Genomic DNA, 72089 nt, shown 5'->3' on the forward strand with positions numbered 1-72089 from the left:
ATGATAATTTGTAGAGACTAAAAAACAAAATCAAACAATCATCTTGTAGAAAAAAGGTATTTCATAATGCATACATTCTTCTTGAGATGTTCATCCAATGCCTTCAGCTCATCAAGCAAAGCTTGCTCAGAACCATCATTTGCATCCTTGCTCTTTAAAAATGCCACAAACTTTGGGAAAATCTTTGACCCCCTATAATTTAAAAAAGATGAAATTATGCAACGGGTTTATTGATGATTTAACTGTAGATTATCAGGGATAAGTATTTTGGAATTTAACAAACTTTGGACGAATGTCTATAGTGTGAAATAGCTACAGTTGTGTACATAATTTATGTCTATTGTATGTATCCAAATGTATCTGACCAATCAAAAACTAACAAGTGGCAGCTATATATGTTTGCTACGTATGCCTGAATACATACAATAGACATAATTGTAGGTTTATTACAATATAATGAGCACAACTTTAGTTATTTCACACTATAGACATTCGTCCAAAGTTTGTTATATTCCAGGATACTTAACTAAAGTTATAACCTTTTGTACTTGTTTATGATAATAATGATTCCAATATTATATTAAAACCATCAATGGTCAATTTGACTTTGTGAATTCAAAGGGACTACATAAGTCAAGATAAAGGTACATAACAACCAAGTCCATCAAAATCTAATAATATAAGACCATGGTTCATTTTTTTCAACTAAATGGATTGATCAAATAAAATAATCATAGGTGGTTGACTTTGGCAAATCATCTTTGACCAATCATTGAAAATAAGCCAGATCAAAAGGCATGTAAAATACAATTAAGTGCTTGAATATATATTCAACAATCACTCGAAATATTTGTTTGCATCAACTTTAAGATATCGTTAACGTATGTATGAATGAGTATTTTTGCTTATAGATGTCAGGTGGCAACTTATATAGATGTCAAGCTAACAAAAATATCACTAGAATAACCGGATAAATAATATAACGAAAACGACATATGAAAATCTGGATACACAATAGAATCGAAGTTGGATACATATAATAGACTTTATCGCAAAATAATAATAAGGAAAATAAGAAATGACATACACAGAGGCAAATTCAGGTGGAGTTGAAAGAGAAGGCTCAGGAAACTTCTCTTCAAGAATACCAACAATAACATCAGAATCAGAAACCCATTTCTCATCATCAAACTTTATCAATGGAACTTTCCCATCTGGGTTCACTTCAAGAAACCTATATAAACACACCCACATAATCAAAATTCAATCTTTAACAACAACAGAAAAAAAGTAACCATTTTTATTTACATGGGTCAAAATTTTAAGATTCTCAAAAACAGTAAAAAAAATAATAATAATAATTACCATTCAGGTTTGTTGTCAAAGCTAATGAGATGGGTTTTGTAGGAAACTTTTTTCTCTTCAAGTGTCAAAAGAACCCTTTGACAAAATGGACCTAAATTGACATAAAAATTGAAGATTAAAATAGTAATAATAATGTATAGATAGATAGGTATGGAGATAGAGATAGAGATAGTATATATACAGTCTCCAAGAACATCAGGGGCACCAACAGCAGCTTTGACGCAGATCTCAATTGCCATTTTGGAAGTTGGAGTTTTGATTTTGGTTTAGAGAGACGATAAAATAGTGTGAGTTTACTGTGAGAAATGTATTAAGACAGGAATTATGGATGTATGCGTTTTAATGGTTGTTATCACACATAACTTAAAAAGGACCTTTTTTTAGTGGAATAAAAATTTTTAATGGCTGAAAATAACAAATGTGTAAAGCTGAAATTCAGAAAGTGGAATAAGACACGTGATTCTGATTCTAGGGCGGAGGCCGGAGGGAATAATAACCAATCAAAACCCTCCAACTCATAACTACTCAATTTTATTCAATTTTTATCAAAATTACTAATAATACATATCCAATTCAATAAACTTACCCAATTTCATTTTCTTTTATTTTACAAATATATAATTATTTAAAACAATACATAAATACATAACACTTTTAAAAACATAATATATAAAAACTACAGGGACTAAAAATGTTTAAACTGAAAGTTTATATAATATTACATATATATTTATAAAATTCTAAAACTAAAGACAAAACTTAATAATTTCAAAATTTATTATCTTCTTTGAATGTCACCTGAACCTATACATATGCATATTTATATATATGTATATAAGAAAATAGGGAAAGGTCAAAAAAAGAAAGAAAAAGAAAAACACGACCAGTTGGGGTGTGTGGGGGGGGGGGGGTGGACCACAGGCTTTAACGTTCAAAAAACTTACCCAATAATCGGTTTCAAAGCTCAAATTGCTACCAGAAATCAGCTACCCGATTCGTACCCACGACCTTGAAATGGTGTACCCGATTGTGGTCTCCCTACACGAGACCCATTTCCTCCACCCTAAGAGGAGTGGAGGGTTAAGGTAATGTCCTCCTCCACTCCTTGTATGACATGTTTTCACCATTAATCATAAGGGGCATTCCCCCGTTATGTTGGAGTAGAGCATTCTCATATAAAGGCATTCCCCCATTATATATATAGATTTTATAGGGTAAAAAATATAAATATATAAAATAAGGGAAGGTTGAAACACTTAAAAGAAAGGTAGAAGACAAAAGTCCAGACGGGTTAGAAACACATTTACACATGAACCTTTCGACCCTTTGAGATCCATAAATTGTCATTTTTGAACCCTTGAGATCTTTAAATTTTATTATATCATTGGATCACCTTACAAATAACTTTGTGACCAAATATATGAAGATAAAACTGTAACAACACGATTTTATCAACCGAATTCACATCAACAATGGTGTTTGGTTAGTGTGTGTGTTCTTGGTGTTTGTGTGTGTGTTGAGAGAAAATTGGGATCAAGTGTGTGTTATTCAGGTGTAATGGTATGAAATGTATGTTAAGAGTTATGCTTATTGTTATGCAAAAGTCATGATTTCTAAGGAATTGAGGACTATTTATAGTCTAAACTAACCAACTATGCTAATTAACACAATTAGCCCCTCAACCTTAGAAATCATCAACTCATGACTTAACAACAACTATGTCCATAACTTAAATTACAATGTATCACTACTTTTGGATTTCTAACATTCTCCCCCTTAGTGATATATTGTAAGTTCTGAAGTACGTGTTGTTTTCTCTTGTAGGAATGAATTTGATGAGCTCGGTGAAGAAGACATTTGATGAGTTGAAACAAGCCTTCAAAGCTTTCTCATTGTCTTTGGAGAACTTGATTCTGTTTAGGTCTTGGACTTCTTGAAGTTAAATCATTTGTTGATTCTCAATGTTCTTTAAGAACAAAGAATGATGAGTGTGTGTATGTTTTGAATCTATGAAGATTGTTGAATCATGAATCAGAGTTGTCTTTTGAGGTGCAGAAGGTATGAACTTGTCTTGAATTCTTCAATCTTCGAATCTTGAAGTCTTTTCTTTGAAATCTTGGAATGATTTTTCAGAAACATATACTCTCCCTCTTGATGTGTGCAATGTAGCTTTAGATCAAGTGTTTGTTTTTATGAAGTGAAGATCTTTAATTTGATGAGGACTCTTTCTGAAGCTTTTTCTTCTTTGTCACATCATCTTAAGCACTTTTGAGAGTAAAATATTTCAATAAGATTTTTGAAAAATTTCTTATGAAGTAATCATGCTCCCCCTCAATTCATGAGTAATCACAATCTCTTCATTAAATCTTGAATGTATATCCTTTTCTTTCGAGATTAATAGTCTTCAAGTTGAATTTGGAACCTTTGCAGTTCGGAATGAAATCATCACACAACCTTTAAAGAAGAATGATGAGTTGATGAACTCCAAATAAAATTGAAAACTTTCAACAAGAAGTTGAATGATAGTATCTCGAAAAGCAATTGAAACAACCAAACACAAACTTTTCTCCTTGTCCTTATCAATCATTCTAATTTATTCTCCTAATCAATAATCAATCATACTATTTTCTCCCCCTCATAATGACAAAGTTGGGAACCAATGTCATTATGCAAGCATTGATTGATTCGATTGTTTAAAAGAAATAATCATGACTAAAATCTAGACATTATGCTCATGGAGAATTATCAATCATCAAAACATCAATCTAACCTTATAAACCAACCCAATTGTTCCTATGGAAGACTAAAATGTAAGATTGAAGTTGTTGGGATAAACATTGTATCATGGTGTTGGTGTTTTCTGTGTTCGGGTGATGAGAAAAGAAACCGGATAAGAATGATCCGTTTGCATTCAAAAATCGAAAGGATTAAGGAAATGACCGAAGGAAATGTATTTTCATTTATCGGATTTCCTATGTATCATTGAGAAAAGCACAAAGCAAACCTCTAACATAGTTTGGTCTTTTGGCTTTCCAACCTCAAGAATGCTTCAAAGAATGTAAACCATGGTCAGTGTCACCTAAGCGTTCAATAACCATGTTCTACTATCCTTAAAGACTTTTAGGAAAAAAAAATCCAAGGTCACAATAGACTTTTTATTAACTCAATAATTTCAAAAATGTAATTATGAGACCTACATTCAAAGATGTAAATGATGTTAGCAATGGTAGGATTTCCATTTGATCATCGTGAAATATCAATTAAGATATTACTACAAATGTTCCGGCTATATCACAAAGATAAGCATGTATATCACAAAGATATGACGCAAATGTGTCCTAAAGAATGAATAACGATCAAATTAATGATCAATCACGAGAGCTCTAGACACAAAGTGATCAAATGAAGTCGGGGACTGGAGCAGAGTGCCACCCTTTTTCATTAACGTCTTCCAAATGAAGAGTCAATAGAAATGAGAAAATCTCCGTGAGAAGTTAAACAAGCATTTGTTAAGAAACACTTGAGTGGTTAGGTAAAGATGTGCATCGCTTCATTGGGTCCATGAAGGCTTCTTCAATACCGAGATATCAACAAATGATATCTGATAGAAATGTGTTTTACCCGGTGATTTGAGAATTTTATGGAAGGGTATCAATTCTTTTAACCCTTTTCTCACAACATTATCACCATAACCTCTCACTTTTCGACTGTACTCCCTCCAACTTAGTTGCACGAAATCATCATCACTCAAAATACCCTCACTATCTAATGAAAGAAGTGAATACTCCAGGGTTAGAACTCATCGGCGATGATGAAATTCATGGAGTAGTATTTTGAGAAAAACCTAGTCACTCTTGTGCAAACTAAACACCAAACTTCCTTTGACTTAAATGTTTTGAAAAAAAAATCATCATATGTGAAAAAAAAAATTTAAACAACACATTGGAAGTTTTGAAAGAGATTTGAAATCACAAACTCCCCCTTAATCTATGCAAAGATAGAGCAAAAAGATTCCTTACTACAACTCCATTTTCATCCTTCTTGTTCTTGAAAATCCACTTGGTGCGAATTGGTTCTTCTTTCCTTGGATTTGGAACCAATCTCCATACCTTTAGTCTCTCAAACTGAGCTAATTCATCTTGCATTGCTTTAACCCATTCTGGATCATAAAGAGCTTCAGAGACGGTTTTGGGTTCAATGTTACTCAGTGAAAGTGCAACAAGACACTCATTGACTGTAGTACGGGTAGAAACACCAGCTTGTGGATCTCCGATGATCTGTTCTATAGGATGATCTTTACGCATACGTGACCACTTGTTGTCATGAGGAAGAGGATCTTGTTGATGAATGTCAACATTACCATCATTAAATCCAGAGTTCTGTTGAGCAATGGAATCATAGCTTTGAAGAACTCTTTCCTTAAAATTTGGATGATCAAAATCCAGTGGTACATACACATTTGGAGTATTTGATGGATTTGTTGTTTGGGTGATTTGTGAAGGTTGTTCTTGATCATTCTTTTAAGAATAAATATCACTTGAAGATGATTCTTCTTGCTCTGTAGAATTTGAAGATGATTCATGATTGTTGTCTGGAACTGATTCATTTGTTTGAATGGGGTTATTGTCTGGAATTGGTTCATTGATGACTTGAGGTTCCTTTTCTTGAATCGGTTTTGAGTTGTAGAATTCTTCGAAAAGAATATCTAGCTCTTCACTTGTTGGAGTTGGATATTTCTTGAATTTTGAGGCTAAGGTAGACGTCCTTGAGGAAGCACTTGAAGTACTTGGATCACTAATTGTTGGTAGCAAACTTTCTTGTTCAAATATCATGCCAGACATCTCATCAAACCAAACATTCATGGTTTCTTGAATCGTGTTTGTTCGACGATTGAAGATGCGATATGCAATCGATGTCTTTGAGTAACCAACAAAGTAACCTTCGTGACATTTCCTTTCAAACTTTCCAACATTTTCCCGATCATTCAAGGTATAACAGACACACCCAAAAATATGGAAGTAATTGATGTTGGGTTTGCGTTTGTTAATAACCTCATAAGGAGTCTTCTCATGACGCTGATTGATGATGGACCGATTTTGAGTATGACAGGCAGTGTCAGCAGCTTCAGCCCACATGTTTGATGGTAACTTGGAATAAGCAAGCATTGTTCTTGCTGCTTCCACCAGCGTACGGTTTCTCCTTTCAACAACACCATTTTGTTGCGGGGTTCGAACAGCAGAGAATTGGTGAGTAATGCCTTTTGATTTGTAAAATTCCTTGAAGATGGCATTTTTGAACTCAGTACCGTTATCCGAACAAATATAACGGACAGGAAGTTGAAGATTCACTTGAGTTGAAGTGATGAAATCGATCAAAATTTGAGTTGTTTCATCTTTTGAAGCAAGAAACTTGACCCAAGTGTATCTTGAACAATCATCAATGATAACCAGAATATATCTCTTCCCGTTTTTGCTTTGTACTTTCATAGGCCCACAAAGATCCATGTGAAGCAAATGAAGAGGTGCCAAAGTGTGTGGAATTTTCTTTGGTTTATGAGAAGTTCTCTTGATCTTCCCAACTGCACAAGAAGGACAGACATGCTCACTCTCATATTTGTAGTCAGGCAAGCCTTCAACAAGTTGCTTGTTGACTAAGGCATTGATGGTTTGATAATTCAAGTGAGAAAGCCTTCTATGCCACAACCAAGAATTTTTCGAAGTAGCTTTTGAAACAAGACAGATATTATCAGTTGGTTGGTTATCATCAAGATTAACTGTGAAAAGATTGTCTTCATGATCTCAGCATAGGATATCAATTCCATCTAGAGTTTGGACTTTGCACAGAGATTGTCGAAAAAGAACTTGAAGATTGTTGTCACAGAACTGTCCAACACTGAACAAGTTATGACTCAGGCCTTCAACATAATGAACTTTCTTGATGACAATTCCGTTTCTTTCAATATCTCCATAACCTAGAATTGGAGCGAAATTGTTGTTTCCGAAACGAACAGTTCCCACAAAATTCTTGAGCAATGATTTATTGCCAGTCATGTGTTTTGAACACTCGGAATCGAGTATCCATACACAGATGGTTATTTCCTGCAATCAAAAATTTAACCGACTTTAGGTACCCACTTAAAGACGGGTCCTTTGTGGTTAGTTAACACAGGCAGGGGATATAACTTAGGATATGCATACAAACATGCTTTTGAATCAACATACTTGTTAACAAGCACATTATCAACAAACACATTTGGATTAAACAAACGAATATTAACACACGAATCAAAAGCCACATGTTTACCAGCATTCAAACCATGCATATGAGAACAAGAATTAACATTGTTTACAACATCACAAGGCCTAGCCTTGGCACCATTAACATTGTTTAACACAGAGGACTTAAAAGATAAATTGTTTGACTCAACAGAAACATGCTTCTTCTTACTATCAGCTTTTCTTCTTCGCCTTTTCTTCTTTTTATCAACATTAGTGAACTTAGGTACTAATGACTAAGCTACCCATTTAGTCTCACTAATTAAGCTCTTTCCACCTGTCGAATTGACACTAAGAAGATTAGAACGAGAGTTTTGAAGCACTTTTATCTTTTTAGACTCTTTTGGCGGTGCGAAAACTTCTTGTTTCTTAGGTTTATCATGAGAAAACCAGCCATATCTATCCCTATACCTAGTTGCACCATTTGAAGCATCCCTAGTTAGCAAAACTGAACTAGACTTAGACACTTTAGAATTTGAACTAGAATGAGAGCTAGACGAAGAAACATTTGAATTGATTTCTAGAAGTTTCACTTTGTTGTATTTGATTTTGGGTTTGGTCTCATCTTGTTTGGTTTTAACATGCTTTTCTGGGGTAGGATACTTTGTTTTTAACTTATTGATTCTTGGTTTGGTGACAGTCTTTGGTCCAGTCTTGATGGGTTTGTAAATAACCCGTTTCTTTGAGTAATATGAAATTGGAGCTTTGAAAAACAATTTTGGAGATTCCTCTTTTGATTCAACTTTGATTTTGGTAGATTCAATCTTTTTCTCAGTTTTAGAATCAAAAACATATTCTCCCTCCATGAATTTATCAAAATCATTTTTGGTGAATGTTGAAACCGGAGAGAATTTTGAAAAATCAGGAGTTTTGTTTTCCAACTTCACACTATTGGTTGTCTCAGAAATAACATCAACTTGAACTGACACTTCTTTGGTTTCACAAGAAAGTTGAGTAGAAGTATCAACACCTATACTAGCATAAAGCTTAGGGTGAAAAACTAACTCTTCATGAAACTCATAAGTGAAAAACCTAAAGTAGTACCATATCAAAACTAAACTATGCGCAAGTTCGTCATTAGATAAATCAGATTGCACATAATCATCAGCTATTTCAGTAGCTATATTTTGACATGAATACTCAAAAGAATCAGTCAAGGTTTGGGTGGAGGAACCAGTAGATGAAACACAAGCAGTCTGAGTGGAATGGTTTACTAAAAGACTGCAATCAGTTTGGGTAGAAACATTCACACAAACTTTCTTGATATCGACAATAACTGATTCATTCTTTGAATTCGGACTTTGAGATTGTAGATTATGAATAAGTTTTTGTTGAGATTCCACTTTTTGTTGTAAACCTTCAATTTGTTTTTCCAAAAATGTGGATGGAACATACAATTTAGTTGGTTTAGGTGGGGAAACAACAGATTCTTGGTTTTGAAAATTAGACTCAATCTCTTTTAATTCAAATATTGATGACTTTTTCGTGTCGTAAGAAGTATTAATTGCATCATAATTAACCAAAAATTTATTATTTTGAATTTTCTCAACTTCATCAGTCTCAAATTCGTCATCCAATGGACGAATGAATTGTTGAACCATACCAAGTCTCAAAAACTTTTCATCATACAAGGGTTCGATCTTGTTTTTGGCTTTTTGCAGTGGAGTGATATTCTCAAATCCCAACCCAAGAAGAAGTTCTGATTTATCAATTTTTGACTTATTAAAATAGGCAGTGAAATCCAAAAGAGGGTTTTGTTCAACTTTGTACAACTTTTCTTGATAGAAAAGTATATTCTTTTTATGTTCCTCAATTTGTCTTCCAAAATTTTCAATCTCAATGCCTTTTAAAAAACAGTTATGATTTAAATCAGAAACTTTTCTTTCAAGTTCAATTGTTTTTGGTGTAGCTTCTTGAAGCTTCTTATTAAGAATATCAACATCCATTTGTCTTGCGTTTGCACGAAGCCATTCATTGGTTTTTTGAACTTCAAGATCTTGATTGGCTTTTTCAAGATTAAGAATGGTCTTTTCTAAATTATGACACTTTTCCAATAACTTAGAGTCATGAGATGCATTCATTTCACATTCTTTAACCAACATTTGTTCTTTATATTTTTGAAATTCTTATTTCATAACATTATACTCAAAAAGAAGTTTAAAATTTTCTTCAAAAAGTTTTGTGTATTCCCTTTTTGAAAATACAATGCTATTTTTCAATTTCTTGTTTTTGTTGGCTAAAGAAGTGTAATGATTCGTCAGGTTTGATAAGGCAATTCTACAAGACTCTTTATCCTTAGTTGATGAAAAAGTAGAGTCGAGATTTACCTCGTCATAGGGATATTCCTCGTTAGTGTTGTCAGCCTCAAACACTTTGTCTTTGCTCAACCTTGCCATAAAACATACATTGGCAGACAGATCTTCATCTTCATCATCAGTGAGCAAAAGCCACTTGTCATCTTCAGCAATCAAGTATTGACCGGCTTCAACTTGTTTTGCCAGAAGCATCTTCTGCTTGTAATATTCATAAGTCTTTGTACGAGGCAGCTTACAATCCACAGCAAAATGACCAGGAATTCCACAATTGTAACACTTTTTGTCAGATGTCTTTTCTTTTTCCATGATTTGTTTCTCATTTTCTGCTTTCTAGTCTCTTTTCTTGGAAACAGTTGTTTCACCTTGTTCAAAACTCTTGTGATGATATTGTTCCTTCTTTGGAAATGCACTTGTTGATGAAGTTCGAAGATTGTTGTTAGTTGGCCTCGCTTTGAAATACTTTTTCTTGAAATGCTTGGTAACAGCGGCAAGAGCTTGGTAGAATTCATCAGGAACACCATCTCTTGGAGCCAAGTAATCTTCTCCCTCCTCATCAGACGAAGAAACAATAGTCATTTGTCTTTTAAGAGCCTCAGAAACCTTTCGTTCAACAACCAATGCCAAAGGATCAGTAGATACAACTTCTGGCACTTTGTTGAATGAATTTTTGCTCAGAACCTTGCTCTCATTCAACTTGAAATATTCATAAAGAGTATGAATGGTGAATTTGGTCAAATCTTGATGTTGCTTGATTTGAGTTCCATAATCTTCCCATTCGAGACCAAGTGCTTTGATAAATTTGATGTTCAACTCAATCTCATCTTTCTTGACCTTGTTCTTTCTCAGTTCATTGATCACATTGTAGAATCTGTAGTACACGGACTCAAGAGATTCATTTGATGATTTTTGAAAATTGTCAAACTCAGTTAATTCATTTGTCAGTCGTATTGTTGAGGTTACATCAGAACCTTCCATTTATCTAGCAACTTCATCCCAAATCTCCTTTGCTGTGTCGTAAGAATCAACTGAGCCATAGATCTCATCAGGAAGTGCTTGGTACAAGCGTGACCTAGCTCTGTTGTCAGCAGCAGTACGATCTCTTTGTTCGGCGTTCAAAAGATCAGGAGTCAAAATAGCACGGGTAGTAGGATGACGATGCATAGCAAGTCCATTGATGATTGAGTCCTTAAGCATGTGACCATTTGTCTGACGTTCAATGTAATCCATGAACCTTTTCTTCCAAAGTCCATAATTACCACGATAAAGAACTGGTGGTCTTGTATCAGTACCCAGAGATAATGCTTCACGAGTAGTCATTTGAAATTGATTTGAATTGAGAATTGAATTGATTTTGAAGAATTTATGAAATGATCTAAGTTGAAATGAAATGAAACGATCTGAATTGAAATAAAAAATGAAACGATCTGTTTTGAAGTATGAAAGAAACGATCTAAATTGGAATTAAAATGAAACGATCTGTTTTGAAATAAGAATGAAACGATTTAATCTTAAAACGATTTTCAGAAGAAGGAAAAATTCTAAGTATTCTGAAATGATTTGGGCAGAGTTTTGTTATGAAATGGAATGAAATGAATTGAGCAAAACCAATCACGAAGATCAGTTACCCAAAAGTAGTATGATTCCCAAACACAACTCTTCACGAATTAATCAAACCAGAGAAAATTCAAGTGAAACTTGAAACGATCTAAAAGAGATCGTTCTGGTCTCTAAGAAAACTGAAACGATCTAAAAGAGATCGTTTTGGTTTCTTTTCAGGATTCCTCAAAAACTTGTGTATTTTTCAAGAAATTGAATTGACCAAAACCAATCCAAAGGATCAGTTAGCCACAATCAATTCTTCACAACACAACCACACTTGTCAAAACGATCAAAATTTGAATCGTTTTACAAGCCACAATACTGATATGAAAGTATCAAGGGTAGAAAAACTGAAACGATCTAAATAAGATCGTTTTAGCTTCACACAGTCGTCTTCAACCTCTGAGTATAAACACCTCCATTGACGATTTTTAAAACTTCAATATCTTTTGATTTTCTAAGCATTGGAACTTGAAACCACTTGCAAACAGTTTGTTTTCACCTTAGCTATGATCCGATTAACACAACTTAGGTTATAACACAACAGAATCAAATCCCAAATTTTAGCGCCAAAAACTCAAAATCTGAACTTTTGATTCAGATCGAATTAGAACATGAAACTTGAGAGGATTATGTTATTAACTATGAGGAATCGAACGGTGAAAAAACATCTGTGATTTTATGTGATTTGAGAGATTAATCTTTGGATTTTCAGTGAGAAAAAAAATGAATAGAAACAGAAAAAACAGAATTAAAGGTGATTTTTGATGAAATGTGATTGAATTCAGTTATGGATCGAGATCAAAATGATGTTTTTCTCTGATACCAAATGTAACAACACGATTTTATCAACCGAATTCACATCAACAACGGTGTTTGGTTAGTGTATGTGTTCTTGGTGTTTGTGTGTGTGTTGAGAGAGAATTGGGATCAAGTGTGTGTTATTCAGGTGTAATGGTATGAAATGTATGTTAAGAGTTATGCTTATTGTTATGCAAAAGTTATGATTTCTAAGAAATTGAGAGCTATTTATAGTCTAAACTAACCAACTATGCTAATTAACACAATTAGCCCCTCAACCTTAGAAATCATCAACTCATGACTTAACAACAAGTATGTCCATAACTTAAATTACAATGTATCACTACTTTTGGATTTCTAACAAAAACATATTCAAAAGAGAAATTTCTAGGTCATTTGTATGCAATGATGACCCAATCAAAATGAAATTGTATATATAAGGTAATCACACCAATTCAGCCCCAAGCTAAATCCTTATGAAGCAAAACCAGACATTTAATATAACTAACCATGTACTCGGCGGTGTGATGGTGGCGGTAGTAGCGGTGGCGACGGTGGTAGCGGCGACTATGGCGACGACGGAGTGGAAATAATGATGTGGTTATTAAGCAATTGATGTAAAAGAATGTAATGTGGTTATTATAATGGTTGAGAAATGTATGTTGTAAATAAATTCTTTGACAGTAATACTAGTATTTTAAGAGGAAATATTTAAATAAGTAAACAAAGATGAATGACATTTTGAGCCTTCAAAAACTTAATTGAGAAAAAAAAAAGTAAATGTTTTATAATGTAATATAGATATAGATTATTTGCATCAACTTTTGTAACAATCATGATTCTTGACTCTTTGACTTTGTGTACATTTTGACTAAGTATTTAGTTAATCAATATATGTTCAAGTGCAATTTGTGGTTTAATTGGGTTCAATGTGTTCAAAAAGGTCATTTATCATTTATTTGAAACTAATGTGCTAGTCGAGATCATTGTTAGTACTAATCGACTATTATATTTTAGATGATATCTAAATTAGCTAGGAAACATGATATGGATCCTCCATGGGTTATACCCAACTTATGACCCACCCAACAAAACCCCACCTTATCCTTTCCCCACCACCCATTTTTCCCATCCATCTATTTCACTTTTCTTATCTCTTTCTCTCTTTATTCTCTTGTAAGAACACACACTTACATATATACCTCTCTCTAGATTTTATCACTTTTATTGAAATTTAAGCAAGATTAAAACTAGAATAATAATCATCATCATCTTCTAAACAACATATCAAAAGATTGAATCTTCAAAGTGCAAGAGTTCTTCCATTCGGGTCAATTTTCGGATTTGAGCATTTGTGGTGATTTTTGGTAAGTTACATTTCACTCAAATTCATCATTTTATGTTTATTAACATGTTTCTAGTCAAACCCAAGTGTTCTTGAGTGCAATTTGTAGGTCAAAACCAAAATGGGTCAAAATTAGGGTTACAAAATGGGTAAACCAGGTCAAATCCGAGTTTAAGCATGAAGTTAGTGTTATGAGTTGAGCTTTGAAGTGGGTTGTGTCTAAATATGTCCATACAAGCTTCCCAAAATGAATCCAAGCTCCAAAATCCGATTTTGAGCCAATTAAGGTTTTTGTCAAAAGTCAAAACGGGTCAAAGATGAATTGGGCACAAATTGGCCTTACAAAACGAAATTCGAGAAAGGGTTATGTTTAATTATGTCTAATTATGAATAGCCCTATGAACAATTGGATTAGAATCATCACACACTGAATTAATTGGGTAAATTAGGGTTTTGAGTGATTTTGGGGTATATATAGCTCCTGGATTTGTAAAATGAAAGAGTTTTTGATGATGGATTTTATCCAAAAGGTGTTGGTAACATGATTAGTGGCTTCTAAATGGTTCCAAAACGGTCAAAACGATTTTTGGGTCGAATTAGGGTTTCCTAGGGCTTTTATTTGAGTTAAGAACGTATTTGGATAAGTTTTGATGTTATATATCGAGTTTGTGTTGTGGGTTATGTTCATTTATGCTTGGAAAAGAGTTTGGAAGTGTCTCCTAATTGATTTTGAGGTCAAAATGAAGCTTGGGTTCATATTAGGTCGAAATGGGTGTAGGTTTTAACGGTCGTTAGTTTGAGGACTAATTCTGACAACAGTTCAGAACCAAGATGAACAAATTAGAACCAAGATCCGTTAGTTTTTAACGACCGTAAATTACAGTCTAGAACCAAGATGAATTAATACTAAACAAGATGAACTAGTCACAACCAAGATGAATTAATCATAACCAAGATGAACTAGTCACAACCAAGATGAATTAATCATAACCAAGATGAACTAGTCACAACCAAGATGAACTAATCATAACCAAAATGAACTAGTGACAACCAAGATGAACAAATCAGAACCAAGATGAACAAATCAGAACCAAGATGAACTAGTTAAAAACCATATGTAAAGTCTTGATTTGTAAACATGTTATGTACATTAATAGGTTATGGACGCGAGACGATTGGACGTTTATAGCTCAACCTTAACTTCTCTTTTCCGATCAAGGTGAGTTTCGTAGCTCCCTACTCAATTGAGATTCGGGCTGAAAAGTGTACAACTATTGTGAGTTGACTTTTTTGGGTGTGCAATTATATGTTTTCCTTGATTTATGACATAGCTCAATTGTGCATACGCTTGATTTTCTTGATTGATGACATGACTTGATTGGGCATATGTTTGAGTGTCTTGGGTGATGACATTATGGAGGACAAGAGAACAATTGGGGGACAATGTGTGCATGCGTGAAAACATAGGACTTGTTAGGATACTTGTTGATATCATTATTACTAGTTCTTGCTTACTTGCGTATTCTAAATACCTTGATATGTAGTTCATTATGTGAATACACGTGCGAGGGTCATTGATGGACATGGTTGTTATGGAGACATTAATTGATTTATGGATTTACATGTTGTGTGACGGTTTTGTAGATGTGCAATTATGTGATTTGTTTTATGGTTATTGTATATGTATGTTGAGTTGTTATAGGTTAGTTATGTATATATGGAGGACGGTAATGCCTTTGAAAGGTTGGAGATGTGGTGGGAAGGCTGCGGGTGACCCTATATATAATCATCAAAGGCCTTTCAAAAGTAGTATCGTACGAAGTATATACACATGGTGTTTTGGTTATGTGTGGACATTGATGGTCATGGATGAACAACTTATGTGCAATTGAGTACAATGAGGTGCATGATGTGCAATTGAGTATAATGAGGTGCATGATGTGCAATTAAGTACAATGAGGTACATGATGTGCAATTGAGTACAATGAGGTACATGATGACAATACAAACAGGTACTTTAAGTACTTGATGACATTTTATGGGTACGTTTAGTACTTGAGGACATTATGGACGACATGGAGACATTGGGTACAAGTGTGCAAATCTTAGACCATGTTTGGTGTTAATTTGTATTGGTTGACATTGGTATGTGTTTTTGTTCATTTTTTCCTACGAACTCACCAACTTAGTGTTGACCTTGTTTAGTACACTTTTCAGGTTACCAAGAAAATCCAAGAGGTGTCAGATGATTGTTGTTTGTGCTAGAACTTGGGCTTGGACTTACATGGATCCAGGATTCATTTGCCCCCTTATTTTGCATTATGTGTTACGTACTTGTTTGTTTAATGTTGGATTCACCGAATCCCTTCTTTTGATATAGTTCATGTTTTACGATAATACCATGCATACTCTATATCTTTCTGATAATATTTCGAGCTTAACTCGGGGTGTTACAACTTTTTTATAAAGTTTTCAACTAAAAATAGTTAATAAATAGACATCATTCAAAGGCATAACAAGGATAACCCGAGTCTATGAACATACATTTGTTCCGATCCAACATTGGTCGATATGAATAAAGTTAAGTCGTTAAATATGAGATATAAATGCTTAATTGAGTAGATATAAATGATTTTTTTCGTCTGTAGGTTTTATATAACCTGAAACCAATTTTATTTTTATTATTTTAATTTATGTCAGGGTACTTAGACATGTACAAACTTTATTGATTTACAACAAACTTAATAAACATTTTATATCAACCATAGATATTCAAAGAGTAAATATGGTTTCGTCATATGAAAAGATAGATCGATAGGAACCCCTTTCATCCTATATATTGTATTGGTACCTGTGAAACCCAAATGCTGAGTTTTTTGTATCGATAGTTATCATCTATTTTCAGACTTACCTTTGACAAGAATTGAACTTGGGGGTCTCAAGACACAGGTCCCGGATAACGTTATAATCATCTATTCTCAAACTTAACTTTGACAAGAATTGTACTTGGGTCTCTCAAGACACAGGTCCAATGACATCATAAATGGTCAACTAGCCTAAGGGACTTAGTTCCTTTGTGTTCCTTTTGTTCCTCATCGTGATATTTTGTATATATATGATAGTTCTTCAAACCGCTATTTCGTTACAAGAATGGTCCCTTAATTATTCAAAACTGTAACGTTGCACAACTACTTTCTTTACCATAGTTTCAATAATCCCCCTTATTTGCTCACTTTTGTGAAAAGAGAGACCATTCTATAAATATTGCTTATTTGTCATATTCAAATTATTTCTTAATATTAAGTTTGTTTTTTTTAATTTACTTATGATGTCATAAACACTCTTATTCTTAAAATTTATTGCATTTTTGTTTTTTGTTATTTTATAAAAAAAAAAATTTAGAGATATATATTTTTTAATTTTTTTAGAAAAAAACTCTAATAAATTATACATTATCTTATAAGTTTCATCGTCTAAACAATCTTATCATAACATATTTTTAATTATTCGCATGTTATGCGAGTTAATAAACTAATTATAACTTATAAGATATACTATTTTGAGGAGACGGGTGCTCTTAGATTATCACAACTTCGGTGGCGAAAATGCAATTTTATAAAACTTTGATTGATATATCCGGGTTAAACCCGGGTTAATTAGCTAGTAATAAAAGTAAATAAATAAATACTCCAATAGTCCAATAAAGCAATAAATAAATAACAGATAGGTCCAGGCCAGCAGGCCTTAACCAAGCCCAACTATTCTAAGCCCATATAGTTTTTTCGAACTGTTTAAATATTGAAGCCTGGGGGCGCTTGTTCCAACTTTTTCACAATTTACATAACCCCAAGATTTAAAGTTCATCGATAGTTCGATACCACGTAAGTATATTCATAACCTTCTTGTTTAATGAGTACGTGTTTGTTTCCGGCCAGTTGTATAAAATGTTAAACCTATAAGTTACCTATATTAAATACGTAAAGGTAGTTTTGAATGTTTGCTGCAATTAATGTATGTAATATACTCTGTATGTAATTTAAAAGTTTGTTCATCGACTAAAAATATTGTCGATGTGGACTACATAATTACTGGAATTTTCTCATGGCTTTTTTGCTTTAGAATGCAAAATTGATTAGATTTCATGTTCTTTAATTTGTTGTTGTGCACAAAGTTTAAAAATTAAACTTTATGTTATTATGGTACTTGTAAGTAATCCTTGGCACAAACTTTCTGTACTAGCGTTGCATCCGCAATTATGCAAAGTTACACGACTAAATTGTTACAATTATTTTTAAAAGTTTTGAAGGATTGTTTCCTATTTTTAGGGTAATTTTCAAGAGCTTTATCACCTTTGAAGTTTTGGTAGTTTTAATTGTACAAATAAATCCCTATAAATTTCATTAATAAAAAAATCTTTTAAAAGTTTAGAGTTTACTACATTACGAGCATTCTATATTTCTTTAACTCATTGCACCAATAAAGAATATTACGTATTTCAAAAAATTTACACTCTATGGATTGAGGGGATCGGTAGTATAGTCGGGCTACTACTCGTAACTTCAATGTAGTTCCACCACTGCATTCACAATTCTAGATTTTCTAGGATGAGATGGGTAGCCCCAAAGATCGAGTTGAACATAAATTGTCGCGATTCAAACTGATATTCGTTGGATCTCATATAGCTAGCAACTACATTGTCATAAAGAATTTGGTGATAATCTAGAGTTTTCACTAAGGTAATACATGAAATTCGTATTTGGTTGAAAATTATATGATGTTTTTCATCAATTTCGTACCGGTTTTGAAAAATAGATGTGAATACTTGACCTATGATAGTCTCATTTATAGGATGCTTAATTTCTCAAAATGCATGTTCCTTGTGTACTTTTTAACTTTTTTTCCTTTTTAATTTTTAAAACTAGGAGTAATTAACAGGCTGAAGTTATTTGTCAAACAATCTTGTAACAAGTTAATTGTTAGACCTAAAATCTACTTATCAATAATTAAAATTGATTTTAATGTTGTTTTATTTCGAGCAGATTCAATTCTGTTGGAGTGATAATTTGTCAAAATGGCTCATCATCAAAATAGTGCATATAGTAACGTTAAAGATGTCCCACCTCCTGGAGGAGAAATGAAAATTCTAGTAGACGAGAAGAATGAGGCTGTTCTTTTTCCACTATACGGAGTCATGTTCCCTATCCATGTGACTTTAGTGAAAACCGTCAGCTATGATCAACCTGATCCAAGCCAAAACTATTGCTACATCCGTATAATATTGGATGATCCTCCAGCTAGAATACAGTTTTCTTCTCATGAACCAAACACGTCAGAGAATGAACCTGATGTTTACTTGAAAGAAATATCATATCGTTCCAATGACTGCAGGCACACTAAAGAAGTTGTAGAACAGATAAAAACTCTTAGAAGAAATGTAGTTTCTCGTGAGTCTGAAAGAGCTATAAGAGGACATCATTAATTACCCAGGAGAAATATGTGCATGCTAGAATATGAACCGAGTAGAACTATCGTTCTTCTAACATTAGCTTATTTTTATTCTTATTTGCTCACCAATTTAGGCTCAGGTCTTGGTTAAATAAGGCCTGCGTGCCACATTAGAGTTTGAGTCTGATATTTTTGTCTTGTTCTGTTGAACTTGTTTTGGATTTTTGCAATATCAACCTATCATACATATGATTATTGTTTTTGTGTCATCAGCTTGTGTTTATTCATCCTTTTGCTATGTGAATTCGGTTTGCATCATGTCATTTTGGTTTGTGTCATACTGTCATATCACATAAATGATTACAGACCAATAGCATTGACGGATATTTGGATTCAACCCCCATTTGGTGGTTATGCAAGGTCTCCAATCTACCCTAAGGTTAGTGCTCCCTGACTAGCAACCAACAAGAATTTAGCAAATGTGGCAACATGGGTGGATCGGGCTACGGGTCAAACTATTTGGGTTGAGAAGGATAACTTTTATATGGAAAACAGGACTGGTTGGACTGGCCTATTAACATTAGTGTACGTTTTTTACATTTTGATCAATGCGATAAATAAGGACGTACATATGCATCAAAATTTGAATATTAACGAATTTTAACCAGCTTGACATGTTCCCTTTTTAGCTACATACCAATCCATTCATATGTAAATTGGTTGAAAGTCATTCATATGTTCCCTATTTAACCAGTTGTATTCATACTTCTACATATGAGATGTCTACGAGTAAGTTTGCGTTATAGTTCAATAACAAAATATATACTTTTTTTGATGAGCTTGCAAGGAAACAGAGCACTTACAATGGCAAGATCATTTGCCATTTTCCGTATTAAGTTATCATCTACATTTGCAAATATATGGGTCTTTCTTCTTTATAACCGGAGAATTCTCAAGTGAATCGGAGTACTTTCTTATACCAAATTTAAAACTATCATGTAACCAAAAGTGCATTATTAGAATCAAATACAAGACTGATTTAAAGCCATCAATTCCACTCGTAAAAAAAGAGTACCCTAAACAAAGAAATAAACATCGAGAATATTATAGCCTTAAACACCCCTTGACGCCCCGGGTCATTTAGTATTTGGTCAAACCCTTTAAATTTTGGTGTTCCAGAACGATAATTTACATGTGTAAGAAAACTTTGGAAACTCGTGTTGGTCTTGTTTCCATGGTCCCTTTCTCGTACTTCTTCAATCTGATATGGGTCGTCGGCAGATTCTTTACCACCTCCTAAAGTTTGCACAGCATCCTTTACATCAACATAGAACTTAACAAATTTTATCTTTTTGTTTTCAACCATGATATCACTATGTAGTTGAAAGTGAAGCGATGCAATTGGTTTCTTTTCTGCTGCTTGAATATATGCATGTTTAATGTTATCAAATAGAATTTCTAAATATATATCAGAACTTGATTTCGAATCACTGAAACTATTGTCATAAGCATCAAGAATACCCTGAAATCTCGGTCCATGGCCACTAAACAGGTGTTGAATCCAAATATCAGTCAATCGTATTGGTCTATAATTATTCCTGGTACGCACATGTTTCTGGGTAATTAATGATGGCCTTATAGCTCTTTCAGACTCACGAGAAGCAACATCTCTTCTAAGAGTTTTTATCTGTTCAACAACTTCACTAATGTGCCACGAGTCCCTGGAACAAAATGAGGCTTCTTTCAAGAAAACATCAGGTTGATTCTTTGACGTGTTTGGATCATGAGAAGAAAAGGCTCTTCTAGGCACATCAAATATGATACGGATGAAGTGCTGTCGGCTTGGATCAGCGTGGTAGGTGATGGTTTTCACTGCATTCACATTTTCTTCTCCAGAAGGTGGGAAATCATTAACGTTTTCATAATTAAACAAGTTACTTGACCTAAATGTTTCATTGGAGAAAAGATCCTTTGTAAGCTTAGGCTCAACTTTCACTTGTGACCTTTCATTTTCATCTTTCTCGCCATCATTAAAGAAGTATGCAACATCTTTTAAAGTTTTAGAGACAGAAGAAGTCATCACTTCATGACCAATTTCAGTTACAATTACAGTATCAGTAAGCAATAGTACATAATTCTGGCTCTTTGTTTTGCTAGTCTTTGTCTGCAAGCTCTGTAAACCAATTGAAACATTTAAAACCATCTCGGTTTTCAGAATTTTTCCATTCTTATCCATAAGACTCAGTTTCGACTCACGAAGCTCAAGACCAATGCCTGTCCCACAAGACTTGGTCAAATAAGCAGCCAACTCTCGAGCTTCTTTTAGAACCATTGAGTAAGCAGCCTTATAAACATCACAAGCCTTATTACCAGGCTTTAATGCACCAATAGCTGCCTTGTGTGCTTTAAGAAGAACCTGATACGTCTTCATTTGTTTAGCATTGGGGTCGATTAGAAAAGTTCTGGCCACATTTGAGCAGTAGCAATTATAACGAGCCCCAAGTGCACAAATTATCACATTACCAGAATCGTAGTACAGGTAATCATCGTTGCTTGAAACACTAGAACTAAGATTAAAGTTCCCCCCACTTTGAAATATAGGCGGATAACAAATATCCACTTTATCACTTCCCAGATTTATCTTAATCGTGGCTGGCTCTAAAATAGCCTTCACAGTATCATACTATCATGCATTAAAGAGGAATGAGTTACTTTCCTTTCCTCATCAATAACAGTCTCGAGATTTGGAACAACAAATTTTTCATTGAAGAAGCAGTGATATGTGCAGCATTTTTCACATGCGTAAGCTCATCGTCTCCCTTGAGTGCAAAAAGACCTGCTAACCCATTTGTTATGTCACAAAGTTGCAAGCCTGATGACTTTAGCTTTTCGGCCCATTTCTCCAAGAGTTCCCCCTCAGGAGCCTCTCCTGCTATTATTCCTAAAACATTATCATCGTGACTTTCATTAGATGTTTCTTGGAATCTAATGGTATGCAATATGCTATCCATCTGATGCAACCCGTCATCATAATTTAGTTTCACATGCATCACTATACCTACACCTATTGCATCTTTAGGAAACATTTTAATAGCGTCAAGTACTGTTGACGCTTTCTCTGGGCTGCATAAGAAATGGATATGCTTTTTGGAAAAAACCATTATACTTTTGGGGAATTCATAACCAAGTAACCAAAGGTTGAAAGTAGAAGACTTCGAGTAACGAAGATCATCGCACACAGGGTGGGTAGCTACTGCAAACGAATTACAAGATCCCCAGAACTCGTCTTTATGTTGCTACCAATGATCATATAGAGACCGTAGCCGCCTGACCAACTTACTCACGTTGATCCTATATGCACTTTTGCCATGATTAGCCATGATCACTCCAACGGAATTGAACCTGCTCAACATCAAAAGCAATTATAGCTATGTATATTTATGTAGAAGTTTAGGTCTAACAATTTCTTACAAGATTGCCAAGTAATATCAGCTGGTTAATTCCTAGTTTTGAAAATAAATCTTTTTTAATAAATAAGAGTACACAAGGTACATGCATTTTGAGAAATTTAGGGGCCGTTTGGTTCACAGAATGTATGAGAATTTGGTGGAATGAATTTGAATTAAGTATCCTAAAAGTGAAACTATGAAAGGTCAAGTACTCACATCCATATGTTAAAAAAGTACAAATTACAAAACTGATGAAATTTAACAAGAAATCTTCAACCAAAGACGAAGTTCATCATCAAATTCTTTATGACAATGTAGGTGCCCGTCCGTGAACACTTGAGATTCTACGAATATCAGTTTAAATCGCAACAGTTTAAGTTCAACTCAATCTTTGGGGCTAACCATCCTATCCTAGGGAATCAAGAATTATGTAAGGCTGCTGGTTTACCTAGTTCTACGTGTTTGCGGGGGTGTTTGACTTCTAAGGTGACTTAGCGGTACCTAAGGCGATCCGAAGGTCTGAGAAGAAACCCGAGTTTGAAACCGTCATGGATAAACGTAAACATGAGGGTCAAAGGCTCCACTCTCTTCTGTAGCCAAAAGAGGGATTCGATTCCTACTTTTGATAACAACCGGTACGGTACTGGAAACCATACCTAATTCCCATTCCATTTATCTGTTTTATACTTCTCTGATATGCTGTTAACCATGCAAACATTTACCATAACAACACAATGCGTGCAAAATAAGAAAACAAAGTTATTAATATTTTAAAATCTGCACACAACTAACAAAGTACATGAAATCTAATCAAGTTTGCATTCTAAAATAAGACAGTTACGAGAATACTCCACTAATTGGTAATTACGTAGTCCACACAGGGGACCCAAAAATAACGAAATTTTTTTTGAAACAGTAGTTTTTAGGGTGTTTTGTCAAACAAGTTTTCGAAATTTTTTTTATAGAAGTGGGTAAACCGGTATTTCAAATACCGGTTTCAATAATTTGGCTCGAAAATGGTATTTGAATTACCGGTATAAAAAAAACACCTCGAAACCGGTATTTGCATTACCGGTTTCAGTTTGATGTGACTAGTTGTCAGGGAATCTTGACTCGAACAGTGGGACGTGACTAAAGCCTGAAACTGGTTAATTACCGGTTTCGAGCTTCACGACAAAAGGTAGCAGGCTCAATAATGAAGGATTTACACAAACCAAATATATATATATATATATATATATAGTTATGGGCAAAAGAAGACCATACTCTCAAAAAACACTAAAAAAAGCAGATAAAAACAAATGGCAGGTCAAGCATCTTCTGGTAGTGGTGCATACCCAAATATCACTAGGGCTGGAGCTTGGAACTCCATTGAGTCTCACATGGCTGTTGATTACAAGGTTCAATCGGACGTGACAGGTATAATGGATGGTTTAAAACAAAGAAAGTCGGCCTACGAGGCCGAAATTGCAGAAAATAACACAGTGATCAATCCAAAGAAAATAGACAGAAGGTACGTGACGTATTTGCAACAAAAGGTTGAATGGTTGCAGCTGACCATTAACCATCTTACTTTTGTCGAGTCCACGGTAAAGAGCACGAGGCAGCACGCATTTACCGCTTTAAGTGATGTTCGCAATGTTGGTAAACGGGCTAAAAACCTGGGTCCGGAAGAAGAATGGGACTCCATGGATGCACGTTTTGTTGATATTGACAATATTGGCTTGTTTCCCAAATAATCGTTTTATTTATTCGTTTTATGTAATTGTTTTATGTAATCGTTTTAAGTTTTGAATAATGTAACTCTTTTTATTAGTTTTTAATGTTGTTTTATATGTTTTTGATTATATAAAGAACAAACAGAAAATTGATATTAAAAAGTTGTCACATTACAGGTACTTGATGTATCTGCAGTCAGGTCCAATGGATGGAACTAACCATTAACAATCTTACTCATGCCGACATCTCAATAAGGAATCAACTTGAGGAAGCGTATCGGTTTCAACCCAAATTTGGCCAGGTGGGTAGGCGGCCTAGTGGTTACGTGACTGATCCGGGAGAGGAATATGCAATAGAAGACCCCAAAGTTGCAACCTCACCTGACTATGAGCCCGGTGAATACATTCACCGTAATGATGGTGACAGTGACGTGTCCTCTTCTGATTCCCGATTTGATTCGCCATATTATTCGGTTCACCATAACGATTGCAACCTTTAATTGTTAGGATTTAAGTAATCGTTTTCGTTTTAAATAAAATAAGTTGTTTAATTAGTTTTTAATATTGTTTTGTATGTAATCGTTTTTGTTTTATAATGTTTTTAATGTTGTTTTGTTTTAAAATATGTGACAAAAAGGTACCAAATAAGAAAAAACAAACATAAATTTCATATTGAAAGCTGCATAAAAAGCAGATTAAAAACAACATCATCTTACATTAAAAACGCCTAGGAATTCAGCAAATAAACGGATTAAAACAACACACAAAAACAATACAAACTAACGGAAATAGATGATGGACAACATTATTGTCATATTCAAAGTTCAGGGTATGTCTTCCTGTTATGGCCCAATCCACCGCAAACACCACATCTAGCTTGTTGTCTTGAGGTTGAAGATCTGCTGGTAGAACTCTCATCCATCTCGTTCCGGTACCGTCTGGTGCGTCTCCTACCCCTTTGCGTTACCAGTTTTTTTGGGTCTCCCTGGATCTGCCAATCTACCTGCGCCTAGTAATTCACGTCTCAGAGGGGAGCAAGTGCAGCATTATACTGATTTATCCACGTCCTAGTTGTGTACCTCTTACTTGGAAGATTAGCAGCTCTCTCTTGTCTATATCCGCAAACAGCAATGGCATGAGAACATGGAAACCTTTGATGCTGCCAAGCTCCACAAGAGCATTTTTTCCTATTCTCCCCCATCACAACATTGTATGTATACTCGCCTTGTGAATTTCATTGGTTTGTTCTAACTGTGTAATTTCCTGTTCGTTCATCAAACACTTCCACCCTATGGCTTATTGAGGCTCTTTCACGCATCTGATGAACCTCCCACATTTTGCGAGCTAGTGGTGGGTTCCAACTGCTGGCCTTCCGGTATTGGCTCAGAAAATGGTCTCTTGTCCAAGTAAAAGTGGTCTCAATTAAAGCTCTAATAGGTAGCATTCGAGCTTTACCAAGAATATTGTTTTGGCACTCGGCAATGTTTGTCGTTAAGTTACCCCAACGACGAAGCCCCGAGTCGTGCCCCAGAGTTCACTTTTCCAAACCAATGTTCCTCAAATACGGCCAAACAACATCATCGTCACCTTTGACTTGATTCACCGCCCCAGTATACTTGGATGATTGGGATGTGGAACCGACAACCCAAGCCAGATTTTTGATTCTCCTGTTCTTGGAGTGCGAGTTCACGTTGCTACAAACGTGCCTCAAACAATACCGATGATGCCACTCCTCACTTTGGTTCACTGCATTAAGTATACCTTGGTGACGGTTTGAAATGATACACAAATCACCTTGTCACTGCGATCCCACATGCTCTTCAAAAAGATTTAGAAACCATCCCCAACTTTCATTAGACTCTTCATCAACCAAGGCAAAAGCGATTGGCAATAGTTGTCCATTGGCGTTCTTCGTCACTACAGTTAGCAACTTACCCTTGTAGCTCCCTTTCAAATGAGTGTCATCGACAAAGATCACCGGAATACAACATTGGAATGCCCTAATTGCTGGTCCAAATGCCCAAAATACAAACTTGAATGTATGTATATGGCTTGAACTAGTTGGAGAATGGAGCCATTCCACAACAGTGTCTGGGTTAGCACGTTGTAATTCAGCAACATACTTGGGCAATGCATCAAAGTTACTCGGCCAAGTTCCATACAACCTTTCAATTGCTATCCTTCTTGCATTCCACGCCTTGGCGGGACCCGATCCATAACACCACGATAATTCTTCCCCTTGGTCATGCACTGTGCTTTCCAAAACGTTGGCCTTGTATCCATAACAATAAGTTCTTTGTTTTCTCTTATGTTCCAAAGCCTAACAACGTATACAAGTTCTGCCTTGCTTTGAAAAAACATTCCTTTTCTATCACATTTCTTTCTTGCGACCAAAATACCACATCTTCTTGAACTTCATTGAATGGCATTAGACGATCTTCATTATCATCGACAAGATTAAGATGTTGTTCATGCTCCAAAGGACCTTGTGCATGGGCCCTTTCTTCATCTTCATCTCTAGATACATCCACATCAACGCTATATCGGTCAATGGTATCATCGCTTGTATAAGATGCCTCGTCACTTGATCCACCACCCATTGGGTCGATTTCATGATCTTGAACATGTTCATCGTCTTCATTGTCATTGTCTTCATCATCGTCATTGTCTTCATTACCTTCGTTATCTTCATCATCTTTTGGCTGGTTACTCCCTTGAAAAAAACATTGGGTTTGAGTCAAGCTTAACAACTGGTTTGTAAAAGTAGGCTCGAACTTCACTTCAAATTGCGCTTCACCTAGATGATAAATCATTGCCAAAGTATTATCATCCGTAATTAAATTCCTAAAAGGAACACCCTTAGATTCATACCATAAATATAATTGCAGTTTGAAGTCTTGTTTTGAAACACCAAAACAACTGTAAGTCATATCACAAATTTGTGAATACGTCATTACGTGAAAAAGAGGAAAAAAACTTTTTTTCGATGGATCTCCATTTTAAAGGATCCCGTTTACGAATGATACACAGTCATCCCATATTAACTGAACTACAATTGGGTTGAATGATGATGAAGATGCCATTTTTTTATGAAAATATAACTATGACAGTGTTTGAAATGTTATCTGAAAATATTTGTTTGAGATACTGATAATGCTTCAAGATACATCACATATACTATATATAGATAAATAATGAATTAGGTTTACATGTGGAATTAGGGTTTCACCAGGTCGCGCCACGTGTTAGGGTTAGCTCGAAACCGGTAACTGGTTTCAGGCTTTAGTCACATCATACTGTATCGGTCAAAGATGCTCTGCAACTTGTCAACGAAGTCTGAAACCGGTAATGCAAATACCGGTTTCATTCGTCCTTTTTTGAACCCGGTAATTGAGATACCGGTTTCAAGGGGAATTTTTGAACCCGGTTTTCCAAAAGCCGGTTTACCCGGTTGTATAATTTTTTTTTTTCGAAAACTTGTTTCACAAAACACCCTTGAAAAAACACTGTTTCAAAAATGTTTTCCAAAAATAACAATAACAAAAATCATTACTAACTAATTATCCGAAAAAAACCGGAGGTCTATAAAAGCTTTCTCCCTGGACATTTTTTCAGTCGATGTCAGAACGAACTTCTAAATAAATTACATATATACATACACATTGTAATAATATTTGAAAATACCTTGCATACATTAGTTTTTAATTTACGTAAATTATAGGTTTAAGTGTTTAACCTTTCATACAACTGGAAAGAAAAATAAAAAATAGATATTAAACAATAAGCTCTTGAAAGTTGAAAATAACGAATATACTTGCGTGGTATAGATGAAGTTTATACATCCGGGTTACTGGCTTGGTTAAGCCCGGACCTATCCAAAATGGTGTGCTTTTATTTACTTAACTTGTAATATTTTTTAATGATTCTTTTGATAGTTTAAATGATTCAACGATATTCGACGCGCTACGTAACACCTTGAAATTTTTTAAAATGTGGAGTTTTTAATTCTTATTAACTATCATTAAAAGTGCAAGAAACGTCCTACTAGAAGCGGATCTTGCCAATCATCCCACGTTTTACCCAAGATCTTGAGTTCGATCCTTAGGGATGACAAGTATTGGGGTTTTTTCCTCCGAATACTTGTAACGGCTCATGGTCAACATCTCGTTGTCTAGGCTACGTGCAAGGCTTCACCATTATACGATGAGGTTTCCCTCATGTCGCATACCGACTGAATGTTCGGAAAAAAAAGCGGATCTTAACGGATTGGTGCTAAGTATTGAATGATCATTATGAAAATTAAAGGAAATATAAAAAACAGATGTCTACATCTATACCACTACCAGTTGCCTCCACTATCATTGCATTGCGCGGTTACACTTTAAATTTGGATTTTTAAAGCTAAGGCTAAGGGGAAATCTTCGAAACACTACTAATAGTGATGATATACCCCTTCAAGCGCTCATACGAAGAATACTCCTTACGAAGCATAGTAACGAAGGCCTTGAGCACGAAGGAGATTAATTAAATTAGCCAAGAGATAACCCTTCCAAAGATAAAAAGATATTCATCATTACCTTAAGGAAGAGATCGGATAAGCATAGCAACTAAATCTTAGGGGAAAGATTAAACCCTAATCTTTTCCTTTAAGAAAATCCTCTCCTATAAATGGAGAGGAAACCCTCCTCAATTCGGCATGATCACAAAGACATCGTTATCTGGTTAAATCTAACATACACTCTTGGCGTGGAGAGACATTGCCCTACCTTTGGGAAATCGTCAATAAAACATAAATCCAAATCCCCTTTTTCATAACGTTCGATCCATATTAGGCTAATGCGTTTCGGTGCACAATCAGATAGAAAGTCTACATCACCTTACACTAGTACTTGTCATCACACCCTGTTCACATATTTGAAAAACAAATCTTAGCTAACAAACACATCGTTAGCCGATCACATCTAACATACACTCTTGGCGTGAAAAGGCATTGCCCTACCTTTGGGAAACCGCCTATAAAACATAAATCCAAATCCCCTTTTTCATAACGTTCGGCCCATATTAGGCTAACGCATTTCGATGCACAATCAGATAGCAAGTCTACATCACCTTACACTCAAACTTGTCGTCACACCTTGTTCACATATTTGAAAAACAAATCTTAGCTAACTAAAGCTAACTAAGATGTTTATGTCTTCCAAATGTCACATTCTATCATTACTCATTAGGTTGTTTCCCGCACCTATTATCGCACCTAGTGGTGGATGTAGTATATAACTATTGGGGAAAACAGTTATCGATTACCTAAAATTTTTTAATGTAAATATATAATATATATGTATATTAATTTTTCGTTCATTATGCCCTCTTATTTTTAAGTCAAAAACTGTTTTACTCTCGATGACATAATATATAGGATCCGTCTCTAATTAAACCTCTACATAGAGATGAGCAAAAGACCCGCTTGTAACAACCGTACTTTTAATATTATATATGTGCTAGTTAGGTTGTTTACGTTCCCGCAAGCCCTAGTTATACTTGGAGCTAGTAGGTAATGCCCCAAATTAGTAATCTAAAGCTAATGATATGTAAAAGAATTTCCCAATGAAAGTACCTCGGAACAAAAAATTTTAGAGGTGATCAATCGATACGATAATAATAACTTAAGGCTTACAAATTGAGATACCAGTCAAAATTCCTATGGATTGCCCAACAAATCAAAAATAAAACCAAATCAAGAGGATATGATCATGATAAATAAAATTTTCAACTAAAAATATAATTGGACGTATTATGTACGAAAAAGCGTCGAAAAACTTAATAAGTAAGCATATAAGCTTAAAAATTAATACAAATTTACAACCAATGACCTATGTAACCAACTAAAAATACAAAAATATATCCACACACATAAATATACATGACTTACACAGACATATACATATTCCTAACTAAAACAACTAATTACTTATATTTTACTAACAAAACACTTACAAATTAAATCCACACTTAACATATACCTACACTTATACTTATACAACAAAATTTTATATAAAAAAAAAAAAAGTAAAACCCCTCTAAATCCCCCCCCCCCCCATGAGGCCGCCCCCCCCCCCCCCCCCTTTCACACACATACATCCATCCATTTCAAATTTTGCATGCCTTAAGTCTTGGAACTCACCACTCCAACACACACTACACTCCCATTTCACACACACTAATCAATTCTCTCTCAAAAACACTCTTCTTCTCTCCCTTTTCTCTCTCTTTTTCGGCAGCCAAGAAAACAAGAAGAAAACCAACAACAATCAACCTAAATACTTGATAATAATAAGGGTTTAAGTTAGACTAAGCAAGGGTTGGATTAAGCTATAGTTTAAGGGTTGTTTCAAGTGTTGAATAGGGGTATTCTTGGAGATATAGGCCACGAAAATCTGCACTATATCCATCTTCAAAAGTGTTCTTCAAGGGTATATATCTTCATCTCTTTACTAGTTTAATCTTGTTCTTGTTTATATTAAAAAGGTTTTATCAAAAGATTTTGTTTTTTTCATGTTTTCTTTTGAATATACACTTGATGAGGGCAAAGTTGATAGGATCTTTCTTTCCATGCTCATGCATGTTGAATCCATAAAGAAAGATCCAAGGATTCAACTAGTTTAAGACCCAAAAGTGTGGATATAAGTTTAATAGTCTTTGATGTGATTTTTCTTTTGAAAGATGGCTATATTCATGCATATTATGAAATTGATATTTCTGGAAATATTCATAAAAATATAGATTTTATTGATAAAGTGTTGGATCTATAAAAGCTAGCATCAAAAAGGTGGATATGTGTTGATAGATTGTAAAGTAACTTTTTATATAAAAAGATGAACATGATGTATAAATATTTGTATATATATTTCTGGAATATTTCATGAAAAATATACTTTTATGTTGATGGATTTTTGATAGTTAAAGCTTTATGTTAAAAAGTATTGATTTAAGTGCATATATGCTAGATTTAAGAAGGTTGGATTATTGTTTGGATTATGAGATGAAGCTAGGCTTGTTATAAGTGAAAAATGTGTTAAAATCAAAGTTAATATTCTGTAAAAATTATTGTAATAACAAAAATATGATTATGGAACCAAACAAGGCAAAATAGGCTTGAAATCGAAAACCGAAAACTTGTTAAAATGCATTTTGAGCACACACATGCACCATAACTATATGACCATGAAAATGTGATGAACATACTGGAAATATGACATATTAAAAATATAAAACTCAAGTCATTTGATGCATGGCAAGAATAAGCTCAAAAATAGTCTTTTCGGGTCAAATAATCACCAACCGAAAGCACAAAAATTGCACATAGCACACCGCCACCACAATCACGACTTAGTCCATCAAAATATGATGGACATTCTGGACAAAATGAAATAAGAACAAAAATCCCTTTTGAAGCATTTAAATTGGTTGAGAAATGAGGCAAAAATCACTATTTCGGTAAACGATTTTATGTTTAAAAGTCCTCAAATTATAAGAACACAAGAGAGATTGAATGGTTACAAATTTTATTTGATAAAAGTTGCCTAAAAAGGGCCTGGGATTTTAGACAAAAGCTCTTGTGATGATTTCTAAGTGTTTTTATAATTTAATGAATTTAAAAGGGATTTTAAGGAATAAATAAATCAATAATAAATTATATAAATCATGAACTTGGACAAAATCACATAAATAGGATTAAAATAACTTAAACCTACTGGAGAAAAGTAATTTCAAGGAAAGAACCAAGTTTTACATAATTTAAGAATAACTAACTAAGTTAAAAATCACTAATTAATCACTATTATTAAATAAATAAGTAATAAAGCTTAAATAAATAAATGAATAAATAATATTACAAGTTTAAAAGCATAATACTCAGTAGATAATAAAAATATAATTATCTATGAATTTTAAAGGTAATTTAAGAACCTAAGAATAATTATAAGAAATTATTTAATTAATTAATGAATAAATGGAATAAATAATTAATTAAATAATAATAAATCAAGGAAATTAATATAAATCAGAAAATATATTTTAAAATCCAAAATACTACTGTACCAATATCAAATAATAGTACAAAGCAAAGTGTGCAAAAGAAATCTCGCGAATCAAAGCCGAATTACCGAAATTCCAACAAACGCGCAAAAACGCTTAACGCAAAAACTACTCTTACCATCAATTCCAATTTAACCAAACATCTTGAACATCATAATACACTTTTATTCCATAATTAAGTAAAAACCAAAGATAGGCAAGCCTACTAGCATAAATCTCATGATCTAGTTCACTAGTTCATGTAATACGCACTTACGTTGTGTATATTTGAATACCATGGTTTAGGCTTGCTTGGGGAACGACATCACTAGGCACACATCTCGTATTTGATCAGCCCTCATTACTCTCAAATCAAGTGAGTCATAGCCCCCTTTCAAACTCTTTTACGTGTTTTACTTTCGGGGTGAAAAGCATGATAAATGAAACTACTTTCTATATATGCAATGTTTCTTGAAAGAGAGTTGTTATATGAAATGATTCTTGATATATGAGTATGAAATATAATTGTTTCGTATGTTCATGAAAATAAAGGATTTATGTGATGAGCTTGAGTTCTGTCAAACCGCGGCGTTCGGTACACTACTATTTACTCCGAAAGTGGAGGCCTGTAGTTAGTTAGTTGCGCAACTAGGTTTCGTCCGCCCACCCAAAGCGTACCGTTGGAAGGTTGGTTGCCTTCGTGACAACCTCCACTTCTAGTCTGGCCCCCGGGTGTTCTAACTACCTAAAGATAATCGGGCGTCTCCATGGCACGACCCATTATCATTATTGTTATTATTATTACGGCACATGATTGACAGCTTGTGCTATGAATTGAATTATTGGATGGTAATCGGACTTGAATAAAATGGTAGTAGTAGTGGCTCAAGTATATACTCATCTAAGATAATGGAATTAGACCCTTGTGGTTATATGACAAGGATTTATTTACATGGGTTAAAATTGAGTTGAACGAACGATTATCAAAGGATGAATTGGAAATATTCATTAAATTGGTGATTCCTAATTTATTTTGTAATGATGTGTATATATGCTTATTGTATTAGTTAAAAACCTATGAACTCACTCAACTCTCGTAGTTGACACTTTTTTTTTCATGCTTTTCAGGTTTAGAGCAGTAGGTTTGCCTATGGACCGCTTTTGGACCATGTGTTTGCATGGCGAACGAAGACTTGTAATGCAAACAAGTTTATCTTTTATTCGGATTTGGACTTATGTTATGATTTTTAACACTTTACTTTGAACTATGTAATCGTTTAATTTGGAATGGTTTAAGACTTTATTTAAGATGTTTTCCATTTAATCTTTTGTACCATGTCGTTCTGTGACATCTCGTGTTTCCGCCGTAGTCGGGGTGTTACACCGCTGACCCGCACCGGACCCTAAACTGGCCCAAAACCGACCCTCCCGAAACCCTAACGGGCCGGATCACGGTCACATTTTTTAGTGCATTCGTGGATCACGGGTTGGACGGGTCAGGTCGGGTGAAGGCAAAAACGGAAAATTGTAAAGGAAACCCGCGACCCGTCTAAACCCGACCCGAACATTCACGGGCCGGGTCACGGGTCACGTTTTCATGCTCTCGCGGGTTGGGGGTCGGGATGGGTTTACCGGTTCGGGCCGGATTTTGACCTGTGCACATCCCTAGCTCTACATATGTGTGAGGAATGTGCAATGCACGTGCTATGTTGTTTTATACCTCTCTTGTTTGAGGCCTATCCAATTTCTTAATCAATAAACACGTAGAATTACTTCCAACCAAAATTTATTTTATTTTTTTAAATGGACAGAAATCAACTTGCGAAGCAACTTATCTATCGCAAGTTACAATTCTTCGTGTTTACAATTTTTTTTCCCGCCAAACAAAGAAATTGTTTCATTTCATTATTTAGGAGTAAAGTAGATTTGATATAATATTTAGATGTTACTATGTTTTCAAGATTTTTTTAGAGAAGAAAGGAAAAGAAGTCAAGGGCGTGTTTAGTTGTGAAAAATATTTTCTAGTTTTATATTTCTAATTTTCTAGAAAATGGAAGGAGTTTTCCATCTCTAGAAAAGAAATGAAAAATTTGAAAACGCGTTTAAAACTAAATCATTCTATTTTTATTTTTTTATATTAAAAAACATGTTATAATATACTTGGTTAAGTGGTAGGTCGGGGATAGAGTGGGGGCAGGGTTGACCAGGGCATGGGCAAAGGATGACGAGTGGCAGGGACGAAGACGTAGGGGAGAGTTAATATAATTTAAGGCTTTTTAAATACAAAATGAAAAAGAATAAAAAAAAAGTGTTTTTAAGTTTTTCGTGAAAAAGTAGAAAACAGTGTTTTCAAGTTTTCTTTATTAACATTTTTGGAAAACTATGATTTGATCGCATTATCTATTTTCTATGTTTTCTTAAAAAACAGAAATGGATAAGTGATAACAAATAGTGTTTTCCCAGCTAAACGCGCCTTTAAAGATTTTTTAAAAATGGATTTCGGAGTTTCTATAAAGAAAAAAAAATTGAAATGAAATGAAACAAAATAATATAGTTGTATTTTAACTAATTTATTTTTTTTAAAAATGGAATGATTGAAAAGGAAGTAAACTGATTGTTTTTTTACATATCTTTTTTTGTTAACATTTTTTTATAAAAAAATTTAAACTCAAAAACATCAATACTTTTCAAAATAAAAAATAAAATAAATTATACAGCTTAAAAGAAAAAGGAAATAAAGAAAACTCCAAATTGGGGATGCAATCAATAGGGCCGAACTGATTTTCGGGTGTAAAATTATGGCGCAAATACGTTAACATCACGTAAAAAGTCGTTGACCAACAAATCAAACCATACATACATATACATACAAAAAATATATATGTATTGATGCGAGGGAGGGAGCGTGTAGTGACGTAACTGAAACCCCACCATAAACCCTATGTATATACTTTCTCTCATTTCAATATAGCCACCATTTCATTATTCCATTTATTCAATTCCTTTCACTTTTTTTTTTTTTTATTAATCTTCTGATTAATATTCAACACGGTTCCTCCTTAGTAAAATAATCATTTGGAAGGTAATTATGTTTCACTGTTTTTAGTCTATTTAAGTTTTACTTCTTGATTAACATATGATTAGTGATTAGTTATCATTAATTACTGTATGAATGAATTTTACAAACGGATTGTGATTTTATTAATTTTTTATTGATTTTTTCAAGTGTGTATTAAATGATAATTGTGTTTTTTTCTAAATCAAAATGTTACTGCCTGCTTGACTGCCTGCCTGCATATATAATAATAGTATATGTATATCAGTATATAATATTTCTGTAATTATGATGCTTTTTTGTATGATGGTGTTTTGTTTGGGTTATTATTATTATTATTTTTTTTAATAGTTTTTCATGTTATTTAGATGATATATTTTGTTCATGAAATCGGATGTCGAAAACTGATTTTAAATGTTGTGTTATAGCTTGTAAATAGTTGAAGATGATGGTAACTGAACAAAATGAGTCAAGTGTCATTGGAAAGTTGATGGGCCTGGACGTGGAGCCACGTCGGGTTTATAGACAGAATAAAGTATTTTCTGAGAAATATTTACAGAAATCTGCTTCTATAGGTTCATGTGAGAGCAGGTTAAGTAAAATCAGGCATAGGAAACTGCCGAAAATTAACAAGAGTTTAAGAAATGATTATAGTTTTGATGAGATAGAGAATTTGAAGACAAATGTGAAAAGAACTGATTATGCAGAGACTGCGATTTTGAGACCAAATTTAGGTAATGCTAAACGTGGGTCCATACCGTCGTTTTTACTTGATTCTCGTACTGTTTTTGGGTGGGAATATAAGAAGCAGCTTCTTGAAAGATCGAAAAGGTCTAAAGTTTGTTTAGATATATGGTCTAGTAATCGGGATTGTAATGTTGGTGAAACACGTTCGATGGAGGATCTTGAGTTAAAGCAAAAAGTAGAGTTGGGAACAAAAGTTGTCTATGACAGTAATGAAGGATGGAAAGATAAATCTGTCACCTTGTTACCGATATTGAAACGTTCGTCTGGCTCCGACATCGAGTGCAAGAATATGTCCAAAGATGATTTGACATCGGGCACTGGGAGAGGAATTTATGTGTCTACAAACTCTGAGAATGTTGCATTTTCTTGTTCTTCCAGTACTTCGTTTGAACAGGTAAATGCTTGTTCGTTTTGCTTTTCTATAACTTTGTGGTCTGTCTGACAATTTGTTGGTATTTTAGAAGTAGTTAAACATTTGGAGTTACATCTTTTGCAGGATTCAACCTGTGAAGAGGGATTTACGTCCTTAAGTGTTATGGACATTGATGATGAACTTTTGAGGAACACGGATGAAGGTTTCCAGCCTAGTCCAATTTCAGTCTTGGAACCAGACAATTTCTCAAGCTCTGAATATGGGGATATTAGCACCGATCTTGATGGTTAGTGTATTTAAGAGAATGCTAGTTGTGAGATGGATGGGTCAGGCAAATTGGGTAAAGGTCAAAAACTGTCATTTTAAGTTAAAATGAATGAACTGGCTCAGTTTCAGTTAACTCACTAGTGCTTCTTTGCTCTTTTTTTTTCTTTATGTAAAAGTAAATGCAATAAAAAACAATACGATGACAATAATAAAATTTAAATCTCTCAATTGAACGATTTAAAGGTTGTATGCATTGAAAAGAAACTTGGACGACTTGCTGCCATTCAACCTGTTTTTTATCTATTTGGCTTGTGCCACTTTTAACTAAAATCTCCATGGTTTGTGATCTAGTCTAACATGTTTATGTTATATATGGTAGGTTTGTGGATGAAGCTTCAAGTTCTTGTGTCAGAATCAGAAGAGAACGAGTCTAAGCCTGAGATAGTTACATTGAGTGACGGAGATTCTACTAAAATAACTTTTTGTGTTAGTCAAAACATCAAACATTCTAGATGCTTGGGGCCAAAACAAAGCCAACAGTTTTCGTACTTAAGCAATGTTCTCAATGAATTGGGATTTCATGGTGGTAAAATGGAGGTAAGTTTTGAAAGATTACATTCCCCAAGACACATAATAAACCCTTTGGTCTTTGAGACATTAGAGAAGAAGTATCGGAAACAGAAGTCATGGAATAGAGCCGATAGGCAACTCTTGTTTGACCGTATAAATATAGGGTTGTCTGAAATTGTAGGGTCAAAGCCGTTAAGTAGGAAAATGTGTACTTTTTTGAGGAGGGATATAATCGAGGACGAATTGTGGAATATGCTACTTATTGAAGAAAACGAAGTCAATTATGAGTTATCCAGAAAGGCTCTTGGAAAAGAACCATGGTTAGAGTTGGGCGATGAAGTGGATTCTATCGTTGAAGAGATTGAAGAATATTTGTTCAATGAGCTTGCAACAGATTTGGTTGCTGCTTGAAGATTACTCATTTTACATTCTTTATATAAAGATGTACATGAAATTTACGGGCGAGTGTTAAAAGTCGAAACAATCGGGGCCTCATCCTTTTGATGAGCCTTGGTGCAGTGAAATATAGGGTATACAGTTTTGATGATAGAGAGTGGTTTGCATGTATTTTGAAGGGCGTATACTGTATAGCATCCAATAGTCATTTTTTTCGCAGATTTGAAAGAGAATAAGATTAAATTGATTTTGTATAGAGTTTGTTGTAATTGGTGTGCACGTTAGCGCAGAGTTTATGAGAATTTGGAACCATTCCTTCAACTTTCTATTGTAACTATATATGATTCACCAATCCATGTAAAATTTCACTTGTCATATAGTGATTGTTTGTTTGTATCAGCCCTCTTTGTCCTAGTCTTTTTCTTAGCAGCTGACTTTCAGAATGATTTGCTGCAAAAACCATCACTTTTTTTCAACTCAAGAGAAAGCAGGTCTAGGCAAAGTCAATAAGCTAACCAAATCACCATGAATTGTATGGCTTAAAAGTCAACATTCTAACTGCACCACTATTGACCAGAATAATATATGATACACACATATCCCATTCATTTCAATATCTATGAATGGAAACCTTAGTTAAATTCAGCATTTACTTGTTGATCAATCTAGCTCCTTTGGCTGCACCAGTTACCACACAACCTCAAACCGAGTTCACCCTTCTGTTTTTCATGCACGACATTCTAGGCGGATCAAACCCCTCGGCACAGGCCATGACAGGCATAGTCAACAACCCGGAAATCAAAAGTTTACTCCCATTTGCCAAACCCAATGGTATGGTTCTCCCTAACCAGGAAACCAGCTACGACGACATTCCTTTCATCATTGGTCTTGGAGGGGCCATAACAAATGTCTTTCAAACAGGGACCGGAGGGACTGGTCCAACCTTAGGCTTAGCCCTTCAGCATCTCATGTTTGGAACCATCATAGTCTTTGATGATGAATTAACCGATGGGTATGAACCTGGGTCTGGTTTAATTGGAAAAGCACAAGGGTTTTATGCTGCTAGCTCTGTAGATGGTAATAGCCAAAGTATCACATTTACAGCTATGTTCAAGAATCGAAATTACCTGGATAGTATTAGCTTTTTTGGGGTTCATAGAACAGGGGTGTCTGAGTCCCATTTAGCCATCATGGGTGGGACGGGAAAGTATGTTAATGCAAAGGGATATGCAAAAGTTAAGGCTGTCCCATTGAACAATCAACAAATTACCTATGGTTGGGAAACTGTGCTCGAATTTTCAGCTTATGTTACTTACTGAACTATACCTCATAAATGCTACTGTATAAACCATAAATGGGTAATTCTGTATGCATATTGGGATCATCAATGATCAATCATACCCCTTATCCATACAAAATGACAGCAAATAATTTGAAACTCAGTTTTTGTAGCGAAGACGATGTACACTCCATCTCTGTTTAAGACTTTTAAGTATGTTTATAACACATTTTTAAGGCTTATCTAAACACTATTTAGGCCAAATGTCATTCGTTATATAGTCCATATATTGAATGGTATTGATGAAAATGAACCTTTCTGACCCAATTTTTAAGCACTTCATATGGGCTATGTCCCGGATAACAGCTCTCAGATCAGGGTTGAATAGTTCAGCTCATTATCAAATCATTTCAGTATCAGGTTCAGATTAAAGAATATCAACAGGAACCCGGCCCAGTCTTTTACTATGTATCGTTATGTCTAATAGGGGTAATCATAAATCGCAGTTGTGAGTATTTGCATTAACCATACTCATATTCATATCAAAGTTTCCATTATTTTCATCCTATTTTAACTAGATGATCTAATGACTAACAAATTTCAGGCAAGAGGATAAGAGGGGAAAACTATGATATTGATGATCGTCTCAAGTCTCAACACAATCTTAATACTCTTTCTTGATAAATTTTGAGTAAAATTAGACAAAAGTAATCTGCTGATTGGATAAGTGATTGTAGTCAAAATATATAAAGATGTTTATTTAGTACAAAATAGAAATTGCATTAGACATATTACCAAGCAAATATTTAGAACAAAAATATACTGAGAATCATTGTATCATGCTAAAAACTAAATAAGCAAAGAAATAAAAAACTTATGCAGTAATAGGTTATATATGATATACTATATGGTATTAAAAACCAGTATGATAAATTTTTAAGATGGACAAACAACACATATCAATTACAAATCACTCAACAGTGCACAAATGAAGCAGAGAGGACTACAAACACAAGCTACAAATACATAAAACAAACTTTAAGTAGTTCAAGGTCTATGCTGGTGTGAGGTAGACATTGACATGGACAATGGTTTCAACACCATCCGTTGTGTGTTCATCAACTTGAGGCAAACTCTCAATGGTGGCATACCCTTTGGCATCCTCATACTTCCCTGTCCCACCGATCACGGCTATGTGTGATACCTCAGAAGCAGTTCTATGGACCCCGAAAAAGCTAATGGTATCATCCACCTCGTGATCAGAACCATGGAATAAAGTAGTTAGTGCAAATGTGTGGCTGCTTCCATCCAACGAGCTTGAGAGGTAGAAACCCTGTCCTCGGCCAAGCACACCAGTACCAAGTTCATGTCCTTCAGTTAATTCGTTGTCAATAACAGTGATAGACCCAAACATGAGTTGCTGGAGGGTTATACCAGCTGGAAGTTGCCCGGCTGAAACAAATGGTAGATTGCCTCCTCCGTTGACAACATTGTTGTTCCCCGTGTTTTGGAGGACTGTGTTGCCATTTTGGTTGTTACTATTAGTACCACCGTTGAAACCGGCTAAGAATGGGAGGTTGTTGTTATTGACTATACCGTTAATGTTGTTTAATGGGACCCCGTTGGTGATCGGGAATACTTGGCTATTGGGCGTAGAGAAAGGAACCGCATTAGCACTTGAACTAGCTACAATCCCGGTGACTACCCTACTTGTAGCATGAGACCCTCCTAGAACATCATGCATAAAGAAACTTAGCGTTGGGTGTTCTGCACCTACAACAGTACCACCTGTGGCACCAACGGCCCCACCAGTTGTGGCACCAACGGCAGCCCCTGAACCTCCTGTAGGTGTAGTACCTCCAGGGGTGGCCACTGGTGCCACATTGGTTGCAGATGGAACTATAGTAGGTGCTGCTTTAGTTGGTAACGGGGTGGTGGGACCCACAATTGGTGCCGGCGCAACTGTTGCAGGAAATTGGCCACTTGGTAGTGTAGGCGTAGAATCTTCCGCTGGTGGGTCAGCCTCGTCTACTGGACCATCTGGGCCAGGTTGATTAGTTGGAAGTGGGGCCACAGGTGTGACGTCATCATCTGTCGTATCTAGTAGCACACGTGCACCATTGGAACATTCAAAAGAGATTGCTAGCAAAAAGATGCAAATTGTGGTTTTGATAATGGTAGAAGTGGATAGCTTGATATTGGCCATTTTGTGATTTTTACTTCTTTTGATGACAAAGAGAAATCTAATGTGTGTTTTAGATGATGAAGATAATGTGTGCATATATATGGGAATATATAGTATTGTGTGATGATACAAAATGGAGTTGATGAAATGCATGGAGTTGTTTTGGTCTATAGAGTGTTTTGGTTAAACAACTATTTATCAGTATATTTGGTGGGCTTCAACAACTCAGAACTTCTGCTTGTTTTGTTTTATCAAAGAGAAGCAGAGAAATAAACATGAATTTCTATATCAAATGCTTTACTATATTCTTATGCTTAGATAAAGCAAATCCTACATCATTGTATATAGGTCTTAATTCTCAGTTGTAGTTCCTCGATGAACACATTCTTCTTACATTCAGAATCAAATCACTAATATTCCTTTAATAATAACCTGATTTTATATAAAATGTCACCATATGATAAAATGACGTAAAGAAACACATAATGCTACACAGAAACACATAACACGGCAGTGATGAACATCTGTATGTGCATTTTTACATGTATTAATAAACACACTATCTTGAAGGTTTTGTTTTTCAGATTTGATAGCTATATTGCATTTCTAAAAAAGATATAAGCAAACCTGAAGATCTGATATAGTTATAAATTTGTATAAGTTAATCTAATCGTGAATTCAAATAGCTCGAGTAAAGAGGGTTGCAACCACTTGCAAGGTCTTGGGGGCAGAGCACCCCTTGTAACGGCCAGTTTGGATGCCAGTCGATTAGTAGGGTCAAAAGTACCATGTCAGCAAGTGGGGAAATCGCTGATTAACGTGTGTTCAATGAGAAATCAGGGTGCTAATTACTCTAGTAAGCAATAACCTAAGTTTAATCAAGTACCAAACAAATCAGCCAGTCAGTTGGTCACTCATCCTAATAAGTGACCAACATAATCAGTGACCACTCTCATTTTCAGCCCACTTGTAACCCTTTGTAAGTACTTTGTTAAAAATAATTTTTAGACAATTTTAACTGATATCTTTTAGAGACTTTGGGTACTCAATAGTCAATATATATGAAATATATAACATGATGTTTTGTTACTGCAATGATGTTCTTGATAATCATGTTCTTAATCTTACTGCCAAAAGATGAAAATATAACACACTTTATATACTATTCCAAGACAAAATTCGTGTAACCCAAAATGTACATGATCATCAAAATAAATAAATGAAAAATAATCACACGATTAGAATTGACACTCGATCATTGAAATCACATATACACGACTCCACCAACACTATATTATGGCCATCATGTTTACAAGTATATGCTGAACTTAAAATTTCTTTTTAAATAAAAAAAGCTTTAATACATTCAAACTTCCATATTAAGTATCAAAATTTTTTACTAAATTTTGTTATCTTGTTATTAGAAAATCGAGCTTATAATCTATACATTATCACAATAAACCATCTTCGATCATTTAATTTGACATAAACAATATTTCATAATAATTTGTTGATCAATATTTATCGCCTAAAATTATAACATCTAATGTGTAAGTAAGTGTATATATGATACTCTTTATTGAATCATGCGAATGAATAGTCCGCTATGGCGCTATATATGTGCCAATATATATGCTCAAATCTCAACCTAAGTAAACATCTATCAAAAGAAAACTATTTGATTCTCCTTCTTTTACAAGTTTTGAGCTTAACTTAACAGCCTTTATAGTCGCGTATCCATTGGCACCTTCATATATCCCTGTGCCACCAATGATCGCGACATGAGACTCAGAATCTATATCCGCTTGATGCAATCCAAAAAACCTTAATCCATCTTTATAATCATTGTCAGCAAAGCTTATCGTCATTGCCATCATTTGGCTTTCCTTGCTGCCAATATACATTCCTTTGGCTTTTCCAAGTAAAGTCATCCCGTAAAGATTTGTTTTCTCTAACAAGTCAACGTCAATAACATAAACCATGCCAAACTCCAATTCTTCTTGAAGAATAGTGGAAGCTGAAAAACTTATCCCATGTAAGCCAAAAGATTGACTTGGGATGGAGTTGTAGTCAGAAACCGGGATTCCTCCAATAGGCGGAAAGAGCCCAATTGGTTTCGAGAAGGGTATGGGTTGAGAATTGACATTATTTGTTGGTGTGGTAATAGGAGGGTGTTGTGGGTTGGAGTACTTTAGTACATTTGGCATGTAAAAGGTCATTGTTTTGTGACCGGTTCGTGGTGATGGTTGTGGCGTTGGCGATAGACCTCCAAGGGTTCGGGCCGAAAATGTTTGGATGATGGTTGTGAAGAGTATTAGGAAGAAATAAGCTAGAGTTGTTAAGTTGGAAGGGGGTTTGGGCAGTTCCATGGAGAGGCCAAGAGGCTTTTTTGTAAACTGTTTGTAGATTCATAAATAAGTGATAATAAATCATTATTTGGAGATGTTTATAGTGGTTTTGGTATCAATAATTGAAGTGAAGTGGGGTGGTTACTGACTTACTTGGGAGACATGAGTCAAACCAAGCAACCTTTGGCATGTTTGTTTCTTCCTTTAATTTTAGCAGATATTCATAATCTTTATTAATATCTAAACTTCAATTGCATTAAATTTTTTAATAGTTGAAGTAAAATGATGCCTATTGTGCATTTTATAGGTATTAGATAAGTAGATTAGTAATCCGTATACAAACATGGGTGTTCTAAGAAAAAGAACTAGCAAACAACAGATATAATTATTTCTTCCGCTACATTTTAACTGTGATAGTTTAATTGTTAGAAATTGTTTCTTTTAGATTTAGCCGTAAATAACTCTTACGTTTTATATACTCTTTTATGGTAAAAGATGATAGCCAAATGCCTTAACCGTACGGGTTCCGTCCCCGGATTTAAAAATTCGTCGAAAGTATATCGAATGACATCTTTAATCAAATGCCTTAACCATATAATTTTTATAATTAATCGATATACGGTTTGTGAGATAAAAGATTTTGAATGAATTAGAGAAATAAATGATTTATGGAGAAGAGAGAAAAAAGATGATTAGTTGAGATTTGAGGGGAGAGAAAAGATGTTTGGTAATATATAATTGATAGAAAGGACATTTTGGGATGTAAATGTTGAAACTTAAAATTTAGATATGGATTTATTGGTTTATAATATAGTATAAATATATTAGTTAGATTAAACTTATATCAATGATAAATATATTTAAAACTCAATACATTATATATTTTATAACATATAGACAATAATATTTATGATCAAAGTTAAAAACAAAAACTTACACTTTAAACAATAAAATTGAGACCAAATAATTATATATAAAACGTCATAAACAAATCTCCATATTTACATATGAGGTGTATCATCCCTTATTTTTAAAAGGAAGTAATATTCGTAACACATGATTTGATTAATCTATCATAACTGTGTATTAAATATTTGTATAGTATGTTATAAGATATGTACAGTGTGGTAAAATAATCAATTTATGTGATACGAATATCAGTTCCATTTTTAAAAGATATTAATATATGTTTTTGATTTATTAACCTAAAACTTCTTTTGAAAAGTAGATGAAATATAGAAACATTAAAAAATAAAATTGAACACTTTTTCTTAATAAAATCCATATTCATTCATGTGATTTATCATTTATAAAGCAAATAAACAAAATTTGGTCTAATATTTATGGTCCGATATTTAGGCGGACCATTTTCCATCGCTAAAACCCCTCTCTTCTCGATTTAAGCCCTAGTTTTCCACATTCCCTCACATTTACACATTCCATTACCCAAACTAGGGTTTATCATGTATCTCTACAATCTCACTCTCCAACAAGCCACCGGAATCATCTGCGCAATCAACGGCAGCTTCTCCGGCGGCAACAAATCACAAGAAATCGTCGTCGCACGTGGCAAGGTCCTCGAGCTTTTACGTCCCGACGAAAACGGTAAAATCCAATCAATACTTTCAGTTGATGTTTTTGGTGCTATTAGATCCTTAGCTCAATTTAGGTTAACTGGTGCTCAAAAGGATTATATTGTTGTCGGTTCGGATTCGGGTCGGATCGTTATTTTAGAATATAATAAAGAAAAAAATGTGTTTAATCAAGTTCATAAAGAAACTTTCGGAAAATCCGGTAGTCGGCGGATTGTACCTGGTCAGTATTTAGCTGTAGATCCGAAAGGTAGGGCGGTTATGATTGGTGCTTGTGAGAAACAGAAACTTGTTTATGTTTTGAATAGGGATAGTGCGGCTAGGTTAACGATATCGAGTCCTTTAGAAGCACATAAGTCTCATACGATAACGTATTCGATTGTTGGTGTGGATTGTGGTTTTGATAATCCGATATTTGCTGCTATTGAGTTGGATTATAGTGAGGCAGATCAGGATAGTACAGGGCAGGCTGCGAGTGAGGCTCAAAAGCAGTTGACGTTTTATGAGTTGGATTTAGGACTTAATCATGTTTCTAGGAAGTGGTCTGAGCAGGTGGATAATGGGGCGAATATGCTTGTGACGGTTCCAGGTGGTGGTGATGGGCCGAGTGGGGTGTTGGTTTGTGCGGAGAATTTTGTTATTTATAAGAATCAGGGGCATCCGGATGTTAGGGCGGTTATTCCTCGACGAGCGGATTTGCCTGCTGAACGGGGGGTTTTGATTGTTTCGGCTACTATGCATAAACAGAAGTCAATGTTTTTCTTTTTGTTGCAGACGGAGTATGGAGATGTGTTTAAGGTTACGCTTGATCATGATAATGAGAGGGTTACAGAGTTGAAGATTAAGTATTTTGATACTATACCTGTGTCGTCTGCTATGTGTGTTATGAAGTTGGGGTTTCTGTTTGCGGCTTCTGAGTTTGGGAATCACGCATTGTATCAGTTTCAGGCTATTGGTGCTGACCCTGATGTGGAGTCATCTTCAGCTACGTTGATGGAAACTGATGAAGGGTTCCAGCCGGTGTTTTTCAAGCCTAGAGGGTTGAAGAATCTTGTGAGAATTGACCAGGTGGAGAGCTTGATGCCAATTTTGGACATGAAAGTTGTGAATTTGTTTGAGGAAGAGACACCTCAGATATTTACACTTTGTGGGCGTGGCCCTCGTTCTTCTCTTAGGATACTGAGACCGGGGCTTGCTATCAGTGAAATGGCAGTATCACAGCTTCCGGGTGTCCCTAGTGCGGTTTGGACTGTTAAGAGGAACGTTAATGATGAATTTGATGCTTACATTGTTGTTTCGTTTGCAAATGCAACGCTCGTGCTTTCTATTGGCGAGACTGTGGAAGAAGTTAATGACAGTGGGTTTCTTGACACCACACCGTCACTTGCTGTTTCATTGGTTGGTGATGATTCTCTTATGCAAGTACATCCTAGTGGTATTAGACATATAAGGGAAGATGGTCGTATTAATGAATGGAGAACTCCTGGTAAAAGAACTATCGTTAAGGTTGGATCGAATCGACTTCAAGTGGTTATCGCATTGAGTGGAGGAGAGCTTATATACTTTGAGGTAGATATGACCGGACAGTTAATGGAAATCGAGAAACATGAAATGTCAGGTGACGTGGCTTGTTTAGATATAGCCCCAGTTCCTGAAGGAAGGCAAAGATCGCGTTTTCTAGCTGTTGGCTCTTATGATAATACTATCAGGATCTTATCTTTGGATCCTGATGACTGTATGCAGGTTCTTAGCATGCAAAGTGTATCCTCACCTCCTGAGTCACTTCTTTTTCTCGAGGTCCAGGCTTCTGTAGGTGGGGAGGATGGTGCTGACCACCCGGCCAGTCTTTTTCTGAACTCGGGTCTTCAAAGCGGGGTTCTATTTAGGACCGTTGTGGATATGATTACCGGCCAACTTTCGGATGCACGGTCACGGTTTTTGGGACTTAGAGCTCCTAAACTGTTCTCCATACTAGTGAGAGGAAGACGAGCCATGCTTTGTTTGTCGAGTAGACCGTGGCTTGGTTATGTTCACCAAGGACATTTTCTTTTGACCCCCCTGTCTTATGAATCTCTTGAATATGCAGCCTCGTTTTCATCTGATCAGTGTGCTGAAGGTGTGGTTGCTGTTGCTGGGGATGCTTTAAGAGTTTTCACTATAGAAAGATTAGGGGAAACATTTAATGAAACTGCTATACCTTTGCGATACACACCAAGAAAGTTTGTGTTCCATCCTAAAAGGAAACTTTTGGTAACAATCGAGAGTGATCAGGGCGCGTTTCCAGCTGAGCTGCGTGAAAGCGCTAAAAAGGAGTGCTTCGAGGCAGCAGGACAGGGGGAGAACGGGAAATTGGAGATAGAAAATGGTGGCGATGATGAAGACAAAGATGACCCGCTTTCTGATGAACAATATGGTTACCCAAAAGCTGAGACGGATAAATGGGTTTCTTGCATTCGGGTTCTTGACCCAAAGTCAGCCGAGACGACATGTCTATTGGAGCTTCAAGATAATGAGGCTGCTTTCAGTATATGTACTGTGAACTTCCATGACAAGGAATATGGAACCCTTTTAGCTGTGGGTACAGCAAAAGGTCTCCAGTTTTGGCCTAAAAGATCCTTGACAGCTGGATATATTCATATTTATCGGTTTGTAAAAGATGGAAAATCGCTTGAACTTTTGCACAAAACCCAAGTTGATGGTGTTCCTCTTGCATTATGCCAGTTTCAAGGAAGATTGCTTGCTGGGATTGGATCTACTCTTAGGCTTTATGATCTGGGAAAAAAAAGGTTGCTTAGAAAGTGTGAGAATAAGCTGTTTCCGAATACAATCAATTCCATCCATACATACCGTGATCGAATTTATGTGGGAGACATTCAAGAGGTTTGTTGTCAAATACCGCGTTGCTCACTCATTATCTTTTTGTATTATTATATTAAATCAAGTAGAGGTGGGTTGGGTCGAAATTAGTCATTTTAAATCAGTTCAGGATACACCTGTAACACCTTTTCATTTATAATAACAGAGTTTTTAGTAATTTAATGCTTAAATAGTGGTTGCAAAAACAATATTATTACATTGATAACCTAAACCTTTGAATAAAACAATTTTTGGGTGAAAATATGACTTCACATTTTAAATTCAATCAAGTAGAGGTGAGATGGAACAAAATGGGTCATTTTAACGTGGTTTGGATCAGGTTGGAATAGACCTTTAAGCACCTGTTTGTTCATTTTCAGTAAAAAAATGTGTAGTAATCTACTGCTTAGGTGGTTTGCAAAAACAATATAATTACATTGATAATCTTGATCTTTGAATATAAAAATATCCGGTTGACGTTTGACCCATTCAAACTATCGAACTTGTTGACCCATTTGACCGCTTCTCTCTTTATCACAACCCAAATCGTCCATTTCATGAGGAACATATGCTACCTCGATTAAGTATTATCTACTTTGTTAAAGTTCTTCTCTGACCAATATTTCTTTTCTTTGGTTTACAGTCATTTCATTATTGCAAGTATAGAAGGGATGAAAACCAACTGTATGTATTTGCTGATGACTCTGTTCCAAGATGGCTTACAGCAGCATACCATGTAGACTTTGACACGATGGCAGGAGCGGATAAGTTTGGGAACATATATTTTGTGCGGTTGCCACAGGATGTATCGGATGAAATTGAAGAAGATCCAACAGGTGGGAAGATTAAGTGGGAGCAGGGGAAGCTTAATGGAGCTCCGAATAAGGTTGAAGAGATCGTGCAATTTCATGTAGGTGATGTGGTGACATGCATGCAAAAAGCATCTTTAATTCCTGGTGGTGTGGAGTGTGTTATGTATGGGACTGTTATGGGTAGTTTAGGGGCGTTGCTGGCATTTAGCTCCCGAGATGATGTGGATTTCTTTAATCACTTGGAGATGCACATGCGACAGGAACATCCACCATTGTGTGGAAGAGATCACATGGCTTATAGATCTGCCTATTTTCCTGTTAAGGTGATCACATTATTTTTTGATTATTTATGAAGTTGGCGAAGTGTTTGAATATGGTGGATTACCGGTAAGGTGGGTTGGGCTGGTCGGAAACAACTAATGTACATTTTTTTTCAAAACTCAGTGTTCATATATGTTTTCATAAATATACATTTTTCATTAATCTAAGTATACACATTGCATGATTTAGAAGGATGCACCTGTTATTATGCAGCTCAGTTAACTTCCAATCTGTTTGACCTGTTCCTTTTTTTGCTGATGTTTCTTGGACCCATATGACCAACTAGAGATAACACCAATGGGTTACACCTAAATTCCATGCCTGTCAAGTTATCTGGTTTTTTATAAACTGATGCTTAATTACACAAACTGTTGATTGTTTCTGCAGGATGTGATTGACGGTGACCTGTGTGAACAGTACCCTACATTGCCTATTGATATGCAGCGGAAAATTGCAGAGGAATTGGATAGGACTCCTGGAGAGATTCTGAAAAAGCTGGAAGAAGTCAGGAACAAGATTGTCTAAGATAAAAGATGTGCACCTTACTATTACTTTTATATGCGTTTCGATGTTTATTTGTCTAATGGTATGCTTTTTAGCTAAGGCGGTGTATTCTTCTGTACTGACTTGTTCTATTATTCAATATCTAGTCCATCAACTGTAGTTTAATTGCAAAGACATGTAATGTCTCGAGAGCTAAACCCTTTTTTGTGATGCATGCAGACCGTGCTTTGAGGAACGTTGAAAGTCTGGTTCAACTCATAAACGTTAAAATTTCCAAGTCATGCAGGTTAATCTGTAGGCATTCAGCTTATTTTAGCGACCTTCTGTCTTTTATATGTTTTGTTTCAGGCATGCAGATAACTCTTAAGGAATTTAGTCGGACTGTTTGTGATATCCTCTTTCACTTTATGTGGTGAGGGAGCAATGAGAGCTTTGTGTAGATCTGACTTTTTCTATTTATGTTTATTTGGTAGTTAACTTGTTATGAACCAATGCTTTATCATTTAACAGATTAGACCTGAAAGAAAGTTTGTCAAATAGTTTCACTTTTCCATCATTTACGGTCAAATATATTTATTTGTTCTTTATTTTTGAAAAGGTAATTGATTACTGTAAATGACCGTAACTGCATCATTTTAGGTATTAACTTCAATCTTATACAGGCGACACCGACAGTTGTGTTTACACAATGGGATGACCATCAACGTGGATGCCGATTTTATTTCTGCCATCTTCTCTTGCCCTTTTTTTTCTTTTCATTTCCAATTATCACTTCTGTGATTATTTGTTCTCTCTTTTTTTCTTTTTGGCAAAGAGGAACGATTAAGAAGAATGATACAAGGATTACATGAAAAGAGTGGGACTCACCTCTATGAACTCAAGACATGACCCAAGTTTACACAACCGCAGATACTAGGCAACCTAAAAAGTGACCAACAGACAGGAACTAAAAGCTGAAGAAACAGCATTGTGTTACACTATCAGGGCTGAGGGGATGCCACTTGAGAACTTTAACCTTCATTCTCTGAAGTCATTTTAACAAGAGAAAGCTTTAGAATACATTATTGTTACACCTCTAAACAGCTGATATAATAAAAGTCCGATGAAGGATAATATGTTCCGGTCACCACCACTTTTAGTTGATATCATATATGGACGCCTCTCTATCTATTAATTAAAAGGGAAAGCAAATTAAAATTTTAATAATTATAACTCGAGAATGTAAATAGACGAACAAAACCTCTAATGATATTTTTTTTGTGTGTAAAAGGTGTTAATAGCATTTGTTGTTTTTATGGGGTCTACGAGTGGAAATTAAATACACGTCTTATGTCTACCCCTAAATATGTATAGTTAGGACGCAAATAGACATCTTATCTTATAATTATATAAACAAATAAAGTTCTTGTTCAACACAACATTTTAACATTTTTCATTCATCACAATCAAAAGATATATACTGTACTATTCTTGTAGAGTAGGTTGATATTTGAAAGGTATACCAACATTCTGGTCATGTATGATCCTCAAGACATTGAAGTTTGAAGGAATTTGAAAGAAACGAAAAATCATAATAAAAAGGTTGAAAACGGTTAAAAAAAAGTAATAATCTCGATTGGCAGCCTCAAAAATAAAAGAGCATCTTTAGACAAAGGGACTGTTTATTTTTCGGTTAAAGTATGAATGTATTAAGTAACTTAGCGTAAATAATGTTGGTATATATTAAACGCATTTTACAGGTGTTGTTTCTAGTAAGTAGTAAGTCACAGGATATTAAATATTTAATTTTTTATTAATCCATACATATATACATATATAATGATTAGGAAAATTCGATATTACCCTTAGCGAAAAAAGAATTACTTAGTTCCCAAGCTTTCCGGTTTCCAAAAATAACCTATTTTCACAACCCCTATATATATACAAAACCGGCAGCCAATATCCAAAACAAAAAGGGAAAACGGCAGTCATAATCAAAAAGCAAAAAAAGAAAAAGAGAGAAACCCAAACCCTAGGATGATAATAGTAAACGATTTCCTACGTATACTCGCCTTTTCTTTCTTTTGTGTTTTTATATATTTTGTTTATCGCATGTATATGTTAAATCAAGAAAGAGAACAGGCGGTACTACCTGTTCGAACGCCATACGTGGCATATGTGAATGAGCGAATATATGTAAAGAAGAAGAGTAGCATTATTATTATTAATGGCAAGGATACTGATAATGATGATGATCAATGTGCGATATGCCTTGAGGAGTTTGAAGATAAGGTGACTACAATTGGAGTTGTGCCACACTGCCTTCACTTTTTTCACAAGCATTGTATTATCAAGTGGTTGTCGCAAAACCCAACTTGTCCTGTTTGTCGAGTTACCGCTACATGATATCGATCGATCCGGCTTTGATAGATATATATATACGCGATTGTCACAAATTTAATTGTACGTACGTGTAGCCTAGGCTAGCTAATTGTTCAATTTTAGTTATAAGAATTTGTTTGGTTTTTGTTAATAATATTAATACATCAAGAAAGCATTCATTCTTCTCTAATTTTTGATTTTTTTTTTTTAGTAAAATTCTTGCCTCACTTTTTGCAGTTTTTCTTATATTGTAAATTATTAAATGATTGTTCATTCAGATACATAATCTCGTATATATATCTATAGAATATTTATATGTATATATTTCTTGAATATCGGGTATTTGTATATCGTTTGAGACTACATGTATCTTTTTTTCTGTAATAGTAATAAAAGATCAACACTTTTATTAGGATGTTTGTGTGCGACTTCTATAAGCTCGTATAGAAAAAAAAAAAAACGAGTTGAATTTCTTAACCATTCTATTGATTATTTAGAGATATATTTGTGTGTGTATGCAAAGACAAGTTACAGTGTGGGATCGGAGTATATTTAATGCATCCATTATATTTTTTGTGTGAAACAGTGGAATTTGATAGGTATTTTTTCTGAATTTTGGATGAATTTTTTTTTTTCTTTCAGCACCTTTTATTTATAATAAGCATTTCACATCCGATTGAGGAAAAAAAAATGGATGCACTTTTACAAATGCGATGGATGAACTTTTACAAATTGCATCCTGATTTTGTTTCCTTTATTAGATTGTAACTAAATGAACAGAAATTATGATGGGTGTATCAAATCTTTCTTTTAATGGATGCACACATTGCATTGATGCATGTATTATTTTGCGCATCCATCTCAATTCTTGTTAAAAATTAATAAAATTGATATCAAATTAAAGAAGATCAAAATCGGAGTGTAATGATATTTGGGTCTGTTTGGCAAGGGGTTTTTAGAGTTGAAAAAAAAGTCTCAGCCCATAGCCCCAATCTCAAGCTCCAGCCCCAAGCCTTTAACTACAGCCCCAGCTACAAGTTTTTATGCCAAACATACCCATATTTGGGGTAAATTTTCTAAGATAATAAAACTGTTATAAAAGAGAAAGAAAGATTAGAAATTTACTTTCCTGTCCCTGTTCTCACTGGTTCGCATAGGGGAAAGGTACCCTATATATATATATTACCCGCACGATGTGCGGTTATTTAATTGAATTATCAAAGATTTTAATATGATATTGATAATTAAAATTTGGTTTAATTAGCATAATATTAATGTTAAATATGCTTGAATATTTTATCAAAACTTAGATTTGTTAAAAAAATATATTGAATAAAATTTATAAAAAAAACGGATGGATTAATGTCTCAAATAAATAATTGTAATTACAATGTTTAATTTGATATAATGTTTAACTAATTAAATCTATCTAAATTTAAATAATTATATATAAAAAAGTTTGAAGATGACAAAGTTGGCAATTTTTTAGCATAACTTTAGATTTGAAGAAGACTTGAAAAGGCTAGGATTCCTACTCTTTTAATATATATATATATATATATATATAACTTATTAGAGCTTGTTTGGTTTGGTTTTGTTAATGTTAGTTTTAAATGTATATATAGATATTTTTCTCTTCCCTAATATAGTTAATTAATATGTTAGGGCTCAATGCCGTATATGTGTTTCTCATATTTCATTCATTTATATATGTCTGTGAATTATTAAATGATCATTTATATATTTTTTGAATATTTGGGTATATCGTTTGAGAATATGTATCCTTTTGTCAGTGGCAGTGGTGTTGTCTGTAATATTAGTAAAAGAGTAACATTTTTATCAGGATGTTTGTGTGCGACTTGTATAAGCTCGTATATAGAAATAAAATGGAGTTGAATGTTTTAAACTATTTATTGATTATCTGCTAGACGTTAGAGATCTTTGTGTGTGTGTGTGTATGTAAGTAAAGGCAAGTTATAGTGTGGGATTTGCTGATAATCAATCTTTAAACTTATTCGTTAGACTTCACATGTGACTGATCACAAGAGATAACACATCCATAGTAGCCCGGACTGAAGGAACAGAACATGAAGCTTTTGCGCAACGTTGTTTCCGCCATACTTGTTATGCTACTCTGCTTTTGGGGGTTGGAATGCAAGTATATGGTGTAGGGTACTTCTTACAGAATCCAAGCTGACAAGATCAAGTTAATCATATAGAGTAATTTATATAGAAGAACCATTTTAGAAGAATGTACATCTACATCTGTTTGTATTTTCTTTTATAAGGCAAAGAAGTCAAAATTGAAATAATCATTGATGACTTTGAAGACTGCAGCAGCATCATTGATGTTGAAGATGACTTCAATGCACCAATGTTTGTGCAGCATACCGTCATACCGAAGCAAAGGCTGGAAGAAATTGGTAGTTTCATTCTATCTGTACGTTTTCTGCATTTTGTTTCAAGTTAAATAGTCTTCTAATTTGTTGAATCTGTAAATTAGGATGGGTATATATATTCATATATATGTATATGAAGAACCGCTTTTGAACATTGACGATGCTGTCAGGGAGGATTCAGTAGTGGAGTATATAGATGACATTTGTGCACATTACAAGAAACAAGAGGTAATCTTTATGCTTCTCATGCTCTTAGATTAAGTACACAAGTGAGTTGAAGAAAATGGAAAACAAAGTCATGCTTTTTCATATTCAATGACTAGCTTATGCAGAGTTGTCACTAGGATTTTAGTTATTCGTTCACGTTCATTAATGAAAGCCTACTAGTAAGTAGTAAATAGTGGACTATAGTCAGGCTTGCTGGGATTGGATCTACTCTTAGGCTTTCTGAATTGGGAAAAAGAAGGTTGCTTAGAAATTGTGAGAATAAGTTGTTTCTACATATCGTGATCAAATTATGTGGGACATTCAGGAGGTTTGTTGTCTAAAACTGTGTAACCTACTGAAATCACTATCTTTTCGTATTGTATATTCAATCAAGTAGAGGTAAGTTGGGTCGAAATGGGTCATCTAGATATGGTTTTAATCAGTTCAGGGTAGACCTATAAGCACCGGTTCATTTTAATAACAAAGTTTGTAGTAATCTAATGTTGAATGATGATTGCAAAAACAATATTAGTACGATGATAACCTAAACTTTTGGAAAAACCTTTTTGGGTGATAATATGACCTCTTCATATTTTATATTCAATTAAATAGAAGACGGATTAAAATGGGTCATTTAAAAGTGGTTTATATCAGGTCGGAATAGACCCATAAGCACCTGCTTGTTCTTTTTTAATAAAAAAAGGTGTAGTAGACTAATGCTTAAGTAGTGGTTTCAAAAACAATATTATTACAATGATGATCTTTAGGCTATAGCTTTGAATATAAAACTATCTGGGTGACGTTTGAGTCATTCAACCTATCTGACCTGTTGTCACATTTGACTCTTCCCTCTTTAGCCTAATCTATATGTATCTGGTCCATTGAGGTATAACACAACCCAAATCGGTCAATACATCTGGAAGAGGGTCAATATGCCACCTCTCACATTGTTAAAGTTCTGCTTTGCAAGTATAGACGGGATGACGCCGACTGTATGTATTTGCTGATGACTCTGTTCCTGACAGCAACATATCATGTAGACTTTGACACGATAGCGGGCGCGCGGATAAGTTTAGGAATATATATGTTGTGCGGTTGCCACAGGATGTACGAGATGAAATAGAAGAAGATCCAGCAGGTGGGGAGATTAAGTGGGAGCAGGGGAAGCTTAATGGAGCTCCGAATAAGGTTGAAGAGATTGTGCAATTTCATGTTGGTGATGTGGTCACATGCATGCAAAATGCATCTTTAATTCTCGGTGGCGTGGAGTGTGTTATGTATGGAACTGTTATGGGTAGTTTAGGGGCATTGTTGGCTATAGATCTGCCTATTTTTCTGTTAAGGTAATCTCATTATTTTGAATATCCTATATGAAGTTGGCGAAGTGATTGGATAAGGTGGGGTGGATTACCAGTCAGGTGGGTTGTGCTGGTCCAAAACAACTAATGTACAGTTTTTGTTTCAGAACTTAGTATTCAAATATGATTACATAAACATACTTCTCAACAATCTAATAATACATAATGCATGATCTAAAAGGATACACCTGTTATATATGCACCTCAGTTGACTTCCTATCTGTTTGACCTTTTCCCTTTTTTGCCGACGTTTTTTACACCCATATGACCAACTAGATATAACACCAATGAGTTGGATTTAGGGCTTAATCATGTTTCTAGTAAGTGGTCTGAGCAGTATGGTGCGAATATGCTTGTCATGGTTCCAGGTGGTGGTTATGGGCCGAGTGGGGTGTTGGTTTGTGTGGTGAATTTTGATATTTATATGAATCAGGGGCGTCAGCAGATTTGCCTGCTGAACGGGGTGTTTTAATTGTTTCAGCTACTATGCATAAGCAGAAGTCGAGGTATTTCATTCTGTTGCAGACGGAGTATGGAGATGTGTTTAAGGTTACACTTGATCATGATAATGATAGGGTTACAGAGTTGAAGATTAAGTATTTTGATACTATACCTGTGTCGTAGGCGATGTGTGTTATGAACTTGGGATTTCTGTTTGCGGCATCTGAGTTTGGGAATCACGCGTTGTATCAATTGAGAGTGATCAGGGTGTGTTTCCTGCTGAGCTGCGTGAAATTGCTAAAAAGGAGTGCGTCGTGGCAGCAGGACAGGGGGTGAACTGGAAATTGGAGATAGAAAATGGGCGATGATGAAGTCAAAGATGACCCGCTTTCTGATGAACACTATGGTGACCCAAAAGCTGAGTCAGATAAATGGGTTTCTTGCATTCGGGTTCTTGACCCAAAGTCAGCCGAGATGGCATATCTATTGGAGCTTTAAGATAATGAGGCGGCTTTCAGTATATGTACAGTGAACTTCCATGACAAAGAGTATGGAACCCTTTTAGCTGTGGGTACAGCAAAGGGTCTCCAGTTTTGGCTCAAAAGATCCTTGACAGTCTGATATATTCATATTTATCGGTTTGTAGATGGAACATTTGAACTTTTGCACAAACCTAAGTTGATTGTGTTCCTCTTGCATTATGCCAGTTTCGAGGAAGATTGCTTGCTGGGATTGGATCTACTCTTAGGCTTTATGATCTGAGAAAAAGAAAGTGTGAGAATAAGCTGTTTCTGAATACAATCAATTCCATCCATACATACTGTAATCGAATTTATGTGGGAGAGGGAGACATTCAAGAGGTTCATTGTCTAATACCGCGTTGCTCACTCAGTATCTTTTTGTGTTTTTATATTCAATCAAGTAGAGGTGGGTTGGTCGAAATGGGTGATTTTGAATCAGATCGGGATACCCCCTTAAGCACCTGTTCTCTTTTAATAACAAAGTTTGTAGTAATATAATGCTTAAATAGTGGTTGCAAAAGCAATATCATTACTATGATAACCTTAACCTTTGAACTTAACAATTTTTGGGTGACAATCTGACCTCTTTATGTTTCATATTCAATCAAGTAGTGGGGAGATGGATCAAAATGGGTCATTTAAAAATTTCTCATAATCTAATGCTAAAGTGGTGATTGCAAAACCAATATTATTACTTCATAAAAATATCAGGTTGACGTTTGACCCATTTAACCCATTTAACCTGTTGCGCATTTGACCGCTTCTCGCTTTATGCTAATCTATATATCTGGCACAGTTGAGGTATAGCACAACCCAAATCGTCCAATTCATAAGGAACATATGCCAACTCTCGATTAAGTATTATCTACTTTGTTAAAGTTCTGCTCTAATTAATGTTTCTTTTCTTTGGTTTACAGTCATTTCACTATTGCAAATATAGACGGGATGAAAATCAACTGTATGAATTTGTTGATGACTCTGCTCCAAGATGGCTTACAGCAGCATACCATGTAGACTTTGACACGATTGCAGGTGCAAATAAGTTTGGGAACATATATCTTATGCGGTTGGCACAGAATGTATCAGATGAAATTGAAGAAGATCCAGCAGGTGGGAAGATTAAGCAGGAGCAGGGGAAGCTTAATAAAGCTCTGAATAAGGTTGAAGACATTGTGCAATTTAATGTTGGTGATGTGGTGACATGCATGCAAAAAGCATCTCTAATTCCAAGTGGTGTGGAGTGTGTTATGTATGGGACTGTTATGGGTAGTTTAGGGGCGTTGCTGGCACTTAGATCCTGAGATGATGTGACTTGGAGATGCATATGAGACAGGAACATCCACCATTGTGTGGAAGAGACCACGTGGCTTATAGATCTGCCTATTTTTCTGTTAAGGTGATCACATAAGATTTTGATTTATTTATGAAGTTGCGAAGTGATTGGATATGGTGGGGTGGATTACTGGTCAGGTGGGTTAGGCTGGTTCAGAACAACTGATGTACAATTTTTTTCAAAACTCAGTGTTCATATACGTCAAATATACTTTTTTTCATTAATCTCACTATATACATTGCATGATTTAGAAGTATACACCTGTTATATATGCACCTCAGTTGACTTCCAATCTGTTTTACCTGTTCCATTTTTTGTTGACGTTTTTTTGACCTATATGACCAACTAGAGATAACACCAATGGGTTACACCTAATCATCATGCTTGTCAAGCTATCATGTGGATTGTATCTGCAGGATGTGATTGACGGAGACGTGTGTGAACAATACCCTTTTTGCCTATTGATATGCAGCGGAAAATCGCAGAGGAATTGTATATGACTCCTGGAGAGATTCTGACGAAACTGGAAGAAGTCAGGAATAAGATTGTTTAAGTCTTGTTATTACTTTTCTATGCGTTTGGATGTTTATTTGGCTAATGGTATGCTTTTTAGCTAAGTGGGTGTACTCTTTGCTCTATTATTCAATATCTAGTCTATCAACTGTAGTTTAATTGCAACAACATGTAATGACTCGAGAGCTAAACCCGTTTTTGTGATGCATGCGGATCGTGCTTTGAGGAACTATAAAATGGAAAAGTTGAAGTTTGCTTCAACTCATAAACGTGAAACTTCCAAGTCATGCAGGTTTAAACTGTAGTTTATTTTTGTTTCAAGTATGCAGATAACTTGTGTAATTTAGTCAATTGTTTGTGATATCCTTTTCGACTTTATGTAGTGAGGGTATAATGAGAGTACTGTGCAGATCTGACTTTTTATAATTTTGGTAGTTAACTTGTTATGAACCAAGGTTTTACCATTCAACAGAGTCGACTCTGAAAGAATATGCGTTAATCAGTTTCACTTTCCCATCATTTCTACAGCCAGTTTTTTTTGTTCTTTATCTTTAAAAAGGTAATCAATTACTTATATCTGGAATGCACATCACCGCATAATTATAGGTATTGACTTCAACCTTATGCAGGTAACACCGACAAAGCAACTAATTGTGTTTACACAGTGTTGATCTTTGGCGTGGGTGCGCTTTTCCTGCCCTTTTGTTTTCTCCTCAAATATCACTGGTGTCGTGTGATTATTTTGCATTCTGTTTTCAGTTTTTCTTTTTTGGCAAAGAGGAATGGTCCCAAAATATATATGAAGAAAGATTGATACAAGGATTACATGTAAGAGTAGGACTCCCTCTATGAATTCGAGATGTCATGTGAGTATATGACTCAAGTTTACACATCCCCCAATCCTAGGGCAACCTGAAAACATGACCATAGAGACAAGCTTTGAGCTGAAGTCATAGCATGCTAGCATATTTCCGTTAAAGCTTCCGACTAAGCTATACTCGTGTAAGTGTGTAACCCACTAACCCTGGTCTAGGGACGTGACTTGAGAGACATGAGTTTTAACCGAAGCACGTTGTATTTTTCGTACTCTGAAGTCATTTCAAAAGGGAAGTTTTAGAGTCCACTATTTTACACCTCTAGCCTTAATGAAGCTGATACAAAAAGTAATTATATGAATGAACAAAAAAAGTTTTCATTCAACATAACATTAAGTTAAAATTAGAATACTGGATAATTTGGCCTAACAATTTTTTAACAAAACAACCTAAGAAAAGCGTGCAAAAAATACCGTGGACAAATTTAGAAAAAAAAAAAAACTTTTGACCGAATGTTGGCTCGACGCTTCCGAAGATCCATTTCGGGGCGCGGCCTCTCAAACGGGCGACAGTTTTTGGGGGAAAATCGTTGCCAACTACAATGCCAAAGCGGATGTTGTTAGAACAAAAGATCAAATAACTGGAAAATGGCGACTAATAAAAAGTGACGTGGCCAAGTTCAATGCCATATATAGTGGATACGATAAAAACCGATCTAATGGCGAAGACGACTGCCAGGTCATGGAAGCGGCTCCGAAGACGTTCTTTTTAGAAACGCGGAAAACGTTTAATATGTACGATTGTTGGTTGCTTTTGAAGGATAAACCGAAGTTTCTCGCGCCGCGGCCTGGTGTTGACGTTATGGGCTGGAGTTTGGCCAAAAGAAAAACGGTTGTTGCGGTTGACGATAGTGACGAGGAGCGAGTCGTTGAAAACCAAAGCGAACACGAGGTTATCGGTCAGGAACCGTTTGAGCAGCCATCGAAATCGAAAATGGCGTGGACCTCGCGTTCGTCGAATGCGATAACGTCTCGTTCTTCGTCTGCTTCCGAGAATCAGGCACAGCTCAAGAAAATTATAAGCTCCGAAATCGAGCTTCTTGAAGCAAAAAAGGCCTATTCTGAAACCATTTGCGCGGAAGCAAAAAAACGTACTATGCACGCGGCGTTTCAGTTTTTGGCTTCTCGAATTCTGATTGACTGTGAACGAAGGTTTATCAAAAAAACGAAGGCGCAAGTGATGAAGGAATACAAACAATTTGTTCAACTATCCGACGACGAAGACAAAAACGACTATAATTAAATTTAACCAATGTGATTTTCTAAAAAACTTTTTAGGTATTGTATCTTTTTTACTTTTTGGTATTGTAATTGTATTTCCTTTAGGTGTTGTAATGTTATTAGATATCTCGTGATCTTATGGTCAGAGGATTATTAGGAGGATGAATTAGGAGAATCTATCATTACCCTAATGTGGTGATGATTAGTTTAATGTGGCGCTGTTGTGTGTGGTAATAAAAAAAAAAAAAAACCATTGCTAGCACTCTAATGATTCTGATGAAGGTACTATATGTGATTATGTTCCCTTTACCATTACTTTGGTTTATATGATATGGACTTGAATGTATGTATTTATATTTTACGGAGGGTTTGTAATTGTAACTATTACATATGGTCTAATGCATTTCTTAAAGCTGAACTCTCTCTTCTTTGTGTTGCCAAAGTCACTGTCAATGTTCCTAACAAACTCTCTAAAATGTAGCATGATCTTCTTTATACACTCTGTTAGTAGTTAGTTTTTTTTTTAAAAAGGATTTACCCTGGTCAGAATAGTAGTTAGTTTTACCTGAGTTGGTAATTAAACGTCAATGTTTTGATTTTTGAACCCGGGTCCTTTAGAGAGGCAGAGGCTCCACCTCCCCGTCGGACCGCTAGACCAAGAACTCATTTGTGTTCATTTACACACTTGTTATATTAGCAGCTTAGATTAATGATAAGATTTTTCATTACATGAGTTTAGATGAGTTATGTTTTCTAGATATTGCTATGGCACTTTTGGTTACACTTGTTATTGAGGGATCAAAGTATGGAATGATTAATATATTTTTATACTATGCTACATTGTTTTTCCTTGATGCATAGCCTTGATTTATCAACATTTGTAGCTTTAATAATGTAGTATATATGCATAGGTCTATTTGGGTATTGAGATGGGGTGTGCTTGTTTGATTATTTGCTATTTTGCATTATTGATTATACTTGTTACTTGAGTTTAGGTACCTTAAAAAAAGATGGTTGTTGAAATATCACAATTTTATGTTCAGTTGTCAGACTTAAATACATCTCATTTCATCTTAAGACGCGGTTACTGTTAGTTATTGGGTCGGGTTTGTGGCTTTAGACTTCTGTGAATAACTCATTCTAGATTATCTTTTTAATGGTACTCGCTCAATATTTTAGACTTCGGTGCAAAAAGGCAGTGAGGACATCTATTGTGCAGGTGTTGACTGTTATTTCATAAACGCAGAAGGCATAACTCAGGGAAGCCTACAAGAATAAAAAGTATTTGTCTCTTGATTTGTGTTCCAATTAAGAAAACCAGAATCATCCGCAGGCGTTTGACTAAGCATCAGGTACTATTGTTTTATGGTTCTCTTAATAAATTTCAATATCACAATCAATTTGCTTCCTAAATTCAAATGCTACGCTGCTCTGTCTTTATTGATCCCAAAATTTCCTCCTTAACATTCACTTAAATCATAGACTTAAGATTTTTTCTTGCTCTTGGTCTATAGCTAGCTCTGAGTATATATGATATATTGTGACACAATTTTGATAGCAGGCTTCATTGAAGACAGAAATAGAAAAAGAAAGAGAAGTACTTTCCATTGAGAATTATCCTATTAACTTATCAAGGTTTAGGGTAGATAATTAAGTATCCATGTACTTGACTTTGAATCTGGTCTATTTAGTAAATATTAGTTATGTTTTACGACCAAGTTAAGTTTTGTAGCCTGATCTTGAATCTTAAAAGTTAAAGTTATTGTATTACTGTATTACATCTTGGTTAGAATCTTTGTACAGGCTTTTCGTAAATAATGATATAATCGTTGTCAAAACTCATTATATCATAACCATTTTTGCTACTCTTATGTGCACAAAAGTTCAGTGCAGGTAGGTTTTTTTTTACTTGTGGAAAACTACAATATGAGCTCATGAAGTTACAGTGTCTGCTGACTGCTGTATCAACCATTATTGAAGTTTGAGGGTAAAAAGACAACTTGGTCATCTTTGTTTATAATGAATAGACCTCACCACGATAACAATTGCAAAATTTAAAGCGTAGTGGTAGCGATTTCGCATAACTAATTGTTTGAAAAGTTTCTTGCTATTCCGTTCCCTTTATTGTTCAAGCCCAGACGACCATTTTCAGGCTTATCAAGTAGACTGACTAGACTCTTTTCACAACAATCAACTTCTATTTGATAAAAGGATTTAGAAATTGTAATTTGATTATGTGTTTGAGGTTGCATGTTGAGAAGATTAGCTGATTATTACGGTCGCATAATGCATATAATCTAGAAAAACTGTTCGCCAAAGAAGTGTTTTTCTACATTTTTCTACCCATAAAATGTAGTTTAAAAAGCAAGTGGACATTACTTTTACAAAAATATATTTTGAAAACACAAATTATGTGTTGAAACGCAATCATAAATACCCTTAAGGCCTTAATCCATTTGACTATGAGGAGTGGAGGTATTCAAGGAATTGCCCCCACCCACCAATAATACGACACGAACGCCTCAGGGGCATTCCGGTGCACTTTTGAGCGTGGAATTGCCCCATATCGGGCTACTCTGCCTAGTTAGTATTATGCATATATGCTTTAGCTTTGACAATGTTAATAACTTGATATGATAAATCAAATCACAATATATAATGTGACTTGTGTTGGAAGCATCTTACACGTTTTGGTAAAAATATTGTTTAAACTTTTTTCAAAAGAGAAGTGTAGGCCGTAGTACTGTAGTTGCCGAATATGATAAAGGGAGGCGGCTAATGATCTTCAAATCAATTACGAGTTTAAAAAGCAAAGTAAGCATGTCAAAGAGATCTTTGCCATTAAAAAAAAAAAAAAAAAAGAGGGAGGGAGAGAGACACTTATTTTGTTTCTATTTAACTTATTTTACAGTCTTATCAGAAAGTCTTGGACAGATTTTAAGATGTGTAGCTAATTGTAATTCTAGATTAGTCTTAATAGTCAAAGTTCTGAACAGATTTTAGGAAACGTAGTTATGTACCTAATTGTAATTTTAGATTGTAATGTTGGTTTCTAGTATCTTGCTAGGTCGCCCCTTTTTATATATCATATTTTGGCCGTTAAAGAAAATCACACTCAAAATATTGTAATTTGTAAACGGAATATCTGAAAATATAAAAAAAAGTGTAACATATATAACGATAATAATGGCTGTTTTTTATGAAATGTGAACTTTGTAAATTTTGTGATGATTTAATGCTTAATTGCCTAAAGAACTGATCTTGGGCCATTCCCTCATGCTAATGAAAGAAGACAAATTAAACTTCTGATGCAAAAAGCATGCGAATATAAAGTTTAGAAAGAATGACCAACTTCTTAGTCTGTGTGCAATATTTCCACTGGGATAAGTCAAAGACTCAAAACTGTCAAATACTCAAATTCCAAATTCAATAACAAAAAGTAATAGTTATCAAATAATCCATATGCAAGCATGGTGTATTTTTAATTGTAATCTTGTATGTATAAAACTACTTGGCTCCTATTTCCAACTTTTTCCTAAATATATCATCTAATGTATAATAATTTATTGAAAAGTGATATTTGTATCATTATTTGTAATAAATGTACCACATAGTATAAGTTTAATAGCCGATTGTACAAACGAGTAATGCACAGTTGTGGTAAATTTATCAAAAGAAATGGTACTGATAACACTTCCCTAATTTATTAGATTAATGAATGTGCGATACGACGACAATAGTGGTAGCGGCTACAGGTGGCGAGAATCATAAGTTATTTATGTAAAGGTAATTTATGTAAAAGGACAATTTAGTTATTTTAAAAGGTGATGGATAAATGTTGTGATTTATTTCATTAAGTGTTGGTAACCATATATGTTATGTCGTAGGTATGTTGAATGGAAGTGACATTTTAAGTACATTAACTTTGTAATTTGTGAGTTGATACTTTATATAGTAGTATAGATAGATGTATTGTTTATTGTACAATAAAATAATATATTTAAAAAATGAGAGGTAAAAATAGATAGATTGATATATGGAAAGTTTGAGACTAAGAGATCTTGGATTCAAATTATGGTGTGAACAAAATACTCACAGTATTGGAGATAGAAGTTTTTCAGCATGAATTTTTTTTTTAATTGGAGTCGAGTATATAAAGAAAAATGCCAAAATTTACGTCCTTCACTTGCTAGCGCAGTGGTAGGACACCCGGAAGTTAGAGAGAGGGTCACAAGTTCGAATCTCATCTCGAGCGTTGTGGCTAGCCAGGTTTTCTTGGCAGAACGATTTGAATTTACCGGGTGGGCGGGCGGGGGAGGGGATCGGGTAGACCCACAATATTCACTATTCAGTCCGGATACCCGTGGTCCGACCCTTCGTTATTTATAAAATAAAAAATAAAATAAGCCAAATTTACGGTTAATTTTTTTTTTATGTCTACATAACTTAATTCATTAATTGACTAAAGAAATGACTACTTAATCTGGTGTGAATGTAAGTCCAATAAGGTGACCACAACAGGACAACAAGGCCTTGCATGGAAAGTGGAAACCATTGGAAATTTACAAACATGATTAAAACTTCGGACCTCATACTACTTTAAACCCATATTTTTCCTAATTTATCTTTTCATCATCTACTGTATGTTCAAATATTTTTTAGGTCCACGTTTATTTAAACAATTCAGCATTTGGTCAAAAGTTCTTTCTATATTGTCTGTTTAATATCCCTATCTTGGCAATAGGTACCAAAAAAATCCCTATCTGGCAATGGCCCATAGGTTCGATCATTTATGGTGTCGTGTGTTTGTACTGAACGGGTTAAGATTGTTGATTCTCTTAAATTAAATTGTTACCTTATTTTAGTATCATGTTTTAGATAGGTTAGGTCCAAATCAAAAATACACATTTTCGGGAAAGATTGTTTTAAAAAACCCATATTTTAAAATACCCAAGAAGAAATTCACCCCTGACTTTGATAATTTGTTAGTTCATACAATTGAGTTAGAATTCTTTTATTTTAAAAACCTTACATTGATAAATTAAAGGAACTAATTAAAGAAACTAAACAGCGTTTTATAATTTTATTCTTTTTTTATTGAAAAGGTCACTTTATATATTTTTGACAATTTTTCAATTTTCATTTTTGTGGGTTTTTTGTACACGTGTAAAACAACGCTTTCACATGTACAACTACACCGAAAAATCATGTCACACACGTGTAGATGTTACTTTCATATGTGAATATTTATGTTTCATATGTGCAAATCGCATTTCGCACGGTCGTTAATGTGCAAATCGAGCTTTATATGCAAAATCCATATCTGCATATCTGTAAATCATATGTTTTATACATCCAACAAACTTTGAACATCAAAAAGTGAAAACTAAAAAATTGTTTAAATGTAAATCGAACGACTTTTCTAATGGCAAAACTAACATCTTAAGAGCATCTACAATTCCACATAATTGATAATTATTTTGTTTTAACAAAAGAAGGTTTTGAGATGGAAAATGATAAATCTTCCTAACCAAATAGCCTAATAATTCTGCTAATATATTAAGAAGGTGATATATGTTATCCACTAATTCTCTTTTCTAATTTTGCCCCCTGATTTTTCCACATGTCATCATCTCATAGTTAGTATGACATCTCATAGTTAGGAGGATTATTAGGCTATTTGGTTAGATGGATTAATCATTTCATTTTTGAGATAAAAGTTTCTTTTAATGAAGTAGATAAAATTGTATGAAGTAGATAAAAGTTTAAAGTTGAAGGACTAAAAAGAATAATACTATAGTTAGTCTTAGAAGATGAACTTTCTTGGCACCTTCTTGGTGTTGAGTAGTTTGTAAGTGTATGTATATGTGTTTAACTTTAGCATCCCATTGTTTGGCAAGTGCTATCCAAACTCTTTCCATTTGTATATACATATATACTTGAAACACACCTTCACATAGACTTTTAGAGATTGGTCTTTGTTTTTCTTCTTCAAAATCTTATTATGACTTCAACCAGAAATAATGAAGGTATATTTATGTTCTTGCTTCTTTTCTTCTTTTTTTTGTTAATTCTGTTATGACTGTTTACCATCTGTTTGATAAATGGAATTGAAGTATAAAGTGGTTGTATAATAAATATTAGTTAAATAAATGCATTTCATGTTTCAAGAAGGAAAACATGTGCAAAATGAGTTGATGGTTCTTAATTTGGTTTGTTATAGGCCCTTTAAATTTTTGTTATAGTATAAATATAAAATTTGTAGACTAGTTAGTTCTAGAGATGGTGGCAAAATAGGAAAGTATCCCCGTTCACGACAGTATTCGTAGAGGAACCTGTTAGAAAATTCCTTGGTTTTGCCAACATCTGACCAGTCGACCGCTGGTTGAGCTTGATTTACGCTCACGTGATAAGTATACGGCGTTTGGGGTCGGCCCGGTTGGGGTTACCAGTAAATCTACCTTCTGGTTCTTTGGATATGAAATTTTTGTACTTTGTAGGATGAAGATTATGTTATATTAAATGTGATTTGCATGTTAAGAGATGATAATCAATGGTAATGTTTTTAATTTGGCTTAGGTTTTATGACTTTTATGTCTAGTCATGTATTGTACATATCTGGTGGTTCATATTTTTGCCAAAAACAGTCAATTTTTGCTGCTTAAATAAGTTGTGATTTCATTTTCAGTATTCTGTAACTACTAATGTTAATAACTCACAAATTTTTATTCAATGAAACAGTAGACTTAGAGAAAGGGATCATGTACCCATCAAAGCAGAAACAAATCTTTAACCTTCCCGGGGATATCTCACAATCATCATCACCGTCTTCTACATCTGCTCCTGCACTAGTACTTACATCTTCTGGAAAGCGGATAGATCAGGCTGGAAAGAAAAAATACGTAAAGCAAGTGACAGGTAGACACAATGATACAGAGCTGCATTTAGCAGCCCAACGTGGTGACCTTGACGCTGTGAAACAAATTCTGGATGAAATTACTTCGCAAATGGTGGGAACGTTAAGTGGAGCTGATTTTGATGCCGAAGTTGCTGATATCCGGTCATCCGTAGTAAATGAAGTGAATGAGTTGGGAGAAACAGCATTGTATACGGCTGCAGAAAAGGGACATCTTGAGGTTGTGAAAGAACTTTTGCAGTATACGGATAAAGAAGCACTTACAAGAAGAAGCCGCTTGGGATTTGATACTTTGCATGTAGCTGCTAGTCATGGACACCATGGTATATAACTATATACCTTTAATTATAGGTTATTGACTTATCCTAATATGTTTCATTATTGAGATGAGATAGTATTGGAAGGCATCCTCTCTTATTAAACTAATATATATATGTAAGCTCATCGTAGACATTTAAGTTTAGACTGGGAATTGTGATTCAACCATATGATCACTGTGAGATAGAATCAGTTTTTATGAAGCTGTATATCTGATGTTCTAAATTTCAGATCTTCATCATCCCCTTCTTGACTTTAAATAATCTTTTATGGTGGTTAATAAAAGTTGCAAAATGGGTGGTTAGGTAACGGGTCAAAATGGAGTATGTTGTTTTATGCAACTTTTTAGTGTGGAACACTTTTTGCTGGATTTGTTAATGATTAATGTGTTAATTATGATTAAAATCCAAAATTAGTTCAATGATAATGTCAATAATTTGAAATACAAGATTAGGTAGTTGTATATACTCATGATTATATTTTCTACAACTTTCACAATATTTGACCCACTTCCCTATTCCCTTTAGGGCCAAGTTTGTTAATATGACCCAACCTATATCGCCCAATCCTAAATACGTCATATTTGGCACCCCTAGTGTTTAGAAGTTCTCCTAATCTTGCATCCGTGCTTCTTAAAAACATTTCTGTGAGGAATCATGCCAACATCTTTGCATTAAATATTATTGCAGCCATAGTCAAATTGCTACTTGACCACGACATATCACTATGCCAGACAAGATCACAAGGAAATGCAACTCCTCTAATTACCGCATCTTCAAAAGGGCATGCTGCTGTTGTTCAAGAGCTACTGGCAAAGGATCCTAGCTTGTTAGATACTCCAAGATCCAATGGTAAAAATGCATTGCATCTGGCAGCAAGATCGGGTCATGTTGAGATTTTGAAGACACTGCTTGAAAAGGATCCACAACTGGCCAGAAAAACAGACAATAAGGGCCAAACCGCATTGCATATGGCTGTAAAAGGCGCAAACAGTGAGGTAGTTCAGTTGCTGCTGGAGGCTGATGCTGCTATTGTAATGCTGCCTGATAAGTTTGGTTTCACTGCATTGCATGTTGCTACGAGAAAAAAGAGAGCCGAGGTACATCTTCAGGCATTCCAAGAGCCAATATTCATCTTTGATGCTTGATTATATATTTGTTGTCATCAGTTGCTTCGATTTTACTCTAAAAGGATGTCAATGTGGCCACACGACTATCCATTTCGACCCATTTTATAAAATTGGTTGAGTTAGGGTGTGATTCATCTCATATGGGTCGAATTTAAAAATCTAAGGAAGAATGGGTGGAAGTCAACCAAGGTCCTTTTATTTAATGCATACAACCTCCTAAAGTGTCGTATTCCAAATTTAAGCTACCATTTTAATAATTTATTTTTTTTTGGTTTTCTTATCTCGAATAACAACTTACTTTTTCATTTCTCTTTCTAGGGCATTGTACCGGTTTTGGTCCTACTAGCTCATTGAAAGAATGGACAAATGAAAAATAAGTACTTATTCTAGACATATAATATTAAAATTTTTTTTTAGAACAACATTTGAATTACAGTTAATGCCATTTTGGCTGATAACACTAAATGTGCTAGCTACTATGGAGGTTAATAGAAAATAAATAACTATAAAGGGTTTAAGAAATAACCATAAAAGATGAATTTGCAGATCAATTTAACCCGACTGAACCATTTTAGCCTATACTAATATGTGACCCATTTCATAATAATCCCATTTGGCCCATTACCCAACCCACCCATCTTGCAATCTCTATCTAACATATAGAGGAGTTAAGTTTGTTTTATGCTTACTTTCAGCAAGAATTCAAAGTTGAAACTAGAGGTGAATTACTTATGAATGGGTCGGTTTGAGTTATCTTTTTCCCTAATGGTTCAAATAGATAAACAAATAAAAGCTAAAACAGAAACAAGTCAAATGAGTTAAAAGTCAACCAAAGTATATTTTTATGTTTGCAACCTCCTGGGTCATTATTTTCTGATGTATTTATAAAAGGTTACAAAAGTTGTTACCTGACCCATGCATTTTTCTAAATGTAAACGTTAACATGTATTTGCATTTTCTTGCAGATAGTAAACGTGTTGCTTAGTCTCCCTGATACCAACGTTAATGCACTAACCAGAGACCACAAAACTGCACTCGACATAGCGGAAGGGCTTTCCCTATCAGAAGAATCGGCGGACATAAAAGATAGCCTGATCCGTCGTGGTGCAGTCCGAGCCAATGAACTGAATCAACCAAGAGATGAGCTAAGAAATACTGTGACCCAGATCAAAAACGACGTCCACATCCAGCTCTTACAAACCAAAAAAACAAATAAAAACGTCCATGGAATTGCTAAAGAGCTGAGAAAACTCCATCGTGAAGGGATCAACAATGCCACCAATTCAGTTACTGTGGTGGCTGTGCTTTTTGCTACTGTTGCATTTGCTGCTATATTCACGGTTCCTGGTGGGGACAACGACGATGGGATGGCAGTGGTGGTCCACCGAATTTCTTTTAAAATCTTTTTTATATTCAACGCTATTGCTCTTTTTACTTCTTTAGCAGTGGTGGTTGTTCAGATCACATTGGTTAGAGGTGAAACAAAAGCTGAAAGAAGGGTGGTTGAAGTCATCAACAAGCTTATGTGGTTAGCTTCTGTGTGCACTTCTGTGGCATTTATGGCCTCATCTTATATAGTCGTGGGTCGAAAGTATGAATGGGCTGCCATTTTGATTACAGTAGTTGGTGGTGTTATAATGGTGGGAGTGCTTGGAACAATGACATATTATGTGATTAAGTCGAAAAAAACTCGTTCAATGAGAAAGAAGGAGAAGATTGCAAGGAGTGGGACGACCTCGTGGATGCCTTCTGAGTTTTCTAACTCGGATGTTGAAAGAATATATGCTATTTGAGCTACAAAAACTTGTTCAACACTCCAATGATGTCTATAGTTAGATGTAGTTATCAAATGTCCTGTAGTTCTTGAAGTGGGAACAACTAAGGTACATTTTGTTGATTTGTTTTTGGCCTAAAAGCTCATTTGGTATGTTGGTATAGCAAGGTTGAGAGTTTTTTTTTTTTTTTGTCTGTTTATGTGTAGAATCAGTTGAAATGACAAGAGATGTTCCATAGATAATGATCAATACCATTGAGTCAAATGTTTAATGTCACGGATATTGTTAACGGTCTTATACATTTTTAATGATTAATTCTAATCCTTGAGTTATATCATCATATGTTGGGATGGGCTGTGATGTCCTCACGGCTCACGTCCTGCCCTGAGCACAACCATGTGGAAGTCAATAATGAGCTCAGAGTCCATCCATATTGAGAAAAACAAACCAACTATGCCATGGTATGGCTATTTTGATCACCTTAGTTCATAGTTTTCTCTAGCAATTAACTTTAATGTTAAACTCTATTGTTATTGCTATTTTATCTAAAAGAAAAAAAACGAACAAGTACACGATTTATATAAATTAAAAGAGTTATGATTCACAGATAATTGATATGAATAAGGGATTGCATAAAAACTCCTATCTATGGCCCAAAATCTTGTTGATCATGCCAATCAAACCAAATTCTCCATCACAATCATATGTGTGAAGCAACCATTATCCCATTTTTTTTGTAGACATACAATAAAGAATAAACAACAGCTAAAGTTAAGTTGCTGTGCCATACCTAAATAATACTTAAAAACCAGCAGTTGTGCATTTTCTCTATACAAAGAGAATTTCCGTCGGCTCTAACATGACTCAAAAGCCAGACAAAAAAAATAACCAAAGTTAAGGCGCCAAAGCAGTTAGATACTTAGATTGAAGAAGATAAATCTCTAGATATATTCACGGTGAAGCTGAGCATCAAAAAGTTGAGTAGAACAAAGATATGTTCTATAGGACGGACTTATGGGCAATGTCATAGACA

General features: G+C 34.8%; 8 protein-coding genes and 2 pseudogenes across 11 annotated transcripts in view; 5 read left to right on the top strand and 5 right to left on the bottom strand.

Moving 5' to 3' along the window:
* The window catches only part of LOC122603675 (glutathione S-transferase DHAR2-like), a 4526-nt gene extending 2817 nt beyond the window's left edge, over positions 1–1709 (bottom strand). The window contains exons 1-4 of the mRNA XM_043776450.1: positions 1547–1709; positions 1366–1456; positions 1088–1234; positions 75–192 (exon numbers count right to left, since the gene is read on the bottom strand). Coding sequence (XP_043632385.1) covers positions 75–192; positions 1088–1234; positions 1366–1456; positions 1547–1604 — 414 coding nt within the window. The 5' untranslated portion in view covers positions 1605–1709. The remainder of the gene's footprint in view (positions 1–74; positions 193–1087; positions 1235–1365; positions 1457–1546) is intronic.
* Positions 1710–20193: 18484 nt separating this feature from the next.
* LOC122589616 lies at positions 20194–22525 on the bottom strand (annotated as a pseudogene).
* A 12876-nt stretch (positions 22526–35401) lies between these two features.
* On the top strand, positions 35402–38192 carry LOC122585054. The gene is made up of 4 exons (XM_043757153.1): positions 35402–35467; positions 35869–36581; positions 36684–36846; positions 37207–38192. The coding sequence occupies exons 2-4, from the start codon at positions 35886–35888 to the stop codon at positions 37806–37808; spliced, it is 1461 nt and encodes a 486-aa protein (XP_043613088.1). The 5' UTR covers positions 35402–35467; positions 35869–35885; the 3' UTR covers positions 37809–38192.
* Positions 38193–38512: 320 nt separating this feature from the next.
* Positions 38513–39112, top strand: LOC122597970 (dirigent protein 25-like). The gene has a single exon (XM_043770569.1). It carries the CDS (start codon positions 38522–38524, stop codon positions 39110–39112), a length of 591 nt encoding a protein of 196 aa, XP_043626504.1. The 5' UTR covers positions 38513–38521.
* A 1014-nt stretch (positions 39113–40126) lies between these two features.
* Positions 40127–40951, bottom strand: LOC122599057 (dirigent protein 9-like). Its single transcript, XM_043771867.1, has 2 exons — positions 40930–40951; positions 40127–40845 (listed from the first exon to the last, which is right to left on the bottom strand). The coding sequence occupies exon 2, from the start codon at positions 40814–40816 to the stop codon at positions 40127–40129; it is 690 nt and encodes a 229-aa protein (XP_043627802.1). The 5' UTR covers positions 40817–40845; positions 40930–40951.
* A 1949-nt stretch (positions 40952–42900) lies between these two features.
* Positions 42901–43476, bottom strand: LOC122589626 (dirigent protein 16-like). Its single transcript, XM_043761939.1, has one exon. The coding sequence runs from the start codon at positions 43474–43476 to the stop codon at positions 42901–42903; it is 576 nt and encodes a 191-aa protein (XP_043617874.1).
* A 1502-nt stretch (positions 43477–44978) lies between these two features.
* LOC122598352 (spliceosome-associated protein 130 A) lies at positions 44979–50227 on the top strand. Of its 2 annotated transcripts, XR_006323602.1 has the most exons (4): positions 44979–48077; positions 48697–49188; positions 49574–49772; positions 49910–50227. XR_006323602.1 is itself a non-coding variant. In XM_043770944.1 (3 exons), exons 1-3 carry the CDS (start codon positions 45069–45071, stop codon positions 49709–49711), a joined length of 3639 nt encoding a protein of 1212 aa, XP_043626879.1. In that variant the 5' UTR covers positions 44979–45068; the 3' UTR covers positions 49712–49862. The 2 variants fall into 2 exon arrangements, 1 of the variants encoding a protein (XP_043626879.1); XM_043770944.1 differs by lacking the exon at positions 49910–50227 and having other exon boundaries at positions 49574–49862.
* A 1554-nt stretch (positions 50228–51781) lies between these two features.
* Positions 51782–58982, top strand: LOC122589633 (annotated as a pseudogene).
* Positions 58983–66810: 7828 nt separating this feature from the next.
* LOC122608739 (ankyrin repeat-containing protein ITN1-like) lies at positions 66811–71240 on the top strand. 3 transcript variants are annotated; one of them, XM_043781835.1, is made up of 4 exons: positions 66811–66947; positions 67660–68157; positions 68842–69251; positions 70247–71240. In XM_043781835.1, the coding sequence occupies exons 1-4, from the start codon at positions 66923–66925 to the stop codon at positions 71072–71074; spliced, it is 1761 nt and encodes a 586-aa protein (XP_043637770.1). In that variant the 5' UTR covers positions 66811–66922; the 3' UTR covers positions 71075–71240. The 3 variants fall into 3 exon arrangements, with proteins under 3 accessions (XP_043637770.1, XP_043637777.1, XP_043637784.1); XM_043781842.1 differs by having other exon boundaries at positions 67663–68157; XM_043781849.1 differs by lacking the exon at positions 66811–66947 and adding an exon at positions 67019–67474.
* Positions 71241–71614: 374 nt separating this feature from the next.
* Positions 71615–72089, bottom strand: part of LOC122584754 (protein RETARDED ROOT GROWTH-LIKE-like) — a 4407-nt gene continuing 3932 nt past the window's right edge. Inside the window, exon 7 of the mRNA XM_043756809.1 lies at positions 71615–72089. This exon is cut by the window's right edge and continues 98 nt beyond it. Coding sequence (XP_043612744.1) covers positions 72056–72089 — 34 coding nt within the window. The 3' untranslated portion in view covers positions 71615–72055.

This window comes from Erigeron canadensis, chromosome 1 (genome assembly GCF_010389155.1).
Source record: "Erigeron canadensis isolate Cc75 chromosome 1, C_canadensis_v1, whole genome shotgun sequence".
NCBI classification, from domain to species: Eukaryota; Viridiplantae; Streptophyta; class Magnoliopsida; order Asterales; family Asteraceae; genus Erigeron; species Erigeron canadensis.

Bases quoted from the DNA above. Each gene is read 5' to 3' on its own strand.
- LOC122589626 (XM_043761939.1), bottom strand. From the start codon at position 43,476: ATGACCTTTTACATGCCAAATGTACTAAAGTACTCCAACCCACAACAC.
- LOC122597970 (XM_043770569.1), top strand. From the start codon at position 38,522: ATGCACGACATTCTAGGCGGATCAAACCCCTCGGCACAGGCCATGACA.
- LOC122598352 (XM_043770944.1), top strand. From the start codon at position 45,069: ATGTATCTCTACAATCTCACTCTCCAACAAGCCACCGGAATCATCTGC. The intron at 48,078-48,696 runs GTTTGTTGTCAA...TTTGGTTTACAG, and splicing joins ATGTGGGAGACATTCAAGAG to TCATTTCATTATTGCAAGTA. The intron at 49,189-49,573 runs GTGATCACATTA...TTGTTTCTGCAG, and splicing joins CTGCCTATTTTCCTGTTAAG to GATGTGATTGACGGTGACCT.
- LOC122599057 (XM_043771867.1), bottom strand. From the start codon at position 40,816: ATGCATGATGTTCTAGGAGGGTCTCATGCTACAAGTAGGGTAGTCACC.
- LOC122608739 (XM_043781835.1), top strand. From the start codon at position 66,923: ATGACTTCAACCAGAAATAATGAAG. The intron at 66,948-67,659 runs GTATATTTATGT...TCAATGAAACAG, and splicing joins TTCAACCAGAAATAATGAAG to TAGACTTAGAGAAAGGGATC. The intron at 68,158-68,841 runs GTATATAACTAT...ATATTATTGCAG, and splicing joins TGCTAGTCATGGACACCATG to CCATAGTCAAATTGCTACTT.
- LOC122585054 (XM_043757153.1), top strand. From the start codon at position 35,886: ATGATGGTAACTGAACAAAATGAGTCAAGTGTCATTGGAAAGTTGATG. The intron at 36,582-36,683 runs GTAAATGCTTGT...CATCTTTTGCAG, and splicing joins CCAGTACTTCGTTTGAACAG to GATTCAACCTGTGAAGAGGG. The intron at 36,847-37,206 runs GTTAGTGTATTT...TATATATGGTAG, and splicing joins TATTAGCACCGATCTTGATG to GTTTGTGGATGAAGCTTCAA.